The sequence below is a fragment of the Pinus tabuliformis genome, chromosome 4_2 (assembly GCF_031772625.1).
Source record: "Pinus tabuliformis cultivar Carrire ecotype Pingquan chromosome 4_2, CPIR1, whole genome shotgun sequence".
Classification (NCBI taxonomy): Eukaryota; Viridiplantae; Streptophyta; class Pinopsida; order Pinales; family Pinaceae; genus Pinus; species Pinus tabuliformis.
Window position 1 is genome coordinate 143,109,940 of NC_142304.1, and position 72,089 is coordinate 143,182,028.

Consider the following 72,089-nt stretch of genomic DNA (forward strand, 5'->3'; position numbering starts at 1 on the left):
GTGTCGCCATATGTTCAAGAGAAGTCGTTCAGAAAAGTCAACCGCGTCCCATCCACTGCCGTACATTATCCTTCATCCTTTCATGACCGCCACCCTGAATCATATGTCACAGATCGTTTTCACCTCCATCAAAATCATTAGCTCCATTCCGTGTCACTGATGTGGGATTCATTAAGGCCCTCCTTTGACGGATCGCTTCTTGTCGACATCAGCTCATTATCCAAGAAGTTGATCTAGGAACAACCCCTTCAGTACTTTGAAGCTTGCATGCCTCAATGGCAAGTTTCTCACTTCCGGCGATAGGTATACATCAATGACCTTCGACCGAAAGATTTTGCGTGGTGTTCGACGCCAAGTCCTTTATTCACACCACGTGAATTGTACTGCAGTACCTTGAGGGTCATTATCATTATCGGTGATTCCTCTCGTGCTTGTTAACGGTTTACATCATTAACCGGTAATCAAGCGATGTCTTTCCATGTTCGACTTCAGAACATTTCTCACATGGATCGACTTGTACTTAGAGTGAAGATCGAACGAGTTTGAAGACCCCGGATCTAGTTTCATCCATCCGGGCTGTGATATATATTCAGGAAAGATAAAGACATTGACATGTACATCATTGCAACAGATAATCATCCTACCCAAAGGATGATAATTTCATCAAAATTATCAGTCTACCACCAGACGATTGTCTGTTCTATGTACAGAAAAATGAATTTATAAAGCTGAGCATGGGAATGCCCGCCTCAGCTAGATCACGAAAGCAGTATGAAAAATAATGTATTGTATTGTATCTTATTACAGGTCTCCTCCCAGCATTGGATGAACTTCGGATCCCCCTGATAAAGCATTTCACCCGATAAACGGCCTCATACTTTAGGGGGCAACTGTTATAGACATTTTTGTGCCTTACAACATTGAGCATGAAATGTCCATAATCTAAGGGATCCAAAGTCCCTAAACATGTTGTTACTACCCCTAGAGGAACAAGGCTAACAAACCACAGCAATTCACAGAAGTTCTCCACCAGAAACTGCTCAAAAACAAGTCAATTCAGGATCAATTCAATGGCTCCACTAGTTGTCTACGCTGAATGTCAAAGCCAACACTGGCTACCTGCACTGCAACGCAGGTAGAAGCACTACCAGGGTGCGTTGAGCGAGAATTGCCAAATGGAAAGTTCATTCCAAGAGGTGTCAAGACCCAGGAAGCTACCAGAATCTTCCTCAATGACACTTGCATCAGTGAATTTGACTGGTGATGAGTAAGAGGTTCCCAATCTCCAAGTGGAAGCAAGAACCTCCAAGTGGAAGCAAGAACCTCCAAGTGGAATCAAGAACTGACAGAGGGAGAGGATACTAGTCAGATCTCAAGCTGACTCATCCACTCTCCAAACATCTATATATGGATCTCTCCTCCATGAGATCTAGAGGCTGGAATTTTATTATTGCAAAGAATTGTTGTTGGTTTGAGATTGGAATCATTGGGTGCTTAATGCTTTGAAGGGGGTGAAGATAGGAATTCCATTTGCTGGGAAGGAGATGCTGGATTGGAGCCCTCTGGGTTGTATCTCTTCCTGAACCTTGTTATTCATCAATAAAGCTATCTTGGTTTCTCCTATATACTAATGTATCTTTGATGTATGATTGCATTAGTATGTTTAGTTTATTTCTAATCCTGAACTAGTTATGAATATGAATCCATGTCTTGTGTAGCGTTCTCTTCTTGTGATCTTGCAGAAACCTCTTGAAGCTGGGCGAGCGAGAAGGTAAGTAGCTGGGAACTCTCCAAGAGAAGAGAAACCGGATCGAGGGACAAACGGAAGACACCGGTCAGTCCATCCATCTCTCTTCATTCTTAATTCATAAAGGAAGAATACTAGAATAGCTGTCTCTGTTTGTTGCTAAGGCACTGTCACACCTTAGGTGGATAGGATCGTCCTGCATAGTCATTTTTCCCCACAACACCTGTGTCAAAATTTATTCACCTAAATTCCTCTTCATAGTTATGGGACCCTTGAGCATCATCTATACCCTTAGTATTCATCATCCCATTTCTCTATTATGCATGTAACTATATTCAACAATCTCTATGAAACAAATCTATTAAGTAGAATTAGAAAATCATGTTTGTATAAAACTCTACCTTTCTATGTTACCGTGGACATTTTCTATTTCATGTAGGTCACTAAAGGCATTCTTTGGTATTCCTAATAAAATTTATATCTCAATTAAAAATCTAGAGTAGATAGATGGTTTCTCCTACTCCATAGATTTCCATTGATTTTTTTACTTGACCAAATATGAGCTCTGGGATGAAAAATATGGCTTGCTAAAGTTTAGCCTATTTTTTCTTAAATTTTCCCTATAATACTATAGAGTTCTTCTACAACTTTCTTGAGAATTTCCATGCCCAAATTTCAAATATTCCTCCACGGATTTGTTCTATCATACTAGAATTTTCCGTTGACTATTCTATGGCCCATTCTTACCAATAAGCTACAAGTTATGTCTCTTGACAGTAAACTAGAGCCTAATTTATCCCTATCACTATTTCAGACAATTTTTTTCATACTGACTCTGTTTTCATTTTTGACATATCATTGGAAATCCTCTTTGATCTATTTCATTTATGTTTCAGAGACTATGTGCACCATCAATACAAACAATTCTTGATGTATTTTAGCGTCTAAATATGTTGTTTAGGCCCTAAAAAATGCCTTGAAATTCTAAGACCCACAATATTAAGAGATCTAGACTTAGCTACATCAATGACCCACATTCATGTTTGGTCTTATAGATGCTTGAACCATGACAAAATTAGATGGTTGAGATCCACTCAAATCTACAATGGAGACTAGATTCAAGCTTAGAGTTAATAATTGGTTAATGTCATCACTTGAGTTCAAATGATCCAATAGCTTAGATTAAATTGGGGCTTAGAAATGCTCACCTATTAATAAGGAAGCCTATTACCAATACTAACAAAGTAGTCTAACCCAAATAGATCCAATGGAAAAGTTTGATCAAGATCTGACAATCCAAATTGATTTCAAGCTTAGTGGTGCTCACCAAATAATGAGATAACTTAACAATGAATGATCCTATAACAAAGTGTGATCATGATCTAATGGTTCACATCAAATTTGGGTTTAAATATGCATACTTTATAATGCATTACCCTACATCCAAAAAATACAACATTTGGGGATGTTCATGATTCAATTATCCATATTGAATTCAGGCTTTGAGTTTCCCACTCTGTAATGCACTACCATTCATCTGATAAATCAAAGTGGGGAAATTCTTTAATCTAATGTCATAGGGTTCAATTTGGGCTTGGATATCGATAGCCAAATACATCCAATTGAATTTCACCCCATTTTTAAACCTATCCACCTCTTATCCTCTCCGTTGTCACTTGGTGTCTCCATGTCATTATTGATTTCACTAGTATGAATTTTCAAATTATCACAAATTTTCAATTTTATTTTTTATTTTTCATTGACATATTTTTCAAGAATTTATGTCTACATGAAATTTGGAACTCTACTTCTACAATTAACCCATTTCCTTTATTGATCCATTGATCTAGGTGGATATTTATGGCCACCCTCCAGTTCCACTTGGACCGCCACCATTGTTTCTTTCAGTTTTTTAGTTTCCTTACTTGTAGCACAGTTTATTATTTTTAGCATTTTTTCGGGTCCTGAACTTCCGGAGCTATTTTGAGGCCCTAAACAAAGTTTTTTGGGAAAACTGGGAGAAACATGGGTCCATGGACTAGTGTTTCTCACCCAAATGTTGTTGTCCTTGGATAGATCTTTCTAACAAGGTATTGTGTGTGCCAAACGGAGATCGTATGCCAAAGTTACAACCTCGGGAAGTTGATGTACCAATTTACCCAAACGGGGCCCATAGTTTGGCGCTTCATCTCATAGGGTTAGATTTTTGGATGTTTAGGGTTTTTCATTGTTTCTCAACAATAAATAGGCCTTTCAGCCTCATTGTGACAGAGTTCAGAGGCATGTAGCCGCCACATCTCTTCTTAGAGATAAGCTACCATTGCCAGAGCTAGTTTATTTCCATTTCTATTTGTAAGCATAATTCAGTACTTTACATCAATGAAATGATGTATTATTTCTGTTGCATCTTAGTATTTATGGTCATATATGTAATTTGTTGCGTTCCTATTTAAATCCGGATTAGTGGTATCAGAGTGGTCTGCTCTTTCTCTGTTTTTCTTTGCATGTCCCCAACGAGGTCAGGATATAAGGAGTTAGGGCTTGAGCTGGTCAAACCTTTGCAAGACCAGCCTTGCAAATCCTGATGGCCTCCCATGGCAGATGAAAAGAAAGACGAGGGGGCAAGAGATCCTATCAAAATCTTGCTTGAAGAGACCCTCGAATGACAAAGGAATGTGATGATGGACAACTTTGCCCAGATTCTTTAGTGGCTACCCAAGGGCGAAACATCTACTTCCAACAGCTACTCTGGAAGCACCACACCCTTTAAGGTACAAGTTAACTTTTACATTCCCATATTTGAGGGTTAGATAGATGCAGACGCTGTAGATAAATGGTTAAATCTACTAGAAAGGTACTTTTCTGCTCATGATTTTTCAAGCCGGGAAAAGATTACTTTCGCTCTTCTCAAAGTTGACGCCCACGTCAAGGACTGGTGGGAAATCTACTACGAGCAGAAGGATGAAGGTACGAACTCATTGTTTTTAGTTGCACACACTTGGAATTCATTTGGGCTACCATCAAGGGAAGTACTACCCCATCGGAAGTTATGAGGATAAATACATAAAATGGACCACGTTGCGATAGGGAAGGGACCAAGACGTGCCAAAGTTTACCAGTATTTTTCATACCCTTCACACACAGTTGGGTATCAAGGATTCTGAGTAGCATTTGGTACTCAAATATCTCGGTTGCCTACACAGGTACATCTAGGATGAGATGGAGTTCCTGGGCATCTCCTTGCTCAACACGGCATACCGATACATTGTCAAGATTGAGCAGAAGTTTAAACAGAAGAAGCGAGACTTTGGATCTGCAAATCCAAAGAAAGGGAAAGGTGCCCCCAAACCACTGAAAAAAGGACAAAGACAAGGCGGGGTGGCCCAAGAAATCCCGCTAAAGCTGTAAGCAAATAACAATAATGTGAAGCCAAAGAAGGACACGGGAAAGTGGTGTGAGTTCCATAAGAGCTACACCCACAACACAAGTGATTTTTGGGCCAAGTAGTCATTGGTGGCTAAGCTAAAGCCTTCGGAATTGATGCGGAGCCCAACGCCACCATTTCCACCATGAAGATCCAGAAGGAGGAACCTGAAGATCCAGAGGAGGAGAAGCACCTTTTCCACTCTCATATGTGGGTAAAGGGTTCCCTGCTATAGTTCATTGTCGACAAAGGGAGCCAAAAGAACCTCATTTTGGTAGAGGTCGTGAAGAGGCTAGGCTTATTGACCACAACACATCCATAACTGTACACCATTGGCTAGCTTCACCAAGGACGGGATCTTCGCATGAGCTAGCAGTGTCACCTTCCATACAACATCAAGCCCTTCACAGATGAGGTATTATGTGACATTGCTCCCCTTGATGTTTGTGATGTATTATTAGGCCAACCATACTTGTGGAAGCGACATGTTGTGTATGAGTCAAGGCCTTGTGTTGTTATTGTTACTTTGGGAAATAAGTTGTACAGGATATTGGAGGTAGCACTGCCTACCACCATCTCTTTGGTTACTGCAAAACAATGCAGTAAGTTCATTTCCAAAACCAGAAAATTTGTTTTCTTAATGATATGCCCTTAAGGAAGGAAGAAGACGATGGCCACGACTTCCAGACAAGGCCCCTCTACATGAAAACAACAAATGGACAAGGTCATGGAGGAGTACAACGACATCTTCACCTCCCTCGCAGGGGTGCCTCTGCATTGTCAAGTCAAGCACTCCATCGATCTAACCCCAGGTGCACCACTTTGCAATGGACCAATATATCGGTGCTCTGTTCTGGAGAACAATGAAATCAAGAGGAAGATTCAGGAACTGCTACAGAAAGGTCGCATACGACCAAGTTCATCACCCTGTGGTAGCCCAATCATGTTGGTATGGAAGAAGGATGATACTTGGAGACTCTGTATTGACTATCGGGCGCTGAACAAGATCACTATCCAGAATAGGTACTGGATCCCACGAATTGATGTCCTTTTGGACCAATTGAATGGGGAAAATATTTTATCAAGATCAACTTGAAGTCAGGATATCACCAGGTACCAATCGAACCCTCCAATGAGTGGAAGACTACATTCAAAGCCAAGGAGGGCCTTTTCGAATGGTTGGTTATGCCTTTCGGGTTGATGAATGCTCATGCAACCTTCATGAGGCTGATGGATGACATCTTGTGGCCATTCACCAACTCATTTGTAGTGGTATACGTGGATGACATCCTAATCTTCAGCTAGAGTTGGGAAGAGCACCTCCATCACATCCGACAGGTTCTCCAAACACTGCAACAACATAAGCTATGTGCCAATTTGGAGAAATGCACTTTTGGCATGACCCAAGTTAAGTACTTGGGATACATTATTGATGAACGGGCGATGCATGTAGATCCATCCAAGATCCAAGTCATTCAGGATTGGCCAGCTCCAACCACTCTGATAGATCTCCGCAGCTTTCTGGGTCTTGCCAATTTCTACCGTAGGTTCCTATTGGGATTCTCTCATCCCTTGAGTCAAATTACCAAGGGAGGAGTGAAAGAAAAATTATTTTGGCTTGAATATCAACAGTAGGCATTCATAGAGTTGAAACATCACCTCTGCTCGGCACCAGTGCTCGCGTTACCACACTTCCAACAACCATTTTAGATCGAGACAAATGCCTTTGACTATGCTATTGGGGCAGTCCTTCCTCAACACGGGCATCCAGTGGCATATCATAGTGATACACTTTCAGAAACAGTCCAGATGTATCCCAATTATGACAAAGAGATGTATTCCATTGTGCAGGCCTGTCAACAATGGAAGCATTACATTTTGGGGAGGGAAACGGTCATCCACACAGACCATCGGCCCCTACAGTTCATATAAACACAAGGGAAGTTGCAGAATGATCACCATTAGAAGTGGTCCACATACCTACAATAGTTCCATTTGAATATCAAGTATAAGAAGGGCAACACCAATAATGTTTCCGATTTCCTCAGTCGACCACTGATCATGGTGTTAACCACCGTGCTCAACTCTTGTGGGTACAAGACTTCTAATTGGCCACTTCTCTACAAAAGCAACCCAAAATTCAACCAAACATACCAGACGCTCTTGGAGGGTCAGCATGTTCCAGATTTTAACCTCTGGGATACCCTGTTATGCCACCTAGGTCACCTCTGTGTTCCTTCAAGTGAGCGCGCCAAGATGATTTGGGAAGCACACTATAGTCAGACTGCTGGGCATTTTGGGGTTGAGAAAGTGGTGGCAGTATGTTAGGAAGTACATCAGATCCTACGCTTCCTATGCCATTGCCAAACCTATTATCAAGAAGCAAGTCCTCTATACTCCATTGCCTATCCCTAGTCAACCTTGGGAATCCATCTCCATGGATTACGTGTCAGACCTTCCTTCCACTTTTTGTGGTCATCAACAGATTATCAAAGATGGCCATTATGGCGACCTGCGAGAAGAATATCACAGTAGAAGCCACTGCTAAACTATTCTTTGAACGAGTGTGGGTACATTTTTGGATCCCATAGTCTATCATCTCAGATTGGGACAACAATTTCCTCAATACATTTTGGTCTAGTCTCTGGTCGACGCTGGACACCAAACTCACTAAGTCCACAGTTTTCCATCCCCAAATTGATGGCCAGACAGAGGTCTTAAACAGGATGATCGTACACATGTTGCACATGTACAACTCAAAGCATCCATGCACATGGGATGAGAGCCTATCCTATGTTCAACACAGTTATAACCGGTCTCTCCATAGCTCTACTGGCCACAACCTTTTTCAGGTGGGCTTGGGATTCCAGCCCCTATGTCCCATTGATGTGGCCATGCCATTTGCAACTACTCAGGTAGATTTGGCTCATGTCCAGTCCGAAACTGATAAGGAAAACAAATTCATTGAACAAATCCAATATATCCACTAGCAGGTCCATGAAATTCTAGATAAATCAAATGCCAAGTACAAGCAACGACATGATCAAAATCGGGTTCCACACAAGTTTCATGTCGGTGAAAAAGTCTAGTTGTATATGAAAAAGAAACGCCTTACTAGACCCTATCGGAAACTCAGACCACTCTGATATGGTCCTTAAACCATTACCAAGGCTATGGGAGACAATTCATCTAAGCTCAACATTCTCCCATTTCTTGGCCTGCACCCAGTTTCAATGTGGACCCCATTTGGCCATACTTTCCACCATTACTAGACACATCTGGCATTGCAGAACAACTCACACCAACAAAGTTAAATCCAGATTGCATGGAACAAGTTGTGACTAATCAGATCATGGACACGTAGATTAAGCACACTCGCCAGCAGAAAATCAAACTGTATCGAGTTTCCAAAGCAGGCCAACTCCTTCACTAGGGCAAGTGGCTCACTAGGGACCAATCAACAAAAGTTTCCTCATCTCATGGGGGAACTCAATGCAATGGGGACCATTGCTTCCTAATGGGGGATGAATGATCCAGGTGGATGTTGGTGGCCACCCACCAATTCCACTTGGACCCCCACCATTGTTTCTTTTAGTTTTTTAGTTTCCTTAATTGTAGCACAATTTAATTTTTTAGCAGCTTTTCGGGTCCTGAACTTTCAGTGCTGTTTTGAGGCCCTAAATGACATTTTTTGGGGAACCAGGAGAAACATGGGTCCACGGGCTGATGTCTCTCACTCAAAAGTTGTAGTCATCAGATAGATATTTCTAACGAGTTATTGTGAACATCAAATAGAGATCCTATGCCAAAGTTATGACCCCGGGAAGTTGATGTACCAATTTACCCAAACGAGGCCCATAGTTTGGCGCTTCATCTCCTAGGGTTAGGTCTTTGAATGTTTAGGGTTTTCCATTGTTTCTTAACAATAAATAGGCCTTCGAGCCTCATTGTAACAGAGTTGAGAGGTATGTAGCCACGACATCTCTTCTCAGAGATAAGTTGCCATCACCCAAGCTAGTTTATTTCCATTTCTGTTTGTAATATTTCAATACTTTACATCAATGAAATGAAGTGTTATTTCTATTGCATCTCGGTATTTATGGTCATATCTGTAATTTGTTGCATTCCTATTTAAATCTAGATCATCCATGCTTGCAATCACTTATTTGATACTTATACATCTCAAATTATTATTTTTAACTAATATCTCCTCTAGTTTTTCCTAGAAGCAAGTATTTCAAAATCCAGGCTTCTTGCACTCAAATTGCTATTCACATTTGATCACTTTCTAGACCTATCAAATTTATGAATTTCCCCATTTCCTCTCCTTGAGGAATTCTATCAAATATTTAGCATGCTATCACTAAATTTTCTTCTATAGGGAAGTTCTAGCCCATGCAACCCAAGTGCTATAACCTTCAGTTTAATACCACTTTGTAATGACCCCACCCATTAAAATTAGGGTGCATTATTGACTTTGATACTCCAAAATTTAAATTATTTTCTTTAATCCAACTCATACAATATCTGACATCATAATATATGTTGCCCACCAAGGCCCAACATCAACTAGAATACCATTTAACTACTCTATAACATAACTTGGTTAGCATACTAGTCTTTCTTTTGTCATTATGGAAACCCTTGTACCTTAACCATGCTTTGTCATACATGTCTATTGCATACTCATATGCAATGCAACATTTACTCAGTCATATCAACTTAATTTATTATGTAGAAACACATAAATTACAAAAATCATGTAAACATATAAAATATTTACAACATAAGCATAATATACATAAATTGGAACACTTATCTTTTAAATGAAAGTCCAATTGGCAATAATATTTAGACATTCAAATTATCCATAGACTACAATACCCCAAAACTCTTAATAGTCAGTCACATTCAATTGGGGATATTACTTCACTAGGACAAAAGGCTACCTAAATCCAATTAAGCTTTGCAAACATCACCAACAATTTCACGGTCTAGGGTACTATACTTTAGTAACCTCTAACCTAGAGTCTCTCATCCCCCATAAGTATGCACAATCCTAGGCAGTGCACCCCGTTCCTTGCAACCACAATCCTCCAGGCCATACCCCTACCCTTCTATGGAATCCAATACATGTCGACTAGGGACCCTCAGAGCCCTATGGCTTCTAAGAATTTCAAATACCCTCAAGAGTCTACACGTACCCACTAGGCCCCACACCTGGAAAATTTATTCCCATATGAGACCCACCTAGGATCCAAAAGGTAATAGTATTATAGGGTCACTAATAAGGCTCATCAATAGGTAAATTATATGGACATTAATGCCACTCTCTATCTTGTTAAAATCAACTTTTTTCACATTTCTTTACATATTTCATTATATTTTTCTTAGTGAGAAGGGTAAAGATGAGATGTTATGTCATGTGGCCTAATGTGCATTAATTGCAGGATTTGGAGCAATTTTGGGTATTTTAAGTGTAGGAACTCGAAGTAGACACACAAGAGGGATTTTAGGAGATTGAATCTCCCTCCTTAACTCCTCAAACACTCGAATATTCAAGCCAAGCCTCCCTAATTTTAAGGAAGTTGTTGGTAGCTTCAGTTGTATAAATAAGAAGGCCTAGGGCCTCATTAGGATTGGACTTTTTTTGTTTTAGCTAAGAGGCATTTTTGAGATAAGACATTGTGACTGATTACTCTTATGTATTTTTGACATTTTGATGAGAACGAGAAGCATTCCCTTGATTTAGAATTGAGTTGACTCAGAGGGTTGAAGCTCTTGGGTTAGGGCCCAACACTAGAAGCAAAGGTTCTTGTTTTTGTATATGTATTCTTAGATTACATTCATAGTTAGATGCTGAAGTGAATTTTGTTTTGTTTAATCTACAATTATTTGGATGATTACTTAGTTTGCTTCCATTTGTGGACAACTAGATCAGTGGTACAATGGTGAAAGTAAATACTTCAAAAACTCTTGTGGTAGTGGCCTCTACCTCATCTCCCTTATGGGATCATGGTTTGAGGGTTCCATTCTCACTGCCCAAAAACAAATTTATATTTGATCACTGCATAATGTAGGATTTCTTGTTGCATAGATGATTGTTTCTCAATTCCTTAGAAGTACCTGCAACTTTAATTTTGGTTTCTTGAGTTTGCTATGGTTTGGAAGCACTTCCATTCATAGACTTAGCCATTAGCTATTAATAACTCTGTTTTTCATAAATTCAACTCATCTTTTCCATATATAAATGAAGTTGTGCATAAAGGAAGAAAATAATGTATGTTGTTGAAGGACTTTCTGATCTGCAAGGGGACCTCATCTCACCAGCCTCATCCAAGTCTTCTCCACATATGCTATCAAAGTCCACCAAACTCTAATCTGAATTTATGTTTTGTAGCAAAGTGGACATTTTCCTTGAGCAAGTCCAACCATCTTGAATACTTGGGCTGAGCCTTGGGTAGTGTGCACCTCCTCTATGCTTTATTCCCCCATCAGAAACCTTTCCCAAACTTCATTATACATTTCCTACCTCCCTATAAGATTTTGGCTTGTTTCCTATAGTAAAACAGGGCATCCTGTAGTAGAACTGGGACATCCTATAGTACTACATGAAACCTTGTAGCAACCTGTTTTAAGCCTGAATTGGTCTTCTGAGATTAGGTTAGGCCTCCACTTGGCTTCCATACCTTCAAAACCATTATAGGCATGTTTCCCCATACTTGTCTACCCTGCCAAGGATCAATTGGTTAAATTAGCATTTACATTCATAAAATTGAAAATAAAAAATGATTTCTTCAATTTATAGTTAGTACATGAATGCAACAGCCACATTAGTTTTAGGATAATTTCCATGCTTATTTAGTCCAAATAACTAGATGTTAGATGTAAGGTTAAGTTAGGTATCCTTTGCAAGCAATATGTGTATATACTTAGCTAGATGATTTCATGTCACTTTCTAGCATTTTCCAATTCAACACTTTCATTTCCTAGAGTAGGCATCATTTCCTTTCCGCATTAAGAATAGTTTTTCCTTTTCTATTTGGTAGTCAGAATCCTTCTAGTCAATAGAAGATTGGTTTGAAAAACCCTAGTGGTCTATCGCCCTAGTTGAAAAGTGACAAGAGTAGACCATTGCATCTACTGTGTATACAACACTCTCACCTCCAAGTTTGTATGAACCTCGGGTTGACGAAGTAAAGTTGGTAGCCCTAGGATTTGTAGCATCCTTGCTGTAACACTGGAGCTCATCAATTTTTGGTGCCATTGCTGGGGAGGTGTCTAAGTAGATGTAATTTATGCTTTCCTTTTTGTTTTGCATCCAATAGATAGTTGCAATATTTTCTTTCTTTCCATTTTGCAAGTAGTTTGATTCAAAAAATAGTTGCAAATCTTTTATTTCTTTCCATTATGCAAGTAGTTCCATTCAAAAAATAGTTGCAAATCCTTCTTTCCTTCCATTCTGCAAGTAATTCTGAAAAAATGAAAAAAAGAAAAAAAGAAAAAGAAAAACAAAGAAGCCCAAATTCCTTTCATGGGAGCTCATCAATTTTTGGCGCCATTGTTGGGGAGGTGTCTAAGTAGATGTAATTTATTCTTTCCTTTTTGTTTTGCATCCAACAGATAGTTGCAATATTTTCTTTCTTTCCATTTTCCAAGTAGTTTCATTAAAAAAATAGTTGCAAATAGCTTGTCAATTTTTGGTGCCATTGTCGGGGAGGTGTCTAAGTAGATGTAATTTATGCTTTCCTTTTTGTTTTGCATCCAACATATAGTTGCAATATTTTATTTCTTTCCATTTTGCAAGTAGTTTCATTCAAATAATAGTTGAAAATCTTTTATTTCTTTCCATTATGCAAGTAGTTACATTCAAAAAATAGTTGCAAATCCTTCTTTCTTTCCATTCTGCAAGTAATTCTAAAGAAAAAATAAATTCCTTTCATGCCCCATAGGAGTAGGGACATTAGGAATTTTTTTTACCAAATACCCCCACTGCATCTAACAACCAATCTTCCCTCTTCTTCAGTGTTTGTGAGCTAGAGGACACATTAGGCGAACAACCAAAGATATTTGAAGAGCCTATTTGGGGAGAAGAAGAAGAGACAATTCCACCAGCCTACACCATGGCTGAAAATAGAAATGGGATTGAAAACATAGAAGGAGTTGAAAACAAAGATGAGGGTGCTTTTCCCATCAAAGAAACTAATGGATATGCTAGGATGAAAAACATAAGCCCCTCTGCCTTTCCTCACTTCCATGGATTAACCTCAGAGAACTCGTATGCCTTTTTCTTTGAGTTTTCTGTCATATGCATAACTTATGATTATACCTCTCATGACCAAAAGTCGAAACTGTTCCCATCCACCCTCAAATATGTAGCTTTGCGCTAGTTCATGGGTTTACCTAGGGCAACATCACCATCTAGGCTCAAATGTAACAAGCCTTCAAAAATAAGTACGTGGATTATTGTAGGTCCAATGATACCAAAGAGGAAATTTTTAGAATGACCTTGGGACATGATGAGTCTTTGGAAGATTATGAGGAAAGGTTCCAACTCAGCTACAAAATGGCCAGATGCACCCTCGATTTTGAATCACTTAAGCTAGTCCTTCCTTGAGGGATCAGTGAAGATCTCATAGAAACCCTAAACATTCTATCGGAGAGGAAATCTATCAGTTGCCCTATGATGATACCAAGACAATTTTCCAAAATCATTCTAGGGTAGCCAGAAAGAAGGGTAGGGATAGTCAAGCTTTAGCGAGTTCATCCTCCTCCAACGCATCCATAAAAATTGAAATTGGGAACATGTTGGAAGACTTTAAGAGTAAAATGATGCATACCCTTGCTCTGCAAATGGACACCATGCAGATTAAGAGGAAGCAAGAGGAGGAAAAAAGAGCCTTAGCTGTCTTTTTCCCTAGATGCACCAGAAGGCACCCTAGAAATGAATGTCCATTGAATCTTATAGATATCTGCTCGGTATTTGAGGAGAACCACTCCATAAACAAGTGACCTTGTCTACCTGGATTGAAAGTTGTGTATCAAAGAACCGAAGGGGCGATTGAACAAATCTGCTATATGAACCAAAGAAGTCCTCAAGGACCTCGACCATACTAGCAAGCATGCAAGGGGCATCCTATTCATATTACAACCCTAACCTGTCCTAACTACCTCTAATTATGGATCACTTATTAAATAACAAGTGTCCACTTACAATAAATGCTATTCAAACAACTAGCTAACAAATCTCCTAAAATAGAGCCTAAGATACGACACATTTGGAGAGTCATATCTTGTTACAACAATATACTAATTCTAAATGTCTCCATTAAATAATTAAATATTCTAGAACAATAATTATTAATTTAATATCTTAAATTAATAATTATTTTATTCCAACTTTATAACCTATGATAATATTTTGTTTTTGGATCATCTAACATTCCCCCCTATGATCTAAACATACATTACAACAGATACCAAGTTCATCCCTGAACTTAGTAAATTTTATCCTTCCATGAGGTTTCGTGAAAATGTTGGAGATCTGATCTTCTGAAGGACAATAAACGAGCTTGAGAACATCTTTGCCAATGAGAGATCTGATATGATGATACTTGGCGTCCACATGCTTTGTCTTTGAATGAAACACTAGGTTCTTGGGAAGTTTGTGGCTGACTGGTTGTCAATGAATAATGATGTAGCTTCTACCTGAGAAATGCCCAAGTCCTACAAAATCCTGCGCAACCAAACAATTTCACATGCTGCTTCCCATGGTGAAATATATTCTGCTTCTGCTGAAGAAGTGGCAACTGTAACTTGTTTCTTACAACTCCAAGATGCCGCTGCTAACCCCATGTTCATTAAATAACCCGATGTTGATGCTCGATCATCAATACTTCCAGCAAATTCAGCATCTGAATATCTGCCAAGTACAAAGTTTTTAGTCTTTGTGTAAAGGAGACCAAAATCTTTTGTTCCTTGGATATATCAAAGAATTCTTTTTGCTGCATTCTAGTGACTATCATGTGGTTCTTGCATGAAACGGGAAAGAATACTAACTACATAAGATAGATCAGGATGAGTGTTTGTTTAATAAATCAAGTTTCCAATCAACTGTCTATAAGTAGTGTTGTCCACCTCCCCCCCCCCCCTTCAAATTTTGAAAGTTTCAAGTTTTGCTCCATGGGGGTAAGAATGGGCTTGCAATCATGCATTCCAAATCGTTGAAGAACCTCTGCTGCATACTTACTCTGAGAAATGAAAATATGATGTGGACGTTGGAAGACTTCAAGTCCAAGATAGTAGTGAAGTAATCCAAAATCTGTCATTTTAAAACTTGCATGTAACTCCTTTTTCACTTGTGCAATATGATAATCATGGTTGCCAGTAATTATCAAATCATCTACATATATAACAAGAATTACCGAATATTTTCCCTGTTGTTGCACATACAAAGTATCATCAGATTCACTTCGTTGAAAACCAACTTTCTTACGGTATTCATCCATCTTTGCATACCAAGCTCGGGGATCTTGTTTTAACCCATATAAAGCCTTGATCAATTTGTAGACTTTATGTTCTTGCCATTCAATTATAAAACCTGGTGGTTGTGTCATATACACTTCTTCCTGTAAATCCTCGTTGAGAAAAGCACTTTTCACATCCATTTGATGAAATTTCCATCCTTTCTGAGTGGCCAATGCAAGAGTTAATCGGATGGTGTTCCATTTACCTATAGGAGCAAAAGTTTCCTCATAATCAATGCCTTCCTGATGTGCAAAACCTTTAGCGACAAGTCTTGCTTTATACTTTTCAAGTTCGCCCTTTTGGTTGTACTTAATTTTGTAAACCCATTCACATCCTATGGGTTTAACATTTTGAGGACAATCAGCAAGTTTCAAGTGTTGTTAACAATTACTGATTGATATTCTTCAATCATAGCTTGTTTGCACGCCATGAACTTGTTGGAAAGCTTTCTCGACACTTTTTTTCCATAAATGCAAGCTTCAGATTTTGCATTTTCCTTTTTGAAAGTGGGAAGTCCTTTAACCATCCCTTGTTTTTGCGAATTGAGAAAGACTACCAAAATTTAAATGTCCATATCGTACATGCCATAATATTATAGGTGAAATTCCTGTAGTCACTGCCCCTACAAAATCAGAATGCCTTGGAATAACTGTCCCTTTCATCCTTAACAGTTTTCCATCTTGATAACCTGTCATCACAATTTTCAAGCTCTGTTTGACTGAATTAATATTAACTAGGCCATCTTCCATAATGACTTGATGTCCTACTTGTCGAATCGTGACTAAAGACAACAAATTTTTCTTAAAGGTTGGTACATACCATACATTTGAAATCATTTTTTCTCCAATGTCAGGGAGAAAAACATTAACTGCTCCTTTTCCATAAGGAGTATGTTTTGTATCGTCTGCAAGAAAAATGGAATTAAGTTGGAAATCTTGAAAATTCCAAAAAAAATCACGTCGACAAGTCATGTACTGAGTTTCCCCTGAATCCAAGATCCAGGCATCTTCATAATCACTTCTAAGATGGTATGAAAGTTGTAATGTCAGCGAGGAAGTAAAAACATATTCTGAGTTATCATCATCTTGATCATTTGCAAATTGTGCTGAGTGCTGATGAAAATTGGGAATTTTATTAAGAGAAGTTCGATAATCTTCATCATAATGTCCAACTTTGTTACATCTGCGATACACAATTTGACTTAGGTGTCTTCCTCTTCCTGAATATTGTCCTCTGCCTCTGCTTTGAATTCTTTTTTGAGGTTGTCGTCTACCTTGATTATTATTTCCTTGTCCTTGAAAATAGCCTCTTCCTTGACTGTTTCCTCTACCTTGAAAATTACTCCTGCCTGAGCTGTTGCCTCTATTAAATGTGTTTCCTTTGCTTTGGCTTCATTATAAATGAGAGTGCTTTCGATGAGGTGTTGCCATGTTTTATAAGATTTTGTACCTTCAACTTTGTTGGAATCATAAAACAAATTAATCAACTTTGACATTGTAGTGTTGAAGCTTCGCACCAAGAATCAAGCTCAGAGAAAAAATGTCAAGATGGGCAACATAACACACAACACACTATGCAAAAGAAAGATCTATTGGGGCTTGACCTTGACCCTTGTATAGTCATTGAAACAGGAGAAAAATGATTGAGCTTTGCACTTGGCTCTAGTCAATTTCTCAAATGTTTACAAGGTAACTTTAGAAATTTGACTTTTACAACGATGCTCTTGCAAAACTTGGTAAAAAAAGGTTACCCCTCCAAAGTAAAATTACTTTGAGTTACAATGAGATGATCCCAAATTAAAATAAAGAAACACATCCCAAATTAAAATAAAGAAACACTTCTTGGAGAAAATACCAAACTCACCTTATTTCTCCAAAAACATTATTTTTCAAATAAAAGAAAATTCCTTATCTCTCCAATTTACAAATTACAAACAAGGGAAAAATCCTTATCACTCCATTAACATTAATTCCTTTTTAATTTCTTTTAAGCTCATTAATTTAAGAGAACTTTGTGAAAATATTAAACCTGAATTAAAATCTTAAACACATTCATGCACTTTCCTCCAATCGACTTTTAGGCTGGCAACTTCCACGTGGGTTGCTAACTAACTCATGTTGGTTTTCACGTTGGCTTCGGCTGGCAGGCTGGCTTCACTAGCTTCGGCTGGCTTTGCTGATTGGCTCATTCATATACACTGCCCTAAAACGTTCATATATGAACATTCGTTAAGCATACTTATCACGACTAGCCTGAAAATTCATAGCAGCAATATTAGTCCAGTGGCGAACAGAAGGAAACGAAATGGAAGATCCTCAAGAAAATGGAATGGAAGACTGTCGAACAGCAGCAAACCGACCAAATTGCGAGGAATGTGAAAAAAACCTTTGGAAATACAAGTGCCCGGGTTGTGGCTTGCGATCATGTGGACTGCCCTGCGTGAAAGCTCACAAAGATCGCACTCAATACACAGGCAAGCGAAACTGAGCTCAGTTTGTGTCCATATCCCAGTTCGATGACAATTGGCTCGTATCAGATTATAGGCAATGTAAAAGTTGATAAAGAACGGCAAGCAAGGGATCTGGTTGACAAATGTATGAGTTTAGAAGCATAACTACGGGCAGTGGAGCCCTTGAGGGCCGAGGTTATGCAATTGCGTGTTGATACTCAAAAACTAAATGGCTCTCATCAAGAATTGTCAGCGCAAGTGCAAACTCTCAATCAAGAATTGACTAGAGCACAAGCTGATCTCCAGCAGGTTCCTGCATTGAGGGCAGAGCTTGACAGTTTACGTCAGGAATTGATACAATCTAGGATGATGATTGAATATGAAAAGAAGGCAAATACTGAGCAGTTCGAACAGAGGTAGGCTATGGAGAAGAACTTGATTTCTATGGCCAGAGAAGTTGAGAAACTTAGAGCGAAGCTTACAAATTCTGAAAAGCGAGCCTGGGCTGCTGGTGGAACTACAGGTGGACCCTACCATAATCGCCAGGCCAGAAATCGCAGTACAAAACTTTTATTTCTTCTGAAGGGGATGTCCAAGAATGAAACCAATAGGTCTTATTACAATAAATTTGATCACTTCCTCACTTTTGACATAATCACAAATCGAATGTCCTTTTCTTATCTTTGGCCAATTCAATCATTAATAAAATTTCTGTTCCTTTTAAACAAAATAAAACTAGACAAATTCCATACCAATCATTTGTTGATCAATTCAATGGAGTTTTCCAAAAACTTGTAGAGCTGGAATCTCCTCCTCCAATTCACTGCAGCATTACTGGAGCTCTGATACCACAATAATGGCAGAAATGTCCTCAAACACGTAATTTTATTAATCAGAAAAAAAAACAATTACATATTGAATTTGCAAGAGTTTACACCCGAACAACAAAACACTCTTGTAATGAGCTATTTATAAGCTCAATGTCCTAACTACCTCTAATTATGGATCACTTATTAAATAACAAGTGTCCACTTACAATAAATGCTATTCAAACAACTAGCTAACAAATCTCCTAAAATAGAGCCTAAGATACGACACATTTGGAGAGTCATATCTTGTTACAACAATATACTAATTCTAAATGTATCCATTAAATAATTAAATATTCTAGAATAATAATTATTAATTTAATATCTTAAATTAATAATTATTTTATTCCAACTTTATAACCTATGATAATATTTTATTTTTGGATCATCTAACATAACCAGAATGCATCCATTCCCCCTTGGTGACCTTCTACTCATCCTTCATGATCCACACCTTCTCCATCGTATTTTGTACCTCAATACAATTTCCAACCTACCAATTAATAATTTCAGCCATATGCTCCTCCACAACCTTAGTGGACTACACAATCCCAAGGGTGGAGGCCCCCATACAACCAATCTCCATCCTTACTGCCTCCACCTCCATATTAATCACAACTCCTTCACCCTTCTTCACCTAAGAAACCTCATATTCCTACTCAACTAAACCCAAACCCGAATAATAGACAGTAACAACATGTCTACAGTTGGGAAACATCTTAACCTGCCTATGCTGTGGAAATTCACGAAATCAACCTCAAGTCTAGAAGAGTGCTTCTAGATAATCAACCTCCGTCTCCACTTGAGAAGCTTGAAGAGGAAAAGGAGGAGAGTGTTCCTCAAGCCAATCCACCTCCTTTTTGCGAGATATTAATCCATCCTATCCATCACACCCTAGAAGAGATTGAACTTCTAGGTTGTTGAAGCCCTGAAAATCGTGTCAACAATAAGGGGGATACCCGCCCAGTCCGGACCTTGGTTGGCAGCTCCTTATCCGTTTGGTATAGCAGGTCCGACTGGGGATAATGGGACCAGTTTCCCAATCTATGTGTGTGTGTGTAGAATTTGATGTTGTTGATCTAATAGTTCCTATCTAGGATATTCTAATTCAAACTTTTAATCTAAGTCTATGCTATTGTAATCTAATAAACAGCACATCTAAATCTATACTAACCCGGGATGTAATTCTTCTATTATGTGATCTAAAGAGATTTCAAATAACAACTGGTAATAAAGATCATTCAGCGATTATAAGAAAGGAAATCAATCAAGATGAACCACTTCGCATAAAAATTTAGACGAAACAGTTGTGAGCAGCATATCGCATAATGAGCTATTCATACATTAGGCATCAACAAATAGCTATCACCGTACAAAAGTGCCAAATGATAACTCAAGCATTCATGCAATAATACATAAAGAACTAAAAACTGTATATCACTTTAACATATAAGTAGAAATGGTCAAGAGATAAAAGTACCATTTATGACTAGTCCTACTCATAAGCTTCAAGCAACAATGATTTATCTCTCCTTGCTCTAACATCCACTAAGAGTATAGAAGTGCAACATCAATAGCAGATATCAAATGCAAACATCAACAAATCTTGATCCATTCATTCACCAAAACCTCCTCCGAGGGTGCAAAAGTGCATGTTCTGAGGACACGTTTTTGATAAATTTTTGGACCCCTCTCTAAATGCATGAGAAGGGTTTAAATACTACTAACTAAATAACTTAATTATACAAATTCAGGATACATTTTAAATGACCGCCCTTTTTCTAAGAAAAACTATTTCTAAAAATTAAATCTAATATCTAACTTATTTCTGCATTTTCTCCTTAATGTTGCGAGCATTCACTATTTTCTTGGGTAGAGTCGTCTTGACTGTATTCCACTTTTGGTTGAGCTAAGAAAACAGAAATGGTAAGAGCTGGCACCATCTTTTCAGCAAAATCGATGATATACTCGAGAGTCATCCTCTGGCTACGTGGATTTACTGTGTATGCCCAGTAATAATCCAAGTTTCACTTGGTTAATCCTCGAATTGCTTCTTCTTTCAGCTTTATGTTTCCAGTATGTTCTTTACCACTGGTTTCTTGCATTTTCTGGGCTTACCAGTGACTGAGCAGTTAGAGGCTTTGCTTTTTGAGCAATTTTCTGAGTGATGGCGCATCGGAAACTGCCTCCGTTCCTTGATCCGAGCCTCTCTAATGCGTTTTTCGCCTTTAGCGCCTTTTTCTTCATCAGGTATAAGCTTCAAAATTTGTAAACATACTGCTTTCTTGAGCTTCTAACCTTGAGCGTTAAACCGCCTGTTGACATCAGCATTGTTCAACTACTCATTCAACCATGGCTGTGAATGAAAGATCTGTAATGGATAGCTTAGTAGTGCTCTATGAATCTGCGGCTCTGTTGTATGCGGTATCCATTTATGATAGCATCTTTTCTCTGTCTCTGAGCATTGGAGTTTTACCTTTCTCCCCCATGGCTTCCTGCACATTGCTTCGTATTACTTCTGCTTTTCGTTCCTGCAGTTCACACATGAGGAGAGAGTAATGATAATAAAAATTGAGAGGAAAGCTTTAAGCTCTACGGATGTACAAAAACATGCCACCTGACGTGAACTGACTCTTCGAAAAACACAAAACCGTCTTTCATTAACAACTGGCATACCATTCATTAATTATCATTAAAGAGCGTATCCAGTTCTTGGTTTATGAAAAGCTTTTCTTGAATGTCGAGCTGGGGAAAATCTGCGATGGAATGTTTCTGCGATTCGTATCACAGCATCGCATATCGCATTATCGCAAATTTCATTAAGATGTGCTATCGCAGGGTTGCTCGATTATGCTATCGCAAAATCATAGATCGCAGTATTGCGCTATCGCAAAATTGCAGATCGCAGTATCGTGCTACCGCAAAATCGCAAATCGCAGAATCACGTTATCGCAAAATCGCAGATCGCTACAATCTTTAAATGGTTATGTGATTTTCATGCGACATTGTGATATGCGATATCGCATATCAGATATTGGCGATCTTTTAAGGTTTTCCAATGTGAGCGTTTTTTTTAATGCATGTGATGCGATGGAATTCGCGTTGCACTTTCACAGTTTATCATTTTTACTCATAAGGAGATGTCCTATCATTCTTCGCGCGATGCGATGTTTTCTTAAGGGGTAAAATGCATGAGCCTTAATTGAATTTTTTGAATTTTTTACTAAGGGTCCCCACTTACCTAGTGTTATTGCTAGTACTATATAAGGAGGGGGGTTGTTGGTGGCCACAACAATTGGCGATTCACTTGGAAGAACCAGTTATCTCTACTTTTCTATCGAATTTTTTCAGACTTCCAAAACAGAAAATTTTTCAGAAAATTAAACTTTATTATGGAAAGATAGAGTACATTACGCTCTAAACCGTCAATGATATTTTGTTTCAACCATTTTCTACTTTGACTATTTGCTTCCTAAGGCTAGTCCTTGTATTTACATCAACCATTACTTGGTCTTGTAAAGATAAAACAAAGTCTCCTCTGTAAACCAGTTTTAAATATGCTCATTTGTCGTAGGTAGAGCCTCTACTACCAGCAGGCGTTTATAGCCTCGACAGGGTTACCTGTTACCCAGAAATGATCCTGTATCCTACTTAAGGTGACCTACAACTTTCAAAGGAAAATCCATATCAACACTTATTGCTTTGATTTTCTTTTTATTCTTAAAGAACAATGTCTTGGTTTGGTAGCCAAATTATGACACAGTCATTCACTTGATCTATAACTTTGCTGAACAAGTTGGCTCGTGATGAGACCCCTTGTCTTTTGATTGCAACAATCTTGAGTCATTGCCCTGTTATGGTGTACAGTATTGGCAAAGTCAGCAAATTATAATATCTGTGATAATGATAAGCCAACTCGTGATGAGACCTCTTATTCTTCAAGATAAAGTGTATCCTTGGGTTATTCCTCTGAAAGTTGCGATTTTCCTTAGCAGGGAGGAAGTCATTGTTTCCTTAAGATAGCTCTGGATGACAATAATAGAGTTTTTGGAAACAGTTGTTCTACAGAGAATCTTTATTTTGTTATTGATACCTTTCATTGTACTGAGATAAAACAATTTCTTCACTAAAGGTTGCTTTCATCAAAATTTTGAAGTTGGAACTAGTATCATATCTAAGCTAAAGTTTTTTAACTGTATCTATCAATAATAAAGATCAGTTTTCCAAAAGATTTGCTATTTATACAAGCGAAAAGTTCAAAATATGAAAGAGAATTGGTGTCTTTTTCGTAAATGCCTAATGTAACCACTCACAACTGGTTTTATTATGAAAAAAAAAACAACTATTCTACAAAAATAGAAGAATAATCTTCTATGCAAAATATTTCTTGAGAATTTGTCTATTAATAGGGAAAGGATCCTTCTTACCTGCTAAATCCTGTAACACAAACGTTGATGGACCTACGACTTCTACAATCTGAAAAGGACCAAGACACATCCCTTGAAATTTTGTATGTTTGCCCTTTTCTTCATGAGCCTTGTCCCACTTTAAAACTAAATCTCCCATCTGAAAATCTTTTCTGGTCATTATGTTTGAATCAAAAGAGGATTTTACTAGTGCTTGATAATGAGCATGCGTTTTCCTAGCTTGTTCTCGTTGTTCTTCTAATTTAATTATTTCCATTTGTCTTAGATGTAAGGAGGAAGTGGGTACTTCATCAATGTATTGTACTAAAGACAAAGAGGGAATTTCTAAGTGAGTCGGAAGAACCACTTCTTTCCCATAAACTAAATTAAAGGGAGAAGTGCCGATGGAAGCTTTTTGCGTTATCCGATCTGCCCATAAAGCATATATCAAAGCCTTGTGCCAATTTTTATGTTTTTGGTCAACTGTTCTTTTAATAATCCTGACTAGGTGTTTATTTGTTGACTCAACTAACCTATTACCTTGTGGGTAGTAATCGGCCGAATATTTAAGTTTGAATCCTCTTTTAAGTGCAAATTCAGTCATTGCATTTCCAGAAAATTATGATGCATTATCAAACATTAAAGCGGATGGCAATCCAAACCTGGTGATTATAAATTGATCTATGAACTCAATGATATTTTCAGAATTCGCCATCTTGAGTGGAACTGCTTCTACCCATTTAGTAAAATAATCTGTTGCTGTGAGGATGTATCTATGCTGCTTAGAAGAGTGAGGAACGATCTCACCTATTATTGTCAAAGCCCCACTGACTGAAAGGTTGCTCGATGTTTACCGGCTGTATGGTAGGGACGGCTTTTTTTGTCTTCCAGCAGTAGTTTGGTAGACTTGACATCTTCTCACGTAACTGTGCGAGTCTTTAAACAGCGTGGGCCAGTAATATCCTGCACGTAAGATTTTATGTGCAGTAGCATCTCCAGCATAGTGTCCGCCTGCCTGCCCATCGTGGAGTTCCTGCAAAAAATTTTCAGCTTCAGCTTTCTCAAGACACCTAAGAAGAACAAAATCATAATTTTTTCTAAAAAGAATATCATTTATGAGCTAATTTTTTTAGCTTTCAACCTCAGAGCTCTATTCTTAGTATGATCAAGGTGTGAAGGACCATACCCGTTCTTAAGATAATAAATGATATCAACATATAATGATTCTGCATCGTTTAGGCTTACCTCACACATTTGTACCTCTTCAGATGGAATTTCAGAAATTTGCGATGCTCCAGCCAGCATTTTGCAGAAGCCTTGACCTCTTACAATGTTTGTTGGTTTGATCTCAATGTCATATTCCTGTAAGGCAGTAACCCAATTGGCCCTTTTCTCACCCACATCCTTCTGTACTAGAAGATTCCTTACTGCTGGAAACGGTACTATGATCTTAGTATGGGTTTTAAGTAGAAAAGATCTGAAGTATTTGACCGTTTTGAAAACAGCATAAGCATGTTTCTCCACGTCTGAATAATTTAGTTCAGCACCCTGTAAATTTGAGCTAAAAAACGCAATTAGAGCTTCCGCTTTTTCTTGATTTGCTTGAGTTAGAATCGTAGCATATGACTTATCAGAGGCAAATGTGTATAAAATAAAAGGCTCTGAAAAATTCGGGGTTGCTAAAGATGGAGCATTAATAATAGCTTGTTTGATCAGGTTGAATGCTTCATGTTCATCTTGACCCCATTTAAAATTTGAATTCTTTTTAATCATGTTTTGCAAAGGAGACACAATTCGTGAAAAATCTAGAATGAATCTCTTTACAAAATTGATTGGACCGAGGAAGGATTGCATGGCTTTTTTGTTATGAGGTAGGGATATTTCAGAAATTTCTTTGATTCTGTCGGGATCAATGTGAATATTGGATTTTGACATTATGAATCCTAGAAGTTTCCCCTCACTTAGTGCGAAAAAAGATTTCTTTGGGTTAAGTGAAATTCCATACCTTAAACACCATTGAAAGATTTGTTTCAGGTCTTTGAGATGATCGCTTCGCTTCTTCGAGTACACTGTTATATCATCCAAATAAATTACTACAGATTTATTGACTAAACCTTTGAATGTGATGTCCATGGCTCTCTGAAATGTGGCACCAACATTAATCAAACCAAATGGCATCTTCCGATATGCATATGTGCCCCATTTAGTTCTGAATGTGGTTTTCAACTGATCATCAGGATGTACCAACACTTGATTGTATCCTAAAAATCCATCCAAGAAAGACATTAATTCTGAGCCCGCCACTGCCTACAGTATCTGTTCCATAGGTGGTAGAGGAAAATTATCTTTTTGACAGGCTTTGTTAAGGTTTTGAAAGTCAATGCAAATCCTAATATCTCCGTTTTTCTTTCTAACAGGTACCATATTGGAGACCCATTTGGAATGTCTGACGGGAAATATTATCCTGGCTTTCAATAACTTATTGAGTTAAGTTTTTATCTAATTTTCTAAATTGGGGTGGATTTTTCTTAGCTTTTTTTGGACAGGTTTTTCATTATCGATCATGGGAATAGTATGCTAGATGATGGAAGTGTCGTATGTTTTTAGTTCATCATAATTCTAGGAAAAAACATTTTTATATTGTCTCAAAAGACGAATATACACTAGTTTCTCTTCAGGGGCTAGGCCGAGGCCTAGATTAATGTTTTGTGGTTTAGCATCGGTCCCTAGGTTTACTAATTCGTAGTTCAAGGTTGAACTTTGGAGTTTTGAATTGGTAGACCTCTTAAATCGATCTTTCAAATCGTACAAGTCTTCTAACTTGACCACCGACTTAGGTATAGCTTTATTAGTGCTATTTTGTTGCAATTGTTGATCGTGTTGGTCTTCGTCAATTATTTGATTGGAGTAGGATCCTTCAGACGTGAGGAAATTTACGATATCAGGATCGACATTGAATACTCCCCAATTTTTTATATTGTCAGGAATGGACGGTCTAAAGATTAATTCTATTGAGAATCTATCTAGACTAAAAACTTCGGAGGGAATAAGCTTAGAAGCTACGTTAGCCAAAAGGTCTGCACTTGCGTTTTGGAGCCTGGGAATTGAAGAAATATTAAACGCTATGAAATGCTCAGTCAGATCTTGTACTAAGGATTGATAGTGTTTTAAATGACCTGATAAGCAATGTATAGTGTTACGTACCTGTTTAACCCCAATCTCAGAGTCTCCAAAAATTTGAAGATACTTGACGTCTAACCCGATTGCTTTGTACAGGCCTTGAAACAAAGCCTCGTATTCCGCTGTATTGTTTGTGCAATCGAATTCGAGTCTGCATGTGAGCATGATTTTATCTCCTTCTGGACTAATCAGAACGCATCCTGCTCCTGCTCCTTCGTTAGATCTAGAACCATCAAAAAATAATTTCCAAAACAAAGATTTATTTATAGGTTTATCTAAAAAATTGATACATTTCGAACTATCAGTTTGAGAAAAAATTTCGACTTTGGACAAAACAGAGTGTTCTAAATAGGGTGACGAATGAGCATTGAAATTGCCGAGGAAAGAATCTACCAAGTAATTGTCAATAATGCTGCTGTTATATGCTATTGGTTCATTTTCTCCCTCTAACTCCGTTACTATGTACTTCTAGTGTAGCTCTTGTTCAACTTTTATTTGATTCGGTTTACCGTTGTAGGGCAGCCACATGTGCGACCAGTCGGTTGCGAAGTATCCATGGATTTTTTCTGACCAATCCCTGCTAAGAATTAAGCCATAGAATTCGGGGATATCGGCAACTAGAATGTCGATAACCTGACATACCTTCGGGTTGGATGAAAATCTTATGGTTACTTGATTTAGTTCACCTATCACTTCGACTTGAGATCGATCTAGCTGAACTATGCGCACTGCAGATTTTTGTGGTTGAACATTTAACTTGGCACATATAGATTTGGGTAAAATATTCGATGAAGCACCACAATCTATCAAACAATTGTGCACATTTTTATTGAGGATTTCATAAGTAAGGAGAAATGGGCGAGTGTGAGATCTTGATCTTCCTCCAATTAGGGTGATGTCATTTGGATCAATCTTATTGATCGCGTTAGTTGGAGGTCTTCCCATGTTATGGGAAGCTTGAGAAAGTACAGCGGCATGCAAAGGTGCAACTGGCACGGCATGTAATTCTTTCATCATTATCTTCTGTTGATGTTTCAACTTTCTCAGTTCATAAAGGGTGATGTTAGCCCTAGTCTTCTTCATGTCTTCAATAATATTTTACTCCATTTCATCTATCAGTGTTTTAGATGGAGTCATTTCCTCTGTTTGGACTGGGCTGGTTTGAGTCACTTTAGATATCGTTTTCTTTGTCGCGACTTTATCCTTTATTGCAGAGCTTGCGCTCTTCGGCTTAGGGGTAGTTTGGGGAGGATCAAGATGGTTTTTGCATCGTGTGCTAACTGGAAATACTTCTTGATCTTCTTCTTGTGGGAGGATGAAATCCCACATTCCTTGTAATTCCGCAACTTCTTCGTCATCAGTCTGCCCTTCAGTGGAAATTTCCTCTTCCTCTTCCTCGGATTCAGCATTTGAAATGGAATTGGGTGGCTTTGCATCCGTTGAAGGACCTCTTTTAAAAGCTCTGTAGGGCTTTTTTGAAGAAGTTTCTGCCACTTTCTTTTTTATGTCGACCATTTCATTGGACATGGTCTTTAGAACTTTCTGCAATCCTTCCAAATCAAATGGATCTTTTGCTTGTTTCTTCTTGGAGTCTTCCTTGAAGGTGACCTTTTTGGATTTACATTCCTCTATCGCGGATCTCTTTTCCAGGGCTATTATTCATTTCTCTACTGCTATTGCTTCTTTCATGTTATTAGCTAAGGTTATTTTATTGGCCCTGTCCATGAAGATTTCTATGTTCGATGGTAGAGCGGTGATATACCATTCACATCGTACTTCTTTGCTGGGCTGGGAAGTGGTAGGAATTTTGTTGAAAATTTTGTTGAAACGTAGATTGAAATCTTTGATAGGCTCTCTAGTTTCAGCTTTAAGGTTGGATAGGTCATTGATTAATGTTGCCGTCGACCTGTCATCACCAAACTTGGTTAGGAATTGGTCCTGGAAGATGTCCCAACTTGTGATGGATCCGAAGGGTAGTGAAAAGTACCATGACCCGGTTGTTCCTTGCAGTGTATAAGGAAAAAGCCGAACAACAGCATATTCATTAGTAACCCCATTGAGATTAATGGAAAGCATGAAGTTGTTTATGTGCTCTTCTGCTAGCATGCCTGCCTCGAGATTGAATTTAGGCAGCCATTTCTCAGGATGGGCCGGTATTTGACTCAAGGGTACAGGCATTAATACTGCCCCAGGGTTATTCCATGGAGACTGGGCCATTGTTGAACTGCTAACAGAGGAAAGTGCAGAAGATGCTCCCTGCGGCTGGGAGGATGAGGATACTACGATTGTAGATGATTGAAGAGGGGTGGAGGAGTGGATGGTTGACTTCGCGATGAAGTAGTTGAGATGGACGATGTTGACGAAAGAGTCTCACTGTCAGACTCTTGTGGTGATTTCCTCGCTCTTTTCCTGGTGGGAAGAGGTAATTGGGTTGGCTGGACGCCAAACTTTTCACTCTTTAGCCTGGTCAAGGGGTGAGCAGGGTTGTACTGTGAAGTCACGCTGCCTTGAGATTTATCAGACCTCTGAGGAGAAATGGAAAATCGTTGAAGTTTGTGAATCAGGGATTCGACTTCAGGAAGTTCAACGGTAGATTATTTTGAAATATCATGGTGTGTAGCAGCGGTTGATACTCGAGCGACTTCTGACTCTGGATTTAAATGTAATGGAGAAGTCAGGGGAGATGATGAGGACAATTTACTCTCAGAATGGTATTTAGATTTGGATTTACTTGCCATTCATATTTCAGGCCCTCCTTCTAGCGCCAAATATGTTGAAGCCTCGAAAATAGGGTCGAAAAAAAGGGGGATACCCACCCGGTCCGGACCTTGGTTGGCAGCTCCTTATCCGTTTGGTATAACAGGTCTGACTAGGGATAATGGGACCAGTTTCCCAATCTATGTGTGTGTGTGTAGAATTTGATGTTGCTGATCTAATAGTTCCTATCTAGGATATTCTAATTCAAACTTTTAATCTAATTCTATGCTATTGTAATATAATAAACAGCACATCTAAATCTATACTATCCCGGGATGTAATTCTTCTATTATGCGATCTAAAGAGATTTCAAATAACAACTGGTAATAAAGATCATTCAGCGATTATAAGAAAGGAAATCAATCAAGATGAACCACTTCGCATAAAAAGTTAGACGAAACAGTTGTGAGCAGCGTATCACATAATGAGCTATTCATACATTAGGCATAAATAAATAGCTATCACCATACAAAAGTGCCAAATGATAACTCAAGCATTCATGCAATAATACATAAAGAACTAAAAACTGTATATCACTTTAACATATAAGCAGAAATGGTCAAGAGATAAAAGTACCATTTATGACTGGTCCTACTCATAAGCTTCAAGCAATAATGATTTATCTCTCCTTGCTCTAACATCCACTAAGAGTACAGAAGTGCAACATCAGTAGCAGATATCAAATGCAAACATCAACAAATCTTGATCCATTCATTCACCAAAACCTCCTCTAAGGGTGCAAAAGTGCATGTTCTGAGGACAAGTTTTTGATAAATTTCTGGACCCCTCTCTAAATGCATGAGAAGGGTTTAAATACTACTAACTAAATAACTTAATTACACAGATTCAGGATACGGTTTAAATGACCGCCATTTTTCTAAGAAAAACTATTTCTAAAAATTATATCTAATATCTAACTTATTTCTGCATTTGCTCCTTAATGTTGCGAGCATTCAATATTTTCCTGGGTAGAGTCGGCTTGACTGTATTCCACTTTTGGTTGAGCTAAGCAAATAGAAATGGTAAGAGTTGGCACCATCTTTTCAGAAAAATTGATGATATACTTGAGAGACATCCTCTGGCTACGTAGATTTACTGTGTATGCCTAGTAATAATCCAAGTTTCACTTGGTTAATCCTCGAATTGCTTCTTCTTTTGGATTTATGTTTCCAGTTTGTTCTTTACCACTAGTTTCTTTCGTTTTCCGGGCTTACCAGTGACTGAGCAGTTAGAGGCTTTGCTTTTTGAGCAATTTTCTCAGCGATGTGCGATTAGCGCTAGGCGCTAATCGCGCATCGGAAACTGCCTCCGTTCTTTGATCCGGGCCTCTCTGATGCGTTTTTCACCTTTAGCGCCTTTTCCTTCACTGGGTATAAGCTTCAAAATTTGTAAACATACTGCTTTCGTGAGCTTCTGACCTTGAGCGTTAAATCGCCTGTTGACATCAGCATTGTTCAACTACTCATTCAAGCATGGTTGTGAATGAAAGATCTGTAATGGATAGCTCAGTAGTGCTTTGTGAATCTAAGACTCTGTTGTATGCGGTATCCATTTATGATAGCATCTTTTCTCTGTCTCTGAGCATTGGAGTTTTACCTTTCTCCCCCATGGCTTCCTGCACATTGCTTCGTGTTACTTCTGTTTTTTCGTTCCTGCAGTTCACACATGAGGAGAGAGTAATGATAATAAAAATTGAGAGGAAAGCTTTAAGTTCTACGGATGAACAAAAACATGCCACTTGACGTGAACTGACTCTTCGAAAAACAAAAAACCGTCTTTCATTAACAACTGGCATACCATTCATTAATTATCATTACAGCGCGTATCTAGTTCTTGGTTTATGAAAAGCTTTTCTTGAATGTTGAGCCGGGGAAAATTTGCGATGGAATGTTTCTGTGATTCGCATCACAGCATCGCATATCGCATTATCGCAAATTTCATTAAGATGTGCTATTATAGGTTTCATGCAGAAAGAGTCAGTTTTGCGGACAAAACCGACCTCCCTAGAAGCTAAGGCTTTCTAGTGACAAAAAAGACAAGTAAACACTACCTTTCTCTAAATATGCATTTAGAATACAAGTAATCAGGTGTTCATAACATACCTTTAGTCCAACGCTTTGTAGTAGTCCAGCCTCGCCGATCCGGATGAGCTCCTCCTTCTCTTCGAAACCTGCATTCACTAACAAGCCAAAAGATTAAATAGCACCTGAAAAACTTATAAGATAAAACATATTCATCATACAGACCAAGGAGTATATGAAACAAATCATGTATTACAATCTGTTGAGAAAAGTGAGCTTAATTGTATTAAGTGGAAACAAAAGAAACCATTACAACCTGAGCCTTGGTGTTGTGCAGGTCCCTCCTAGGGTCCAGCAAGAGTTCTCCTTTACTTTGATCAGCTCACCCACTTCCAAATAAGGCTAGGAAAGGATGGGAATCTCTCCTCTCAAGCTCTATAAGGGAGTCCTAATTCCAGTAGCATCTACCCTTAGGAATGTTCAGCTTTCAACCTCCCCTCCCTCTGGCCCAATGCCTGTATTTATAGTGCTTTAGAGGAAGTTAATCAGGTCCACCATCAATGGGATAAGCCCCTCTTTGAATGGGATAGCTCCCCTCTTGATGGGATAAGTTCCTCTTTCATAGGGATACACGAACCATCTGAAGGCGCTCAATACACGTCAAACAAACTTCTAGAATGCTCTAGAAATGACCACAAGTAACTTTTTTGAAGTGAAACTTGCGCCTTTTGACCTTTACAGGAGTACGCACCCACCCCTTTACAGACAGAGCGTACAAGTACGCAGGTATTGTGAACTTGGGGTGCGTACACGCAGGTAAGGCTAAGAGAAACTGTGTACCCAGAGTTATTTGACTTTTTAAGGACTTTCTCTCTTTTTTGGAGTTTGACATGAAGAGCAGAGGTATAAGACTTGCCAAGGAGGATAGTATGACAGTTGATGGAGCCATACTAACTGCAAATAGTAATGGTGACAAATTTTAGTGTAACAGATTGCCCCCTAAAGTGCGAAGCCTGTAGTAGATTAGGGTTTCATATCATCTAGGAAGGGTGAAGTACTTTATCATTTCAAGGATTATCTTGTGGAGAGCCCAGTCGGAACCTGCAAATATTCAACACAAAATACATATATAAGATCATATCATCGCTGAGGTAGGCATTCCCATACTCAGATTGAAAACTTTAACTAACAAACTAACTACTGCTCTGTTATAGGAATGATTTCGCAGTACATCATAATCATAGAGTCATGTAGACACAGTATGGACGCAACCATCTGTTTATGATTAGTCTACTGTATAATGAATACAAAACTCCTCGCATCCTGGATGGTGGAAACTAGATCCAAGGTCTTCATTTCTACTTCCCGAAATAGTACGATTCTATCCATGCGAATAAATGAGTTGATGTCGAACATGGTAGAAACCACTTGATTACCAGTTGATGATGTAAACTGTTAACAAGTGTGAGAGAGACCACCAGTGATGTCAATGGTTCTCAAAGTACCCAGTACAATCCATGAGATGTGAATGAATGAGTTGATGTCGAACATTTCACGGAATCCTTCGATCGAAAGTCAATGATGTAAATCGTCGTCAAAGGCGAGAAACCTGCCATTGATGCATGCAGATTTCAAGGTATTGACAATTTCTAGGTCATCTTTCTAGATAATGTGGTGATGTCGATAGAAAGCGACCCGTTGCAGGCAAGCCCACAACACGAAATCATAGATCAAGTTGAAGAAATGTAGCTGTAAGGACTGACTCAGGGATGGTCGAGATGGATGACGGGTATTTTGCACATGAATGGTTTATTTGCAGTGACCTCTTGAACACATAACGACACGACAAATGGCTTGGCAATAATTGACCCAAAGTTAATACCCGGAACCGGTTGAAGATTTTCAATGTGGTTTGATCAACTATTAGGCAAAGGATTCCCCAACCCAGGTGAATGAAAAGTGTCGTGTTCAAGAGTGGTGATAAGGCTTCTTCTGAGACAAAGGATAACAAATAGGCTAATTTTTCTCTCTTTTCCCCCACCATTTCTGGCAAGTACCTCTTTAATTTTTACAAGCTTGAGGAGGATAACATATGCTTGATTATAAGCTCATCCTTCGGATGAGTCCAACTTAGTTTTAGATTCGAACCCTAAGAAGGAGTGGTCTGTTCCTGTTTGTAATCGAACAGGTCCTTTATTGTGAAATTTTAACGAGTCCAGTATAGGAGAAACTCGGCGTTTTTCAATTTTAGAGAGTCTGAAAAACTTAAGAAGACTCCAGGGTTGAACGTTTTCATAAATTTGTGTCTCCCAAACCCGAAAAAGTATAAAATAATACTTGAGAGAACCACTTGATCTTGCGACCAAGGAGTACTTTCATAGTTAGTGTCTTTGACCTGAAAAGTAAAAAGCGATCAAGGACACGTCGTTTTATTTCCAATATCGAGTTTGAAATGACAAAAACCCGGCAATCTTTTCCTGTTTTTACGGTCAGAAAAGGGCTATAAGGGGACCGTATTTTAATTCCGTTTTAACGAGTGTAAAAGAAACGCTCGGCAATCTTTTCATGTTTTAGGAGTCAGAAAAGGGCTTAAAAGATGACTCTGATGTTTCACTTTTTCGTAAGCTTTAATGAGTTTGAAAAAATGATAAAAATGTACTCATGTTTTTCATTTTTTCGTAAGTTTTAATGAGTTCGAAAAAATGATAAAAATGTACTCATATGGCCGACTTTCAATTTAATTTACGATCAGGAAAAGACGGAAAGAACTCGGCATTTTCATTTGTTTTACGAGAATGAAAGATAGCAAAATAATCTCGGGATTTTCATGAGTTTAACGAGTCTTGAAAATAACTGAAATTGACTCGAGATAGGTTTCATTTTTACAAAAGCTTGAAACAGAGAAAAACTATGCTTCAAAGTAGTTTCATTTTCACACAAGCTTGAAACAGAGAGAAAACTGTGCTTGATGCCCCCTAAGCATAACTGCTAGAGCGCATGCTGGCGACTCCACTGGGGAAAGAGTCAGTTTTGTGGACAAAACCGACCTCCCTAGAAGCTAAGTCTTTCTAGTGACAAACAAGACAAGTAAACACTACCTTTCTCTAAATATGCATTTAGAATACAAGTAATCAGGTGTTCATAACATACCTTTAGTCCAACGCTTTGTAGTAGTCTAGCCTCGCCGATCCGGATGAGCTCCTCCTTCTCTTCGAAACCTGCATTCACTAATAAGCCAAAAGATTACAAAGCACCTGAAAAACTTATAAGATAAAACATATTCATCTTACAGACCAAGGAGTATATGAAACAAATCATGTATTACAATCTGTTGAGAAAAGTGAGCTTAATTGTATTAAGTGGAAACAAAAGAAACCATTACAACCTGAGCCTTGGTGTTATGCAGGTCCCTCCTAGGGTCCAGCAAGAGTTCTCCTTTACTTTGACCAGCTCACCCACTTCCAAATAAGGCTAGGAAAGGATGGGAATCTCTACTCTCAAGCTCTATAAGGGAGTCCTAATTCCAGCAGCATCTACCCTTAGGAATGTTCAGCTTTCAACCTCCCCTCCCTCTAGCCCAATGCCTGTATTTATAGTGCTTTAGAGGAAGTTAATCAGGTCCACCATCAATGGGATAAGCCCCTCTTTGAATGGGATAGCTCCCCTCTTGATGGGATAAGTTCCTCTTTCATAGGGATACATGAACCATTTGAAGGCGCTCAATACACGTCAAACAAACTTCTAGAATGCTCTAGAAATGACCACAAGTAACTTTTTTGAAGTGAAACTTGCGCCTTTTGACCTTTACAGGAGTACGCACCCACCCCTTTACAGACAGAGCGTACAAGTACGCAGGTATTGTGAACTTGGGGTGCGTACACGCAGGTAAGGCTAAGAGAAACTGCATACCTAGAGTTATTTGACTTTTTAAGGACTTTCTCTCTTTTTTGGAGTTTGACATGAAGAGCAGAGGTATAAGACTTGCCAAGGAGGATAGTATGACAGTTGATGGAGCCATACTAACTGAAAATAGTCATGGTGACAAATTTTAGTGTAACAGATTGCCCCCTAAAGTGCGAAGCCTGTAGTAGATTAGGGTTTCATATCATCTAGGAAGGGTGAAGTACTTTATCATTTCAAGGATTATCTTGTGGAGAGCCCAGTCGGAACCTGCAAATATTCAACACAAAATACATATATAAGATCATATCATCACTGAGGTAGGCATTCCCATACTCAGATTGAAAACTTTAACTAACAAACTAACTACTGCTCTGTTATAGGAATGATTTCACAGTACATCATAATCATAGACTCATGTAGACACAGTATGGACGCAGCCATCTGTTTATGATTAGTCTACTGTATAATGAATACAAAACTCCTCGCAGCCTGGATGGTGGAAACTAGATCCAGGGTCTTCATTTCTACTTCCCGAAATAGTACGATTCTATCCATGCGAATAAATGAGTTGATGTCGAACATGGTAGAAACCACTTGATTACCAGTCGATGATGTAAACTGTTAACAAGTGTGAGAGAGACCACCAGTGATGTCAATGGTTCTCAAAGTACCCAGTACAATCCATGAGATGTGAATGAATGAGTTGATGTCGAAAATTTCACGGAATCCTTCGATCGAAAGTCAATGATGTAAACCGTCGTCAAAGGTGAGAAACCTGCTATTGATGCATACAGATTTCAAGGTACTGACAATTTCTAGGTCATATTTCTAGATAATGTGTTGATGTCGATAGAAAGCGACCCATTGCAGGCAAGCCCACAACATGAAATATAGATCAAGTTGAAGAAATGTAGCTGTAAGGACTGACTCAGGGATGGTCGAGATGGATGACGGGTGTTTTGCAGATGAATGGTTTATTTGCAGTGACCTCTTGAACACATATCGACACGACAGATGGCTTGGCGATAATTGACCCAAAGTTAATACCCGGAACCGGTTGAAGATTTTCAATGTGGTTTGATCAACTATTAGGCAAAGGATTCCCCAACCCAGGTGAATGAAAAGTTTCGTGTTCAAGAGTGGTGATAAGGCTTCTTCTGAGACAAAGGATAACAAATAGGCTCATTTTTCTCTCTTTTCCCCCACCATTTCTGGCATGTACCTCTTTATTTTTTACAAGCTTGAGGAGGATAACATATGCTTGATTATAAGCTCATCCTTCGGATGAGTCCAACTTAGTTTTAGATTCGAACCCTAAGAAGGAGTGGTCCGTTCCTGTTTGTAATCGAACAAGTCCTTTACTGTGAAATTTTAACGAGACTAGTATAGGAGAAACTCGGCGTTTTTCAATTTTAGAGAGTCTGAAAAACTTAAGAAGACTCCATGGTTGAACTTTTTCATAAATTTGTGTCTCCCAAGCCCGAAAAAGTATAAAATAATACTTGAGAGAACCACTTGATCTTGCGACCAAGGAGTACTTTCATAGTTAGTGTCTTTGACCTGAAAAGTAAAAAGCGATCAAGGACACGTCGTTTTATTTCCAATATCGAGTTTGAAACGACAAAAACCCGACAATCTTTTCCTGTTTTTACGGTCAGAAAAGGGCTATAAGTGGACCGTCTTTTAATTCCGTTTTAACGAGTGTAAAAGAAACGCTCGGCAATCTTTTCATGTTTTAGGAGTCAGAAAAGGGCTTAAAAGATGAATCTGATGTTTCACTTTTTCGTAAGCTTTAATGAGTTCGAAAAAATGATAAAAATGTACTCATGGTTTTCATTTTTTCGTAAGTTTTAATGAGTTCGAAAAAATGATAAAAATGTACTCATATGGCCGACTTTCAATTTAATTTACGAGCAGGAAAAGACGGAAAGAACTCGGCATTTTCATTTGTTTTACGAGAATGAAAGATAGCAAAATAATCTCGGGATTTTCATGAGTTTAACGAGTCTTGAAAATAACTGAAATTGACTCGAGATAGGTTTCATTTTTACAAAAGCTTGAAATAGAGAAAAACTATGCTTCAAAGTAGTTTCATTTTTACACAAGCTTGAAACAGAGAGAAAACTGTGCTTGATGCCCCCGAAGCATAACTGCTAGAGCGCATGTTGGCGACTCCACTGGGGAAAGAGTCAGTTTTGCGGACAAAACCGACCTCCCTAGAAGCTAAGGCTTTCTAGTGACAAACAAGACAAGTAAACACTACCTTTCTCTAAATATGCATTTAGAATACAAGTAATCAGGTGTTCATAACATACCTTTAGACCAACGCTTTGTAGTAGTCCAGCCTCGCCGATCCGGATGAGCTCCTCCTTCTCTTCAAAACCTGCATTCACTAACAAGCCAAAAGATTACATAGCACCTGAAAAACTTATAAGATAAAACATATTCATCATACAGACCAAGGAGTATATGAAACAAATCATGTATTATAATCTGTTGAGAAAAGTGAGCTTAATTGTATTAAGTGGAAACAAAAGAAACCATTACAACCTGAGCCTTGGTGTTGTGCAGGTCCCTCCTAGGGTCCAGCAAGAGTTCTCCTTTACTTTGATCAGCTCACCCACTTCCAAATAAGGCTAGGAAAGGATGGGAATCTCTCCTCTCAAGCTCTATAAGGGAGTCCTAATTCCAACAGCATCTACCCTTAGGAATGTTCAGCTTTCAACCTCCCCTCCCTCTGGCCCAATGCCTGTATTTATAGTGCTTTAGAGGAAGTTAATCAAGTCCACATTCAATGGGATAAGCCCGTCTTTGAATGGGATAGCTCCCCTCTTGATGGGATAAGTTCGTCTTTCATAGGGATACACGAACCATCTGAAGGCGCTCAATACACGTCAAACAAACTTCTAGAATGCTCTAGAAATGACCACAAGTAACTTTTTTGAAGTGAAACTTGTGCCTTTTGACCTTTACAAGAGTACGCACCCACCCCTTTACAGACAGAGCGTACAAGTATGCAGGTATTGTGAACTTGGGGTGTGTACATGCAGGTAAGGCTAAGAGAAACTCTGTACCCAGAGTTATTTGACTTTTTAAGGACTTTCTCTCTTTTTTGGAGTTTGACATGAAGAGCAGAGGTATAAGACTTGCCAAGGAGGATAGTATGACAGTTGATGGAGCCATACTAACTGCAAATAGTCATGGTGACAAATTTTAGTGTAACAGATTGCCCCCTAAAGTGCGAAGCCTGTAGTAGATTAGGGTTTCATATCATCTAGGAAGGGTGAAGTACTTTATCATTTCAAGGATTATCTTGTGGAGAGCCCAGTCGGAACCTGCAAATATTCAGCACAAAATACATATATAAGATCATATCATCGCTGAGGTAGGCATTCCCATACTCAGATTGAAAACTTTAACTAACAAACTAACTACTGCTCTGTTATAGGAATGATTTCGTAGTACATCATAATCATAGACTCATGTAGACACAGTATGGACGCAGCCATCTGTTTATGATTAGTCTACTGTATAATGAATACAAAACTCCTCGCAGCCTGGATGGTGGAAACTAGATCTAGGGTCTTCATTTCTACTTCCCGAAATAGTACGATTCTATCCATGCGAATAAATGAGTTGATGTCGAGCATGGTAGAAACCACTTGATTACCAGTCGATGATGTAAACTGTTAACAAGTGTGAGAGAGACCACCAGTGATATCAATGGTTCTCAAAGTACCCAGTACAATCCATGAGATGTGAATGAATGAGTTGATGTCGAACATTTCACGGAATCCTTCGATCAAAAGTCAATGATGTAAACCGTCGTCAAAGGCGAGAAACCTGCCATTGATGCATGCAGATTTCAAGGTACTGACAATTTCTAGGTCATCTTTCTAGATAATGTGCTGATGTCGATAGAAAGCGACCCGTTGCAGGCAAGCCCACAACACGAAATCATAGATCAAGTTGAAGAAATGTAGCTGTAAGGACTGACTCAGGGATGGTCGATATGGATGACGGGTATTTTGCAGATGAATGGTTTATTTGCAGTGACCTCTTGAACACATAACGACATGACAGATGGCTTGGCAATAATTGACCCAAAGTTAATACTCGGAACCGGTTGAAGATTTTCAATGTGGTTTGATCAACTATTAGGCAAAGGATTCCCCAAACCAGGTGAATGAAAAGTGTCGTGTTCAAGAGTGGTGATAAGGCTTCTTCTGAGACAAAGGATAACAAATAGGCTCATTTTTCTCTCTTTTCCCCCACCATTTCTGGCAAGTACCTCTTTATTTTTTACAAGCTTGAGGAGGATAACATATGCTTGATTATAAGCTCATCCTTCGGATGAGTCCAACTTAGTTTTAGACTCGAACCCTAAGAAGGAGTGGTCCTTTCCTGTTTGTAATCGAACAGGTCCTTTACTGTGAAATTTTAACGAGTCCAGTATAGGAGAAACTCGGCGTTTTTCAATTTTAGAGAGTCTGAAAAACTTAAGAAGACTCCAGGGTTGAACTTTTTCGTAAATTTTTGTCTCCCAAGCCCGAAAAAGTATAAAATAATACTTGAGAGAACCACTTGATCTTGCGACCAAGGAGTACTTTCATAGTTAGTGTCTTTGACCTGAAAAGTGAAAAGCAATCAAGGACACGTCGTTTTATTTCCAATATCGAGTTTGAAACGACAAAAACCCGGCAAGCTTTTCCTGTTTTTACGGTCAGAAAAGGGTTATAAGGGGACCGTCTTTTAATTCCGTTTTAACGAGTGTAAAAGAAACGCTTGGCAATCTTTTCATGTTTTAGGAGTCAGAAAAGGGCTTAAAAGATGACTCTGATGTTTCACTTTTTCGTAAGCTTTAATGAGTTCGAAAAAATGATAAAAATGTACTCATGGTTTTCATTTTTTCGTAAGTTTTAATGAGTTCGAAAAAATGATAAAAATGTACTCATATGGCCGACTTTCAATTTAATTTACGAGCAGGAAAAGACGGAAGGAACTTGGCATTTTCATTTGTTTTACGAGAATGAAAGATAGCAAAATAATCTCGGGATTTTCATGAGTTTAACGAGTCTTGAAAATAACTGAAATTGACTCGAGATAGGTTTCTTTTTTACAAAAGCTTGAAACAGAGAAAAATTATGCTTCAAAGTAGTTTCATTTTTACACAAGCTTGAAACAGAGAGAAAACTATGCTTGATGCCCCCTAAGCGTAACTGCTAGAGCGCATGCTGGCGACTCCACTGGGAAAGTGTCAGTTTTGCAGACAAAACCGACCTCCCTAGAAGCTAAGGCTTTCTAGTGACAAACAAGACAAGTAAACACTACCTTTCTCTAAATATGCATTTAGAATACAAGTAATCAGGTGTTCATAACATACCTTTAGTCCAACGCTTTGTAGTAGTCCAGCCTCGCCGATCCGGATGAGCTCCTCCTTCTCTTCGAAACCTGCATTCACTAACAAGCCAAAAGATTACATAGCACCTGAAAAACTTATAAGATAAAACATATTCATCATACAGACCAAGGAGTATATGAAACAAATCATGTATTACAATCTGTTGAGAAAAGTGAGCTTAATTGTATTAAGTGGAAACAAAAGAAACCATTACAACCTGAGCCTTGGTGTTGTGCAGGTCCCTCCTAGGGTCCAGCAAGAGTTCTCCTTTACTTTGATCAGCTCACCCACTTCCAAATAAGGCTAGGAAAGGATGGGAATCTCTCCTCTCAAGCTCTATAAGGGAGTCCTAATTCCAATAGCATCTACACTTAGGAATTTTCAGCTTTCAACCTCCCCTCCCTCTGGCCCAATGCCTGTATTTATAGTGTTTTAGAGGAAGTTAATCAGGTCCACCATCAATGGGATAAGCCCCTCCTTGAATGGGATAGATCCCCTCTTGATGGGATAAGTTCCTCTTTCATAGGGATACATGAACCATCTGAAGGCGCTCAATACACGTCAAACAAACTTCTAGAATGCTCTAGAAATGACCACAAGTAACTTTTTCGAAGTGAAACTTGTGCCTTTTAACCTTTATAGGAGTACGCACCCACCCCTTTATAGACAGAGCGTTCAAGTACGCAGGTATTGTGAACTTGGGGTGCATACACGCAGGTAAGGCTAAGAGAAACTGCGTACCCAGAGTTATTTGACTTTTTAAGGACTTTCTCTCTTTTTTGGAGTTTGACATGAAGAGCAGAGGTATAAGACTTGCCAAGGAGGATAGTATGATAGTTGATGGAGCCATACTAACTGCAAATAGTCATGGTGACAAATTTTAGTGTAACAGATTGCCCCCTAAAGTGTGAAGCCTGTAGTAGATTAGGGTTTCATATCATCTAGGAAGGGTGAAGTACTTTATCATTTCAAGGATTATCTTGTGGAGAGCCCAGTCGGAACCTGCAAATATTCAACACAAAATACATATATAAGATCATATCATTGCTGAGGTAGGCATTCCTATACTCAGATTGAAAACTTTAACTAACAAACTAACTACTGCTCTGTTATAGGAATGATTTCACAGTACATCATAATCATAGACTCATGTAGACACAGTATGGACTCAGCCATCTGTTTATCATTAGTCTATTGTATAATGAATGCAAAACTCCTCGCAGCCTGGATGGTGGAAACTAGATCCAGGGTCTTCATTTCTACTTCCCGAAATAGTACGATTCTATCCATGCGAATAAATGAGTTGATGTCGAACATGGTAGAAACCACTTGATTACCAGTCGATGATGTAAACTGTTAAAAAGTGTGAGAGAGACCACCAGTGATGTCAATGGTTCTCAAAGTACCCAGTACAATCCATGAGATGTGAATGAATGAGTTGATGTCGAACATTTCACGAAATCCTTCGATCGAAAGTCAATGATGTAAACCGTCGTCAAAGGTGAGAAACCTGCCATTGATGCATGCAGATTTCAAGGTACTGACAATTTCTAGGTCATCTTTCTAGATAATGTGCTGATGTCGATAGAAAGCGACCCGTTGCAGGCAAGCCCACAACACGAAATCATAGATCAAGTTGAAGAAATGTAGCTGTAAGGACTGACTCAGGGATGGTCGAGATGGATGACGGGTATTTTGCAGATGAATGGTTTATTTGCAGTGACCTCTTGAACACATAACGACACGACAGATGGCTTGGCGATAATTGACCCAAAGTTAATACCCGGAACCGGTTGAAGATTTTCAATGTGGTTTGATCAACTATTAGGCAAAGGATTCCCCAACCCAGGTGAATGAAAAGTGTCGTGTTCAAGAGTGGTGATAAGGCTTCTTCTGAGACAAAGGATAACAAATAGGCTCATTTTTCTCTCTTTTCCCTCACCATTTCTGGCAAGTACCTCTTTATTTTTTACAAGCTTGAGGAGGATAACATATGCTTGATTATAAGCTCATCCTTCGGATGAGTCCAACTTAGTTTTAGATTTGAACCCTAAGAAGGAGTGGTCTATTCCTGTTTGTAATCGAACAGGTCCTTTACTGTGAAATTTTAACGAGTCCAGTATAGGAGAAACTCGACGTTTTTCAATTTTAGAGAGTCCGAAAAACTTAAGAAGACTCCAGGGTTGAACTTTTTCGTAAATTTGTGTCTCCCAAGCCCGAAAAAGTATAAAATAATACTTGAGAGAACCACTTGATCTTGCGACCAAGGAGTACTTTCATAGTTAGTGTCTTTGACCTGAAAAGTAAAAAGCGATCAAGGACACGTCGTTTTATTTCCAATATCGAGTTTGAAACGACAAAAACCCGGCAATCTTTTCATGTTTTTACGGTCAGAAAAGGGCTATAAGGGGACCGTCTTTTAATTTCGTTTTAACAAGTGTAAAAGAAACGCTCGGCAATCTTTTCATGTTTTAGGAGTCAGAAAAGGGCTTAAAAGATGACTCTGATGTTTCACTTTTTCGTAAGCTTTAATGAGTTCGAAAAAATGATAAAAATGTACTCATGGTTTTCATTTTTTCGTAAGTTTTAATGAGTTCGAAAAAATGATAAAAATGTACTCATATGGCCGACTTTCAATTTAATTTATGAGCAGGAAAAGACGGAAAGAACTCGGCATTTTCATTTGTTTTACGAGAATGAAAGATAGCAAAATAATCTCGGGATTTTCATGAGTTTAACGAGTCTTGAAAATAACTGAAATTGACTCGAGATAGGTTTCATTTTTACAAAAGCTTGAAACAGAGAAAAACTATGCTTCAAAGTAGTTTCATTTTTACACAAGCTTGAAACAGAGAGAAAAATGTGCTTGATGCCCCCTAAGCGTAACTGCTAGAGCGCATGCCCCCCAGATTCATTTCATTCAACTAAGTACAAGCTGGATGGAATGAAGGTTCATGTACGAGATCATTTGAAAGACTTGACCTAAAACTGTAAGAAAATTATGCAAAAACTGAGATAACTAACCTAAATATACAACTTAACATTTATGAGATCTAGTCAAACTCTCGACTCAAGTAGAGGAGGATTTGTTTCATCTTTTAACGAGCTTGACACAGGAAAAGAACTATGCTCGGATTCGGTTTCATGTTTACGCAAGCTTGAAACGAAAAACTATGCTTGTTATAAGTTCGCATGCCCCCAGCATAATGACACAAATCAAGGTACATGCCCCCCAAGCTTCATTGCATTCAACCAGGTGGATGAAATGAAGGTTTACTTTCGAAATCTTGGAAAGATGTGTGGGAGTTGTTTCATTTTTTTAGTGAGGTTGACACAGGAAAAGAACTATCCTTAAAACCCTTGTTTCATTTTTTAAACGAGCTTGACACAAGATAAGGAACTATGCTCGTAACTACTCTCTACAATCTACCTACATATCCTAAAATCTACCTGATTCATTTTTTAATGAGGTTGACTCAATAAAATAACTATCCTCATGCTAGCCTGTTTCATTTTTTAACGAGGTTGATACAGGAAAAAACTATCCTCGTGACATCCAATTTCATTTTTTAACGAGGTTGAGAGAGGAACAAACTATCCTCGTACACACTGATTCATTTTTTAACGAGGTTGACACAGTAAAAGGAACTTTCCTCGTACTCACTGATCATGGCTTCCAACTGGAAGAAAGACATGTCAATGGACACACCTTGATCATGGCTTCCAAGAGGTCTTCATCAGAAGGAAGAATAGTTCTCTGGAAGGAACACATGTCAAGGGACTGAAAAGGGATAAGAACATCGTGTTCAAGTAATCCCATAGAGTTTTCCGTGTCAATTACCGGATCTAAATCAAAGGAAGATGAGCAAACAGTGAGAGGCTCACTTACATCAGTAACTGAAAACATGGGACCAGTTGCCACATAATTAACCCGTGGCAGGGTAGATACCACTTTAGAATCAGGAACATTTAGGGGTGTCATATTATTGGTAGTTGAAACAAGACTAGGGAATGAAAGCTGGTCTACAGTCACAATACTGCCATTGTGAGGGAAAGACATCACGCGAAAGAGTGTCGATACGACAGCTTTCATTGCATAAACATAGTCTTGCCCAAGGAGTAAATTGAAATCCAAGGGACCTCAAACTACTATAAGATCAATACAGACAGTTTTACCTTCCAAGGTAATAGAAAACTTAGGAAGGATCCCTAAAGGTTCACTAATGGTTCCGTTAAAAGCTTTCAGATTCTGCGTAATAGGCGCAAGCTGAGGGGAACCCAAAGCTTTCCAAACGGTTGAGGATAAAATACTAACAGAAGCACCTTCATCTACCTGAGTACGATGTATGTCCCTACCACTAGCCTTGACAATGATTTGGAAAGGGATGGAGGAAGGAAGACGAGGTTCTGTCAGTCTATTCCAGTCAAAGGAAAAGACCTCAGTGATTGGAGGGGGTTCTGTAGAAACAGGTGAAATGCCCCCTGGCATAGAAGAATCTGATGTAACAAGAAGAACCTGAGCGGTATGAAGTTCACTCTCTAAAGGGAAAGTGGGATCGACCGAATGTGAAATTGAATCGACCACTTGATCAACTAACGGATCATCAACCTAAGTGACATGAGTTTCACTCTCCAATGGAAGAGTGTGATCGACTGTACTTGAAATTAGATCAATCACTCCGTCAGATGACGGTAGGTTGGGAGAAAGTTTATGGTAACCAGTTGGAAATTCTTGCTATGGAACAATAAGGTTTTCCAACAATTTTGAGGCTTCATCCATGTGAGGGCAAATGTGAGTTTGATGACTCCCTTTGCATAACTTACAAGGAAACCTAACTTTACCCTTTTTCCCAGGAACCTGACTATCACTGTTTGATGGATCAATGGAAAGTTGATGAGATTTTTCTGACCACACTTCCAAGACCTTTGGAATACCAGGACAATTGAAAAGGAAGTGGTCACCCTTACAAAGCCTGCAAGGGTATTTGGGTTTACGATGCATGTCGGAGTTTTCCTCAACACAACTAACACTTACAGTCGTGGTTGGTTAGTTGACTTCTTTCTTATCTTGCTTCTTCTTCTTCTTCTTCTTCTTCCCTTTCTTCTTCTTCTTAGCCACTTGGTTACTAGCATCAAGGCTTTTACCAAGCGAAGAGGAAGAAATGGAGGAAGAAAAATTAGGCGAAGAAGGTAAAGGGTCAACAGAAGGTTGGTGATGTTGAGATGGTGAACTCTGTTGAGGTGAAGCATTCGGTTGAGGTGGAACAATTGGAGCATTTGGGGCCAACGAAGTTGAAAATAACCATATCGGTAATCCTATTGTAAATCCAGGTAATGACAAAGTAGCCATATAAGGAGGACCAACATTTCCAAAGTAAGGAAAAGTACTAGGATTCTCGTTAGAAGGGGTTCCTAGGTTGGTAAATTCCGAAACGTTTGCCATTATATTCAACATCAGTGAATTTTATTAACAATTTATGACTAAAATTAACAATTCACAATTCACACCTAACAATTAAAATTCACAATTCACACCTATGGTCTCTAAAAGTAAAAAAAAACAAATTAACACGCGCTATTAAATCTAGGAGTCAAACCATACACAAACAGTAACCTTCCGGACCGAAAACACTAGTTGGGGATGAAATCCAACATCGCAGAATTCAGTACAGAAGTGGCGGGTGGAACAGTTACCCCAACAACCTACTTAATGAATAGACTGGACCAAGTTCCTCCACTTTAACCGTCTCGAGTGAAGTGAACCCCCCAGAAAATCCAAGTGAGTCTAGCCGACGTCTGCTCCAGGTACAGTGGGATCTTCCCTCCACCGTCACCTTGGGTAGAACCCTAAAGATAATAGTCACCAACAGCAACAAATATACTTGGGGGAATAGTCTACGATCCGATAGCACGCAAGGGCAGAGTAACAAGCTCAATCCCCTTGCCGGATCCTTGACAATAATCCAAGGTTTACCAACAAGTGACCCCAGGCTCCTCGAAAATAATCCGAGGTTTATTGTTTGTAGTACGTGCGTATATGGCATCGTTCCCAATGAAGGAGGCTTGATCCCCTCACTGGTTTGGACACGATCTCGTGCTTCTCCTTTAAGAGGAGCTTTCCCAGAGCATAAATGTAACAGCTGGATTTATCCTATTGCAAGATGAGCTACTTGTTTGGTTTTGCTGTCTTGGAGAGTTAATTACTCTCCTACTCCAAGACACTAGCCTAATCTATGTTGGTGTATCAGAGCCCTAGAAATGTAAAAATTACTAGATGAATTTTAATTAAGCGTTGTGTTATTAAGGCTGTTATTACTCAAATGGGTAAATGGAAATGAAACCAATGGTGTTATGACCCGACTCAACTGAATGCAATCGAATATGATAATGTAATCTTTTCAATTCGATGAATCCTAACTAAAGTAAGGAGAGAGTTTCCATTCACTTCCAACAATAAAAAAAAATTGATCACTAAGAGAAAATATAACAAATTCTCTAATGCACTAATTTCATCAAGAAAAACTAATGCAAATCAATTCCAAAATAGTTTTTTTATTTTTATTTTTGTGTAAATTCAAATCAAAGAAAATTGATCTAAATCTACGATTGATTTTTCAGAATGTAAACTATGCAATTGTAATCTATGCACAATTCACTTGAAAAGTATGCAAATGTAATCTATGCACATTTTTCATTCATATTCTGAAAATGAGAATTCTAATTATGCAAATGTGATCTATGCAAGAGAATTCTCAAACACAAGATGATTCTAAAGTAATCTAAGAACCAATCAAGTGCAAGTCGAGAAAATTGGGTGAGAGTTCCAAAGATCAAAAAATAAAAACACTCAAAGGCGATTAACACTCAGACACAATTTAGCCCCCCCGGCGAATGAGGGGGATTTTTTTTTTGCAAAAACAAAAGAAAAAAGATGCAAAATTGTGAAAGGACTGAGAGAAACCTCCAAGTAATGACCAAAGGAAAACAAATCAAGAATTTCTCAAGAAAGAGACTCAAAACACCCAATTGATGAAAGCTTAGAGCAGGAATGCCAATGAAACAAGCCTAGATGAAAACTTCTGACAGGTAACCAGTGGATCTGGGCAGCAACAAATAAGCTATAAACAAAATCTAAGAGGTAAAAAAGAAAAAATTGAAATTTTCTAAAGTTTTGACAGGGTACGCAGGCAGCCTGTTTGCACAGGTGCGGCCACGCTCTGTGTACAAAGCTGCAGTGCGTACAGGTACGCACTGTGCTCAACGCAGAGGGTGCGTACTGCTAGCAAAACCAAGAAAAATAAAAACTAACTTAACCCTAAGCTATTCCACCCAAATTCACAGTCAATCAGTCAAAAACCCGAAAACAAACGACTTTTCTCAAATCAAAGTTTCACACAAAGGAAAAATCATTCACATCAATGGATTTCCCCAGCGGAGTCGCCATTTCGTCATGCGGAAAGAGTCAGTTTTGCGGACAAAATCGACCTCCCTAGAAGCTAAGGCTTTCTAGTGACAAACAAGACAAGTAAACACTACCTTTCTCTAAATATGCATTTAGAATACAAGTAATCAGGTGTTCATAACATACCTTTAGTCCAACGCTTTGTAGTAGTCCAGCCTCGCCGATCCGGATGAGCTCCTCCTTCTCTTCGAAACCTGCATTCACTAACAAGCCAAAAGATTACATAGCACCTGAAAAACTTAAAAGATAAAACATATTCATCATACAGACCAAGGAGTATATGAAACAAATCATGTATTACAATCTGTTGAGAAAAGTGAGCTTAATTGTATTAAGTGGAAACAAAAGAAACCATTACAACCTGAGCCTTGGTGTTGTGAAGGTCCCTCCTAGGGTCCAGCAAGAGTTCTCCTTTACTTTGATCAACTCACCGACTTCCAAATAAGGCTAGGAAAGGATGGGAATATCTCCTCTCAAGCTCTATAAGGGAGTCCTAATTCTAGCAGCATCTACCCTTAGGAATGTTCAGCTTTCAACCTCCCCTCCCTTTGGCCCAATGCCTGTATTTATAGTGCTTTAGAGGAAGTTAATCAGGTCCACCATCAATGGGATAAGCCCCTCTTTGAATGGGATAGCTCCCCTCTTGATGGGATAAGTTCCTCTTTCATAGGGATACATGAACCATCTGAAGGCGCTCAATACACGTCAAACAAACTTCTAGAATGCTCTAGAAATGACCACAAGTAACGTTTTTGAAGTGAAACTTGCGCCTTTTGACCTTTACAGGAGTACGCACCCACCCCTTTACAGACAGAGCGTACAAGTACGCAGGTATTGTGAACTTGGGGTGCGTACACGCAGGTAAGGCTAAGAGAAACTGCGTACCCAGAGTTATTTGACTTTTTAAGGACTTTCTCTCTTTTTTGGAGTTTGACATGAAGAGCAAAGGTATAAGACTTGCAAAGGAGGATAGTATGACAGTTGATGGAGCCATACTAACTGAAAATAGTCATGGTGACAAATTTTAGTGTAACAATAGGGTTGCTTGATTACGCTATCGCAAAATCGCAGATCGCAGTATCGCGCTATCGCAAAATCACAGATCGCAGTATCGCACTATCGCAAAATCGCAGATCGCAGAATTGCACTATCCAAAATAGCAGATTGCTACAATCGTTAAATGGTTATGTGCTTTTCATGCGACATTGCGATATGTGATATCGCATATCGGATATCGGCGATCTTTTAAGGTTTTCCAATGTGAGCGTTTTTTTTAATGCATGCGATGCGATGGAATTCGCGTCTCACTTTCACAGTTTATCATTTTTACTCATAAGGAAATGTCCTATCATTCTTCGCGCGATGCGATGTTTTCTTAAGGGGTAAAATGCATAAGCCTTAATTGAATTTTTTGAATTTTTTACTAAGGGTCCCCACTTACCTAGTGTTATTGCTAATACTATATAAGGAGGGGGGTTGTTGGTGGCCACAACATAGGTGACTTGAAAAAATTGTGTGTTAAAATCTCACTCCTCTAAGCTATCAAGGATGTCCCATCTACATCAAGTTAATAAATGAGAAATTCTTCAAACATTCTAGGAGGAGAAAGAAAGACAACCATACCATTAATGTCATTGGACCACTGTCCGACTTAATGTTGGGGCGAGTGAGTTTCCTGAAGTATCTAGATCTTGGAAGTCCTGTGGTAGATGTGCACATCGATGGTATCACTATCCCCCATACCTTGATTGATCTTGGTGCTTCCATCAATGTGATGACTAAGGATACTATGCTTAAACTAAATCTCAAAGGATCATTAAGGAAGACCAAAACAGTCTTGCAACTTGCAGACAGGCCCACAGTAGCTCCTGAGAGAGTTGTTGAGGATGTGATGGTCTCCATTGATTCATGGGAATACCTTGCTGACTTTTTAGTTCTCCAACGTCAGGCCAAGTTCAATGGTTATCCTCTCATCCTTGGAAGGCCATGGTTAGTCAGTGCTGATGCTTACAATTGGTCTTGTACCCTCCTTATCAACCATATCTAGAGCATGACTTACCTTAATGGTTGGAAGAGGAGGAGGAAGATCAAGTCTACTCTTCCCCAATCTGTACCCTAGATGCTACTATAGGAGGGGGCCAACCTGATGAAGATGAAATGATTGATAAAATCCTCCAGAATCAACCCCCCAATGTCATGTCTCTTGAGGAGTTAGTAAAGAAAGCTGAAGATAACCCTTGGACTGATTTGTGCCTAGCTGACGCAAGTCCTACTCATGTCAAGATGATAGAATTTGATCCAGAAAGAACATTTAAAATCAACCCCTCTCTCTCTACACACCAGGAAGAGTAGCTACATGACATGTTAAGAAAGCATCTGGATGCCTTTGCCTAAAGTTATAGTGAAATGAAGGGAGTCCACCCTTCGGTGTGTACTCATCACATTTACATTAAGGAATGATGCAAGCTAGTGTGCCAACCTCAGAGGAGAATGAACTCAACCTCAAGGATATAGTCAAAGAAGAGTTGCAGAAGTTGTTGGATGCAGGGTTCATTTACCCCATCTCAGATAGTGAGTGGATGTCTCCTCTAGTTCTTATTCCAAAGAAAAATGAGAAGTGGAGGATTTTTGTGGACTACAGAGAGCTAAACAAAGCCACACAAAATGACCATTTCCCTCTACCTTTCATTGACCAAGTATTAGATGGTCTGGAAGGAAAGAAGTTATTTTCTTTCTCGGATGGATTCATTGGTTACAATTAGATCCAGATCAACCTAGAGGATTAAGATAAAACCACCTTCACCTGTCCTTGGGGTAACTTTGCTTATAGGGTCCTTCCATTTGGATTATGCAATGTCCTTGCCACTTTTCAGAGGGCGGTCTTGAGAATCTTTGTATAGCTAGTCCATGACTCTGTGGAAATTTATATGGTTGATTTCACCCCCTATGGGTGTGATTTCCTAGAGGATCTCTCTAATTTGGGAAGAGTATTTAACAAATGCATTGAAATGAACTTATCCCTTAGTCCTGAGAAGTGTGAGTTCTTGATGAATGCAGGGATTGTTCTAGGTCACTCAATATCCCATGAAGGACTGCAAGTGGACCCAAATAAAATTGCTATCATAAAGAGGGTCCCTACTCCTCAAAAGCAGAGGGATGTCAGAAGTTTCTTGGGCTTAGTTGGATACTATAGGAGATTCATAAAGGACTTCAAAAAAGTAGCCTCACCTTTGTTTGGACTATTGGCCAAGGACTCCAAATTTTTATGGTCAGAAAGCTGCCAAGAGGCCCTAGAAACCCTAAAGGACAAGTTGACTATTGCACCTATACTCTGAGGCCCAAATTGGGCTCTTCCTTTCCACATCCATGTTGATGCCTCTGACAAAGATATAGGAGCATCTCTAGGCCATATAGATGACAAGTTACCTTATGCCATTTACTTCATCAACAAAAATCTGTCCAAGGCTGAATTGAACTATACTGTGACTGAAAAAGAGCTCCTAGTTGTTGTCCATTCCTTGAATAAATTTAGACATTACATCACTAGTTACCAGACCTTTATATATAGTAACCATGATGCTATTAAATATTTGATGAACAATCTTGATGTGAATGGACGAATTATTAGATGGTTGCTTTTGTTTAAACTGTTTGATCTAACTATCATTGATAAGCTTGGTAGAGAACATGTATTTGCATATTTTTTTGTCTAGAATGGGTTTCCCTGCAGGTGAGGAAGGAATGATTGATGATCAACTGCCAGATGAGAATATATTTGCTATTTCAATTCTCTTTCCATGGTTTTCTGACATAGACAACTAATTAGTGCCTGCATAGTTCCCTCCAAATTTGTCCTCCAAGGAAAAGTGTAGAATTATAAGGAAAAGCGCACCATTCACTTGGATTAGGGGCAATCTCTTCAAGCTAGGCTCATATCAAATTATAAGAATATGTGTCAGGGAGGAGGAAGTTTTTGACATTCTTCTGGCCTAGCATGATAGGCCTTGTGGAGGTCATTTTGCAGTCAAGAGGAAAAACTTCAAGGTACTACAAGCTGGCTACTATTGGCGCAGTCTCCACCAAGATGCAAGAAGATATACCAATCGATGTGACTAGTGTCAAAGAATGGGGAAACCTACTCCCATAGATGAAATTCCTTTGCAACCTCAAGTGACTCTTGAGCCATTTGACAAGTGGGGCATGGATTTCATTAGGCCCATTGATCCACCATCAGATTAGAAAAAGTACATAATTGTGTGCAATGATTACTTGAAAAAGTGGGATAAAACCAAGGCTATCAAGGTAGCAATAGAAGAGAAAGTGGCTGATTTCTTAAGGGAGAATGTGTTTTACAAGTTTGGGTACCCTAGAGAGTTAGTCACTAATCAAAGCGCTCAATTTACCTCACACCTGATTGAGAATCTATTGAGCCAACATAAGATCAAGCACAGAAAGTCAACTTCTTACCATCCTCAGGCCAATAGACAATTAGAGCTTACCAACAGAGCATTGGAAAGCATTCTCGCAATGGTGGTGAGTAGCAACACGAAATATTGGGCTGAAAAACTAGTGGAGGCCACTTGGGCCTATAATAAAATTTGGAAGACAACTGCTGGCTTCACCCCTTATGATTTTCTCTATGGGAAGAAGGCTCTACTCTCCATTGAGTTTGAGTACAACACTTTGAGAATGGCAACACAGTTGAATTTGGATGTTACAAGGGAACAACAAGAGAGGCTTCTCCAGCTCAATGGGTTAGATGAATTCAGGATGCAGGCCCTCCTACACACAGAGGTGACTCAAGTACAAAGAAAGGTTTGTCATGAAAGAAACATCAAAGACAAAGTTTTTCAAGTGGGTGATTGGGCGTTGCTATATGAATCTAGGTTAAAGGATTTCAAAGGAAAATTGATGATTATATGTTTGGGCCCATATGTGATAGAACAATGCCATGACAATGGGGTTGTTCATACAAGAACCATTGATGAAGAAGGTATCCCCTTGCTTGTTAATGGGTACAGATTGAAAGCCTACAAAAGACCTCTCTTAAAGGAAGAGTTTGTAAGTACTATTAGTAAGGAAGTGAATGTGTTTGGAAGTGTCTTAGCTTCCAACTTACCAAATTCTTGAAGACTATTTTATTTTTGAAAAAAAATGAAAAAAGAGAAAAAAACCTCCATGAGGCACCTGAGGCCAAATTTTGGGTTGAAAACCTCCTTGACTTAGCCCAAGAGTGAAAAAAGGAAAATAAAAGATCCCTAGGTGAAAACCTCCCTTGAGGCACCTAGGGAAGGCAAACAAGTTGAAAACCTCCTTTGAGGCGACCTGTGTGTCTTTAAAAAAAACAAAAAAGAAGAAGAAAAAAAATGCTATGGCAGGGACCTCAAACCTGCCCACTAATAAAATTCTGTGATTTTTGCAGGTTTTCAAGGCAACAAAGGAAACCAAGTTCATAGGGAAGAAAACCAAGAAACACCCCATTATTCCTTCATTCACTTCATACTTTCCATTCCCACCATGTCTCCAGCACCCACTCTCATCTCTAAGCATCAAAAACCAGTTTGCGGGCAATTTTCTGACTTCTACAGGGTTTCCTGTAGTACTACAAGATGTCTTGAAACTCTACAGGAATGGAATTCTGGTTGAGAAATGTTGATGCAGGCCCATTCTAGGTTGAAAGAGGAGACCATTTACCTCACCACATCTCACCCAACTCCAACTCATGGCCATGCCACCCTCTATGTCCATAAAAAAATAAAAAAATAAAAAAAAATAAAGAAAGGAAAATAGAGAAAAGTCCAAGGGCCATTCCATCAGTGGCATACCTCACCTACCACTCCATCTCCCCCATTTCCACCCCTTCCACTCCTACCTCACCACCTATTCCTCTTCCAAGAGAAAAAAAAAAATTAAGAAAGAGGCAACTACAAGATTTCTTGTAGTACTACAGGAAACCCTGTAGCAGCCTGTGTTATGACAAAAACAATCTCCATGCTCCTCCTTTAGCATCCATGTAGAGAAAGAGTATCAACACCCCTGCAGGCACTATGGTACCTATCTAGAGCTCAATAGTAGAAGAAGAAGAAAACACTTGCACACCACAAAAAAGAAGACAAACATATTAGCTGGGTGAAATCAACAAAACAAGAGCAAAGGAAAACATGTAACTGAACAAGAAGAAGCACAACAGAGCCACCCTCCAGCATACATTGACTAAGCGAAGGAAGCCATAGGTATGGCACCTCATCCACACTCTTTCCTACGTACGAATATGATAAAAGTGTAGGAATATGAAAAATTTGATTTTATAAGCTGAAGGTGGCAAATTATCTTGGCCACCCTCAGCCCGAAAACAAAAAGTAAAGTCCTTATAAGTAGGCTAGTGGAAAGGTCACATCAAAGAAAATAAGTCAAAAAGTTGGTTGAGTTAAGTTGTACAGAAGTGGGTGATGATTATGAGGAAAGGCTGCATGATAACTAACAATGGGCCAATGGTCCAAAAGGGGAAATCACATACACTGCTAGCCAACACAACGCTCCAAGGAATCGACCATAAATAGAAAAAATTCCTAACTTTCATGCACACATCATTCATTTCGAGATTTAGAGAACTGGGACCACCTGGAGGAGCCATCGAAGAAGAAAACTAGTTTCGGCCATCCTACAATGAAAACCTACTAGAAATGCAAAGAACTATAGGAAACAATGAGAATTGTCAAAAAACTTTGCAAGGGGGTGCTTAGGGCCTAGCTATTGAGAAATTTCCCTCACCTAGGGCGTCACAGTGAAAGGTAGGTGGCTCATATCCTCTGTTTTTTGACTTGATAGCTAGGAAGGAGAAAAAGGAAAAATAATATTCATTTTTTTTCTAGTAATTACAGTGTGCATGAGGATAGAAAAATTTGTGTGGGGATAAAGAGAGAATTGTAGTCATCACCCTCCTAAACTATAAACCCACAGTCACCTTTGAAATATCTACAGCTAGGCCACCAAACTACCTACAATCATCTTGAGAGAGAGGAGAAAATGGCAGGAGGTTTCAACAAAAAGGGAGCCCACAGGGACATTCAAAATACACCTCCATCCCCTTGGGGTAGAGATATTTAGAAGGAATCAATGGTTGAGATTCTTCGAGTTGCTTAGAGGATATGATGATGATGTGCTCAGAAATTTTCCATGCCACTTGTACCTCAAGCTAGAATTAGTGCTACTTTTGTGGTGAGAGGATTGTTAGTAAGAATTACACCTGAAATCATTAGCATAATCACTACACTTCCTCTACGCATGCAATGGAGAAAGGAGGATACAACTAGCAACACTTATGCTAAGAAGAACTTTTTCTGGAGAGAGGAAGAGCCAATTGAGGGAAAAATGGCATTATAAGGGAGAGCCTTCCCTATCCTTGGGATGAAGTAATCTATCACATTTTCAAGTATAATTCTTGTGAGGGAAGGCTCAGTATAGTCTATGGTTACCAATCTAGACTCCTCCATGATTTGAGATTTAGAGAAGAGCTACCCCTTAACATAAGACTTCTTGTGCCCTACTTCTTGTTGTAATCAATAATAGACATGAGCATAAAGGTACAAGAAGGAAAACATCAATAACTATCACATCATGGGCTAATCAAGCTCATACTAGAAGATTCCTTAAGCCAATTAAGAGTCCCTATTATATGGTCCACATTTAGGGACATGGACGGGGAGGATGTAATTGAAGAAATTGAATATGAGAGGGACCCAAACTCTAGTGGTGAGGAGGAATAAGAAGAACTTGAGGAAGAAGAAGATGATCAGGTGCTCAAAATTATGCTCAAAAATAAAAGTGTCAAAATATTGATAAACTTAGCTTCAGATCAAAGAGCTTGTCATTTTGATTCCAACGTTGCAAACGACAATCAAATCCAATCTCATATGCAGAAGTTCGAGCAAGTCAAAGTTTAGGTTTGACTTTCTCACATGACAGGATTGGATGATGTGGCAAGGTCCTTCAACGAATGAGGAGTCACCAAGTAGAAAGCTTCCATTCCCCCCTACATGTCGCAAATTGCAATTGCAGATAGGTCGACATTAGAAATCGACCCCTAAACAGGGAAGGGTGCAATGCGATAAGGTAGGCAGGAAGGTTTTCAAGAAACAACTAGAGGCATGATGCGATGGATCACAATCGCAGATCGACGAAGGGTCAACGTTACTGAATCGGCCCCTAGAAGGTACCAGGTTAAGATGTGATCTCGCAATCACAAATCGAAGCACACTGTAAAGCCCCGCATATACAAGACCCTAGGTTATCCACCGATTGCGAAATGCGAAGGATCTTGGATGCAAAGCAACTTTAGGTTTTGGTTAATACTCCTGTCAGGTCCGCCACATCATTATCACACATTTCCCGCTTTATTTATAGAACATAAGCCCACAAAACTCCGCATATTTCAATTTGCAATGGACAATCGGTGCTGATGGATTATGGCCCACCGCGTGGCAAAGTTCTCGCTTGGTTATTGGATTTTTGGAGCGCAACTGTGGGTTCTTGTTGGATATGGAGAAATTTGTGGAACGAATAATGGGAGAAAGAGAAGAAGTCATAGCTTCTTCTGTTTTCCACCAAATTGGATGCAAAAAGAGGCTAGATGGCCATTTTTGAGTGTTCTCGGCCGATTGGAGTAGGTTTCAGAAGAATTTGAGCATTGTAAACACATATTTTTACACTTTTGAGCATAATAGAGAGGCCCAAGCCATTGGAAGATGGACTAAGAAGATGTAGCCCAGGAGGGGTGAGATCCTTTATCATGTGATTGTTGTAATTTGTTTTTGATGATGTTCTGTATATTTTTATGCTTTTGTTCAGTTTTTGATTTATGTTAAATTTTTCTTAAAATTAACATAAAAAACTTTTCATTTTATTTGCAAAAGTTGATGAATCCTTAAGCATAATGGAAGCATTTTATTTATAATATGAGGAAGATATTAGCACTACAAACTAATATTCTAAATTAGATAAATTTTGTATTAGAGCACTAGGTTTTCTTTTTAAAAGAAGGATTTAATTGTTTGCAAGTTTATGTCATGCTTACAAGGTTAAAACTCAAAAGAGGTGAAGGAAAGCTGGTTGGAAGCCCTAAAGTTAGGTCAAGGGGAAGAAGAGCAAGGTTTCCACGATCTCCAACACCAGTTCAGCCTCAAGTTGCAATTGAGATGCCAAAGATCATGTCTCATGAAGGAGAACCCACAAACATGACAAAAGATGAGAAGACCTTTAGAAAGGCTTTCTTTGATATGATAGAGAAGGTGAAGGTCCTCTATAAAGAGAGGAAAGTAGGTTTCAAGGAGAAAGTTCCAGACCTACAAATGGAGAAGGCTCTTCAGGAGGAGGTAATCGAAAAGGAGGTAATGGGAATGGAGACAAACCTCCACCCTTTCCACCATATTCTTCATATTCTTCTTCACAACCATCTTCACACTGTTCGACTAACACAACCCTTACTCATACTCATCATCATTCTTCAAAAGGAACTTGTAAATCACCTTTTTTAAAACTTGATGTTAAATTTGATTTTCCCATGTATAATGGTGAAGTGAATGTAGAGAAGCTTGATAATTGGATTCATCAGTTGGAGGTTTATTGCAGGATTCAAAACCTTCAAGAGGATGACATAAAGATTCTGTTAGGTTCCTTGAGAATGGAGGGTGCAACATTAGTATGGTTAGAATCAAAGACCCAAGAGGAGATTAAAAAACATGGTAAGATCTCAATTTCTTGGAATGATTATATTGATGCAATTGAAATACAATTCTAACCTCTAGCTTATATGTAGAAATCCATCATGAATTGGCAGAAATTTAGACAACTTAAAGGTCAAAATGTGCAAGATTACACCTAAGAATTCAGAAAAATGTCTCTGTCATAGGACACTTTTCTGAAATACATAGGGGGTTCACACAATTACCTTAGGAATATTATCTTAATGTTTAATCCCAAAAATCTAGATGATGTGTGTGTGTGCAAGCCACTCATCTTGAGGAAATAGGGAAAAACACCCCAGAAGAAGGTAGTAAAAATACATTTAAGAGTAAGGGAAAAGAAAAGGATTTCAAAGCAAAGGCAAAGAAAAATGCATCTATCAAAAAAGAATGAGAGAAAATTAAATGCAAACATTATTCTAGAGAGGGTCACGATGAAGCTCACTATTGGAAGCTTCATCCCGAAATAAAATAAAAAAGAAACAACAACAAGGGAAAACAAAAGACAACTGCAACCACTCAATATGATTTGGGATTCGATTCGGGTGATGAAACTAAAATCACAACCATGGGGTTAAAAGGAAAATAATCCATTGTCGACACTAGTTCTTCAGAGTCAAAAAATGGAACTCCAAATGAAAAGAGGAGAATAGAACTGTTTCAAATAAGGGTGATATAAAAAATAACAAGATTGATACGTTGTTTGATAGTGGCTCTCAAGGCAAACTTATCTCAGAAAACATTGTCAAGGGTTTAAATATTGAAACTATTCCAAATCATAAACCGTATCCACTTGGATGGGTATGTGACAATGCACAATTGTAGGTTACGAGAAAGTGTAAATTGAAATTCGTCATCAATGAAAATTTTAGAGATGAAGTGGAGCTTGATGTTGTTCCGTTAGATATCCATGGAATTGTTTTGGGCAGCCCGTACCTTTATGACATAAAAGCTATCTTCCATCAACATGAAAATAAATATCATTTATTCAAAAATGGAGTAGAATATATTGTGAGAGCTCAAATCAACAAAACAAATCTTTCACTTGTTAATGTAGGGGAGATGAAAAGACTGGTGAATTCGAGCAAGAGTTTCATGCTTCTCATCATCAAAACCAAAAATGATGTTGATAATGAAGCTTTTAAAGGTTGTGATTCGAATTTAAAATCTGAATTGGTTGACGTAATTAACCAATATGAGGAAATGTTTCAGGAACCAATGGGATTACATCCCAAGAGAGGAATCCAACATGAGATACAATTGCAACAAGATTTTCCTCTTCCTAACATTGGAATGTACATGATGTCAGTGATGGAAAGTGCAGAAATTAAGATGCAAATCCAAGAGTTATTGAATAAACGGATCATCAGACCATCTTCCTCTCCTTGTGGTTCACCTATTTTCTTGGTGCCAAAGAAGGATGGAACATAGTGCATGTGTTTGAACAAAATTACGGTAAAGAACCATTACCCACTACCCAAAATAGATGATTTACTGGATCAATTGAAAGATGCAAAGTATTTTACTAAGTTGGACTTAAGAAGTGGCTACCATCAAATTAGAATAGCTAAAGGAGACATTTGGAAGACATTGTTCAAAACAAAACAGGGTTTGTTTGAATGGCTAGTTATGTCGTTTGGTTTATGTAATGCTCCTGCTACATTCATGCATGTGATGAATGATGTGTTGAGGCCATTTCTTGATGAATTTGTCATAGTCTACTTAGATGACATATTAATTTTCAGTAAATCCCGTGTTGAACATGTCATGCATGTAAGAAAAGTACTTGATGTCTTGAAAAAAGAACAATTGTATCTGAAGATGTCAAAGTGCGAGTTTGGAAAGACTTCTTTAGTTTACTTGGGTCATATTGTTGGAGGAGGTGAGTTGAAAATAGATCCCTCCAAGGTTGATTTAATTGTAAATTTTCCAAGGGCCCAGACAGTTATAGAGGTAAGAAGTTTTCTAGGAGCAACCCAATATTGGAGGAAATTTATTGCTAATTTTTCTCTTATAGAAGCTCCTTTGCATGTGTTGACTAGCATGAAAAAGGTTTTTCGATGGGGAGGAAAACAAAAAAAGGACTTTGATGCATTGACAAAAAATATTAGTACAACTCCCGTACTCGCACTTCCAGACTTGAGACAGTAATTTGAGATTCAGACAGATGTTAGTGACTACGTTATGGGTACAATCTTCATGCAGCATAGTAAGCTTATCTGTTTTCATTCGAAAAATTTTAATGGTGCAATGATTAACTATCCTACATATGACAAGGAATTGTATGCATTGGTGCAAAATGTGAAAAAATGGAAACACTGCCTGATGAGTAAGGAAACAACCATTCACATTGATCATAAACCACTATAATACTTGCAATATCAATCAAAGTTGTAGCAATCAAGGCACTTCTAATGGATGGGTTTCCTTCAACAATTCCACTTGGTAATCAGGTATAAGAAAGGTATATACAATAAAGTCGTTGATATGCTTTCTAGGCCGATTGTTAGTGCAACTACTTTACTCAAGCATAATTCTATTTTACATGAAATTTATATTGAGCAATATGCACTATATAATTACTTTCAAGATGTTTATGCAAGATTGAGTCAAGGTAACCAAGTAGAGGAATTGGATTATCATTTGCATAATAACTTTTTGTACCATCTTGGCACTTGGCAAGCTTTGTATTTCGCAGGGAGAAAGAGTTAACATCATAAGAGAGGCACATACTTCTATTATTGATGGTCATTTCAGTGTAAGTAAGACAGTGGCACATCTACATAGATATTGTTATTGGCCTCGTATGCTTGAAAGTGTGTCTTGTTTTATTAAGGGATGTTCATTTTGTGAAATCAGTAAGCCTAGTAATAGGAAGTTAGGATTGTATACACCAATTCCAGTTTCTTCATGACCGTGGGAGAATGTTGCTATGGATTTTGTAGGAGGTCTTCCATTGTCAAAAAGAGGTCATGATTATTTGTATGTAGTTGTGGATAAGTTCAACAAAATGTGTATTTGGATACCATGTAAAAAGAAAGTTACAGCTAAAAAAACTGCTAAATTATTCTTTCAAAATGTTTGGGTGCATTTTGGATTGCCTACATCCATTGTTAGTGATCGAGATTCTCACTTTGTGGGGAATTTTTGGTCAAACTTGTGGGGATTCATGGACACCAAACTGAAAAAGAGTACAACCTTTCATCCACAAACATATGGTCAAACAGAGGTAGTGAACATAATAGTGATACATCTTATATGTGGCTATTGCAGTAAGCATCCTAAGTTGTGGGATGAATAGTATCACTATATTCAACATGCTTACAACCGAGGCAAGCACTCTTCCACTCAAACTTCACCATTTGAGGCATGCATGGGATGCTTGCCTAAATCGCCTTTGGATTTTATTTTTGGCAAAGTTGTTGCTATTGAAGGTCATCAACATAGAAAAATCAAGAAATTTCATTGAACAAATACAATTAGTACACCAAAAGGTTCAAGAACAGCTTGAGAAAATCCAAGACAAGTACAAAGCAAGGCATGATAAGCATCGTCAAGATCACAAGTTCTAAGTTGGTTGTGAATTTTGGCTTCACATTAATAAAGAGAGGCTCTAAGAAGAAGGTAGAAAGCTAAAACAAATTAGATATGGTCCATTTAGAATTTTGGAAAGATTGGTAACAATTACTTCAGGTTGGATTTGCCTTCATATATGAAAATTTACACTGTTGTTAATGTTGAGAATTTAAGGTTGTATGAGCCTCCTTTGATGGAAGATCAAGGAGAGAATACTCAAATTCCATCTATTGAAGACTTTTCTCCATAATTCCTTAATGTGATTTAGTAAGAAACTAGGGAGAAGAACAAGGACAACAAAAAGGGGAAGTATCGATTATCTTTGAGTGGGGCTCAAAGGTACAATTCCTTCAAAAGCCAAATGGATGGAGGTTAGAAACGTCAGGGAACTGTACCCTCACCTTCTGAACAATTGAAAGTGATCCTTTTGGGGTCCAAAAGGCTTCCAGTGGGGAGGAGAGATCACGTGCTCAAAATTAGGCTCAAAACTCAAAGTGCCATAATGTTAATAAAATTAGCTTCATATCTAAGAGCTCTTCATTCTAATTCCAATGGTGTGAATGCCACTCAAATCCAAGCTCATATGCAGAAGTTAGAGCAAGTCAAAGTTCAGGTTTGACTTGCTCACATGGCAGGATTAGATGATGTGGCTGTTGGAAATAATACTGAGAGGGGGGGTGAATCAGTATTATACAATTCTTTTAATAGATCTTCTTTGTTTGTTCTTTGAATTATTTTTGCATGTCAGTACCATAAAATAATGATCATGAACAAAAGAAAACAGATAGTCACACCAAAGAACACAAGATGTAAGGTGGAAACCCAATGTGGGAGAAAACCACCTGCTGCAATATGTCTCTATCTTCTTTCAAATTAGAAACTCCTTTTACAATGGTTTTGTACTGGTGCAGTCCTTTACCAATACGCAGGCTGCAACCTGCAGAGAGCTACAACTCTCTCTCGTTTTCCAGTCTTTCCTGGAAGGGAGCTACAACCCCCTACTTCTTTTCATAAAGCATCAGATGATCATCAAGTACATAAAGATTACAGTCCACTACAGTTATCAGATCAGAAATAACAGAACTAACCCAGAACACCTTATCAACAGAAAGATTCAATCAACAGAACATTTTAAGACAGGGACGCAGTTTTCCCTTCTGTGGCCTGCGTGCCCACGCACTGTTCCTTTAACCGCACTGCGTACTATTACTGCAGGGACGCACCCAAATATACTATCGCGCCGCGTACTTTTACCATGCGGACGCACCTGAACCTTAGTCGCTCTGCGTACCAACGCAGCTCTCCTTCTTCTGCTCTGCGTACCGACGCAAGTCTCCTGTGTCTGCTCTGCGTACCGACGCAGATCTCCTGTTTCTGCACTGCGTACCCCCGGGCATAGATGATTTCAAGACTTCAGAGGTAACCCAGACAGTCAGATCTACAGATCTGAACATGCGTCGAAGAGATCTCGGTCCATCAGTAGATTCGCCTTGTTTAGATCTAGACCAGATCTAGCCCTCATGAGATATTCAACCCAAAACCTGCTCAAGCCAAATGATCTCCTTTGCTTTATATAGGCAAGCTCCTCCTAAAATCATGGAACAATACCACGAGCCGACACCATAGTAACCCAATACCGTCGGCTAAATACCAAGAGTAACACATAAGAAAACCCCACATGTGAATTTCTTTGCCTTGAAATGTGTGCACTGGGGGGACGCACCTCCTGAACGGCTGGCCTGCGTGCCTGGACGCGGTCCCTGCATGGTGTACCTGCGGGTACGCACCTTCTGAACTGATTACCTGCGTACTTCTTAATTTTCAACAAATTGAGAGCCTTGCCACGGGAGTTGCCATCAAGTACAACATCTGTAACATATAGCCATACCAGAAACATAATGCCAACAATCTCCCCCTTTGGACTTGATGGCAACCTCACAAACTTCAGCTTCATTCTCCCCCTTTGACATCAAGGGCAAAGGGGTATGCTCCCCCTAAGATCATGCACCCCTTGAAAATGAACCAGATCTGCAGCAAAGAACCATAATCCACCATGAAAGAGATAGAGACATATTGCAGCTATTTCCAAGATCTCCTTCTGACCATCCTCCATAATGCCAACAATGAATTATATGCTCCCCCTGAACCTGTACCATCAATTAGAAAAGGTTCAACAATAAGATGATGCATCAACAACCCCCAACTTTTGCCTGAGGTATTCAAAAGTGTCCCTGGGCAATGGTTTGGTGAAAATATCAGCAACTTGTTCCTTAGAAGGAACATACTCCAACTTGACCTTCTGTTCAAGTACTTGTTCCCGGAGAAAATGGTACTTGATTGGTATGTGCTTGGTTTTTGAATGCATAACCGGATTCTTTGAGATGCTGATTGCACTTGTGTTATCACATAAGATGGGGATAGGTGGTGTACAAGTGATTTGAAAATCCTGCAAAGTTTGCATCATCCAAAGGAGTTGAGTGCAACAAGATGCAGCAGCAACATATTCCGCTTCAGCTGTAGACAAGGCAATCGAACTCTGTTTCTTGCTGAACCAAGATACCAGTCTGGAACCCATAAAGAACGCACCACCACTTGTGCTTTTCCTGTCATCCACACTTCCGGCCCAATCTGCATCTGTATAAGCATGAAGTGTAAGATCTGTATCTCTAGGATACCATAAGCCATAATTTTGAGTCCCTTGAAGATATTTGAAAATTCTCTTCACTGCCTGAAGATGAGTCTCCTTCGGATTTGCCTGAAATCTTCCAACTATTCCAACTGCATGCATGATGTCCGGTCGGGTACCTGTCAAATAAAGTAAACTTCCAATCATAGATCTGTAGGTTGGTTGATGTACTGCTGCAGATTCATCATTTGCACTGAGGCTACATCCTGTGACCATGGGTGTACATACTGGTTTTGCATCTTCCATACCATATTTCTTCAAAATCTGTTTGAGATACTTGGTTTGAGATAAAAAGATTCCTCCTTCTTTTTGTTGGATTTGCAAACCAAGGAAATATGTCAGTTCTCCTAGCAAAGACATTTCAAATTCTTTCTGCATGACCGAGGCAAAGCTTTGACTCATAGCTTCTTCATTGCTCCCAAAAATAATGTCATCTACATACACAACAAGTATTAGCAATTTGTCATTTTCAACTTTTATATAAAGATTTCTATCTGCTGATCCTTTTGAGAAACCTTGTTGATGAAGATATTTGTCCAAACAGTAGTACCAAGCCCTTGGAGCTTGTTTGAGACCATAGAGAGCCTTTTTCAATCTGCATACAAGATTTGGATCATTTCCAAGAATGAACCCATCTGGCTGTTCAATGTATACTTCTTCTTCCAAGTCTCCATTCAGAAAGGCTGATTTCACGTCCATTTGAAATACTTTGAAGTTTTGAAAACTTGAGAGAGCAAGGAACATTCGGATGGCCTCAAGTCTTGCAACAGGAGCAAAGGTTTCTTCAAAGTCTATTCCTTCTTGCTGCGCATACCCTTTACAAACAAGTCTGGCTTTGTTTCTAATTACTTCTCCATTTTCATTCAATTTGTTTTTGAAGACCCATTTTGTTCCGATAACATTCTTATCCTTTGGTCTAGGAACCAGCTCCCAAGTGTTGTTCTTTTCGATTTGCTCAAGTTCTTCATCCATTGCTTTCACCCAACATTCATCTTTGCATGCCTCTTTCACATTTTGTGGTTCAGTGGAGGAGAGTAATGCCAAATAGCTTGAGGCTTCTGCAACTGTTCTTCTTGTTTGTACACCTGCTTCTTTCTGCCCCACAATCTGAGATTCTGGATGATTCTTCTGAACATATCTGGATGGAGTTTTCTCTTCTATTCTTGTCTGCTCCTCTGGTTCTTCTTGAGGTTCTTCTTGAGGTTCTTCTTCTTCATCATTCTGTCTTTGAGGGTAGCCTTCATCTTCTTCGATGTCTTCATGATGTACTTGCCTAGGAATGTATCCCTTCTCATCAACCACTACATCAATGCTGTCAACAATTCTGCCAAGTCTTTTATTGTAGCATTTGTATGCTTTGCTATGTGGAGAGTAACCAAGAAGAATGCCTTCATCTGCTCTAGGTTCAAGTTTGCCAAGCTGCTCATCAGTATTCTTGATATAGCATTTGCTCCCAAAGATTTTGAAGTGCTTTACCGAAGGAGTCTTACCACTCCAGAGCTCATGAGGAGTTTGAGTGCTGTTCACCCGGACATTTGTTTTGTTGAGAATAACAACCGCAGCATGTGCAGCTTCACCCCAGAAAGTTGCGGGAGTTCCTGATTCATCAAGCATAGCACGAGCCATTTGTTGGACTGTTCTGTTCATTCTTTCCACAACTCCATTTTGCTGAGGAGTTCTAGCTGTAGAGAATTCTCTTCTTATCCCATGTTCTTCACAGAAATCGAAAAATTCATTTGAAGTAAACTCCCCACCTCTGTCGGATCTGAGGCACTTAATTTTGTGACCTGATTCATTTTCAACCAAGGCTTTGAAGGATTTGAATTTTTCGAATGCTTCATCTTTGTGCTTCATAAGTCCTAACCAGACAAACCTGGAGAAATCGTCAATGAATAATATCAAGTATTCTTCTCCTCTAGGTGTTCTTTTCCTGAATGGACCACATGTATCTGTATGTACTAGCTCAAGAGGCATGCTAGCTGATCCTTCCTTCTCTGGAAAGTTAGTTCTGGTTTGTTTTCCAAACTGACATGATTTGCATATGGTGTTGTCAGGAATTTTGATATCTGGAAGATCGCGAACTGCCTGATATTTGCATGCTTTCCTTATTTGTGAAAAGCTTAGATTCCCTAGCCTCCGATGCCATAACCAGTGCTCATCATCCTTGCTCAGATAGCATTGTTGTTGTCCTTCTTCAAATATGTACAGATTATTTGGAGTTCTTTTGCCTTTGATCACTGTTTTACCTGTATCAAGATCACGAACAAGACATCCATTTGATCTGAATATAAACTCGGTTCTTTGATCACACATCTGGCTGACACTTAGAAGATTATGCTTCAATCCATCAACATACAAAACATTTCCAGCCTTGACCTTTTCTTTTAACTGAGCAATGCCTTTTCCTTTTATAGTTGCAGGAGTATCATTTCCAAAAGAGACTTTCTTTCCCTTTTCTAGAGCAGAATAAGACTCAAGTTTTTCTTTATCACCTGTCATATGCTTCGAACATCCACTGTCAATGTACCATAGATTTTCCTGTCCCTCTGCATAAAATGCTATCCCACATCTTTCTGTTTGAGGTTCCTTTATTCTCCATGTTTTGGTTCCTGAGGCTTGTTCCTTTTTCTGCTGAAACCTGCTCCTGCATTCAGAGTCTTCATGACCAAAGTTATTGCAAATAGAACATTCAACTTCATTTTCAAGAACCGAAAAGTTGTTATAGGTCCTTTTTGTAATCCCTGTCATACTTCTTTGTTTTTGAGCTTCCCTAGTCATGATCGTTTTATATGCAACACATTGAGCTGCTTTGTGACCAAAGTTATGGCAAGAAAAGCATTGTCCATTGAAAAAACTTCTGCGGTTATTGAATCTACCAGCCAACTGATTGTAATTTTCATCTATTCTTGAACCAAATTGAGAAGATTTTACCTGTGGTTGGTTGTAGCTTTTGTTCACCCTTAAGATGGATTGCCCTTGATAGTTTCTGTTTGTAATTCGTCCTTGCTTTACCTGTTGATCTTCATTGTTCTTTTGCTCATTTCTTCTTGCTGCATCAAGATAACTTTTTGAGGTGGATGCTTGAGAAGTTTCTCCATTATAGCCCAGACCTGTCTTGTTTAGTGGAGACCGCTGCACATTGATAATCTCATCCAAAGTTTCAGATCCTTTGACAAACTTGAGATTAATAGCTTTTGTTTTCTCAATCTCTTTTCTAAGACCAACAATTTCACCTTCTAGTTTTTCAAGATGTTTTTCCTTTTCATCAATTTGAAATTGTAGAGTATCAATGATCATGTTCTTTTCTTCTATACATCTCTTGAGTCTAGTAATTTCATCATACAGGTTATCCACATCTACAACATCCATATAATCATCATCTTCAAATGCCATTAACAACTTATATTCATTACCTTGTTCATCTTCATCACTGTTTGATAGACCATCACTATCTTCATGAGTGTAGTAGCTTTTCTTATTTGCGTTCTGTTTCTTGTTCCATCTAGCAGGTTCCTTTCCTTTATCCTTATAAGGACATTTTGCAGCATAATGACCTACTCTTCCACAAGCAAAGCATTTAAAAGGTAACTTACCTCTGAACCTTCCAGAACCCCTTTGAAGATTTCTGACAAAATTTGATTCTTCTTCCTCTTCTTCTGGGATGTGGCTTGCTTCATAATAATCTCCTTTGCCTGATGCCTTGAAAGCAGCTTCTCTTCTATCTGATGGACCTCCCTTTCTCATTTCATAAGCAGTTAGAATTCCATGTAGCTGAGACATAGTAAGAATTCATAGATTTTCCTTTTCTTCTATTGCAGATACTTTAGATTCAAACTTGGGGGACAATGATCTTAGGACCTTTTCAACCACAATAGCCTCTTTTATTTCTTCACCCAAATTTTTCATACAATTAACAACCTCATCTACCCGAAGAAAATAGTTAGCCACACTTTCATCATTATACATTTTGAGAGTCTCATACTGAATTCTGAGAGTTTGAAGTTTAGCACGCTTTACCTGTTCGTCTCCTTCATAGCTCGTGACAATTTTGTCCCATATCTCTTTTGCGGATTTATAGTGCATTACCTTCATGAATTCTGATTGAGATATACATCCTAATAGAGTACTGACTGCTTTCGCATTTGTTTCATACTTCTTTTTCTCGGCTGCATCTGTAGGAGTAGCTGAAGGAAAAGCATAGCCTGTCTCTACAATGTCCCAAACTTCTGTACCAAGAGATTGAAGATAGGCAGTAACTCTTACCTTCCAATAGTTGAAGTTTGTCCCATCAAAAACCGGTGGCCTGATTGATGCTTCTCTCTCGTAGTTGCTCATGATGAACGATCTACCTTCAAGCGATCAAGCTTCTCTGAAGGACCTGCTCTGATACCAATTGTTGGAAATAATACTGAGAGGGGGGGTGAATCAGTATTATACAATTCTTTTAATAGATCTTCTTTGTTTGTTCTTTGAATTATTTTTGCATGTCAGTACCATAAAATAATGATCATGAACAAAAGAAAACAGATAGTCACACCAAAGAACACAAGATGTAAGGTGGAAACCCAATGTGGGAGAAAACCACCTGCTGCAATATGTCTCTATCTTCTTTCAAATTAGAAACTCCTTTTACAATGGTTTTGTACTGGTGCAATCCTTTACCAGTACGCAGGCTGCAACCTACAGAGAGCTACAACTCTCTCTCGTTTTCCAGTCTTTCCTGGAAGGGAGCTACAACCCCCTACTTCTTTTCATAAAGCATCAAATGATCATCAAGTACATAAAGATTACAGTCCACTACAGTTATCAGATCAGAAATAACAGAACTAACCCAGAACACCTTATCAACAGAAAGATTCAATCAACAGAACATTTTAAGACAGGGACGCATTTTTCCCTTCTGTGGCCTGCGTGCCCACGCACTGTTCCTTTAACCGCACTGCGTACTATTACTGCAGGGACGCACCCAAATATACTATCGCGCCGCATACTTTTACCATGCGGACGCACCTGAACCTTAGTCGCTCTGCGTACCGACGCAACTCTCCTTCTTCTGCTCTGCGTACCGACGCAAGTCTCCTGTGTCTGCTCTGCGTACCGACGTAGATCTCCTGTTTCTGCACTGCGTACCCCCGGGCATAGATGATTTCAAGACTTCAGAGGTAACCCAGACAGTCAGATCTACAGATCTGAACATGCACCGAAGAGATCTCGGTCCATCAGTAGATTCGCCTTGTTTAGATCTAGACCAGATCTAGCCCTCATGAGATATTCAACCCAAAACCTGCTCAAGCCAAATGATCTTCTTTGCTTTATATAGGCAAGCTCCTCCTAAAATCATGGAACAATACCACGAGCCGACACCATAGTAACCCAATACCGTCGGCTAAATACCAAGAGTAACACATAAGAAAACCCCACATGTGAATTTCTTTACCTTGAAATGTGTGCACTGGGGGGACACACCTCTTGAACGGCTGGCCTGCGTGCCTGGACGCGGTCCCTGCATGGTGTACCTGCAGGTACGCACCTTCTGAACTGATTACCTACGTACTTCTTAATTTTCAACAAATTGAGAGCCTTGCCACGGGAGTTGCCATCAAGTACAACATCTGTAACATATAGTCATACCAGAAACATAATGCCAACAATCTCCCCCTTTGGACTTGATGGCAAACTCACAAACTTCAGCTTCATTCTCCCCCTTTGACATCAAGGGCAAAGGGGTATGCTCCCCCTAAGATCATGCACCCCTTGAAAATGAACCAGATCTGCAGCAAAGAACCATAATCCACCATGAAAGAGATAGAGACATATTGCAGCTATTTCCAAGATCTCCTTCTGACCATCCTCCATAATGCCAACAATGCATTATATGCTCCCCCTGAACCTGTACCATAAATTAGAAAAGGTTCAACAATAAGATGATGCATCAACAACCCCCAGCTTTTGCCTGAGGTATTCAAAAGTGTCCCTGGGCAATGGTTTGGTGAAAATATCAGCAACTTGTTCCTTAGAAGGAACATACTCCAACTTGACCTTCTGTTCAAGTACTTGTTCCCGGAGAAAATGGTACTTGATTGGTATGTGCTTGGTTTTTGAATGCATAACCGGATTCTTTGAGATGCTGATTGCACTTGTGTTATCACATAAGATGGGGATAGGTGGTGTACAAGTGATTTGAAAATCCTGCAAAGTTTGCATCATCCAAAGGAGTTGAGTGCAACAAGATGCAGCAGCAACATATTCCGCTTCAGCTGTAGACAAGGCAATCGAACTCTGTTTCTTGCTGAACCAAGATACCAGTCTGGAACCCATAAAGAACGCACCACCACTTGTGCTTTTCCTGTCATCCACGCTTCCGGCCCAATCTGCATCTGTATAAGCATGAAGTGTAAGATCTGTATCTCTAGGATACCATAAGCCATAATTTTGAGTCCCTTGAAGATATTTGAAAATTCTCTTCACTGCCTGAAGATGAGTCTCCTTCGGATTTGCCTGAAATCTTCCAACTATTCCAACTGCATGCATGATGTCCGGTCGGGTACCTGTCAAATAAAGTAAACTTCCAATCATAGATCTGTAGGTTGGTTGATGTACTGCTGCAGATTCATCATTTGCACTGAGGCTACATCCTGTGACCATGGGTGTACATACTGGTTTTGCTTCTTCCATACCATATTTCTTCAAAATCTGTTTGAGATATTTGGTTTGAGATAAAAAGATTCCTCCTTCTTTTTGTTGGATTTGCAAACCAAGGAAATATGTCAATTCTCCTAGCAAAGACATTTCAAATTCTTTCTGCATGACCGAGGCAAAGCTTTGACTCATAGCTTCTTCATTGCTCCCAAAAATAATGTCATCTACATACACAACAAGTATTAGCAATTTGTCATTTTCAACTTTTATATAAAGATTGCTATCTGCTGATCCTTTTGAGAAACCTTGTTGATGAAGATATTTGTCCAAACGGTAGTACCAAGCCCTTGGAGCTTGTTTGAGACCATAGAGAGCCTTTTTCAATCTGCATACAAGATTTGGATCATTTCCAAGAATGAACCCATCTGGCTGTTCAATGTATACTTCTTCTTCCAAGTCTCCATTCAGAAAGACTGATTTCACGTCCATTTGAAATACTTTGAAATTTTGAAAACTTGAGAGAGCAAGGAACATTCGTATGGCCTCAAGTCTTGCAACAGGAGCAAAGGTTTCTTCAAAGTCTATTCCTTCTTGCTGCGCATACCCTTTACAAACAAGTCTGGCTTTGTTTCTAATTACTTCCCCATTTTCATTCAATTTGTTTTTGAAGACCCATTTTGTTCCGATAACATTCTTATCCTTTGGTCTAGGAACCAGCTCCCAAGTGTTGTTCTTTTCGATTTGCTCAAGTTCTTCATCCATTGCTTTCACCCAACATTCATCTTTGCATGCCTCTTTCACATTTTGTGGTTCAGTGGAGGAGAGTAATGCCAAATAGCTTGAGGCTTCTGCAACTGTTCTTCTTGTTTGTACACCTGCTTCTTTCTGCCCCACAATATGAGATTCTGGATGATTCTTCTGAACATATCTGGATGGGGTTTTCTCTTCTATTCTTGTCTGCTCCTCTGGTTCTTCTTGAGGTTCTTCTTGAGGTTCTTCTTCTTCATCATTCTGTCTTTGAGGGTAGCCTTCATCTTCTTCGATGTCTTCATGATGTACTTGCCTAGGAATGTATCCCTTCTCATCAACCACTACATCAATGCTGTCAAAAATTCTGCCAAGTCTTTTATTGTAGGATTTGTATGCTTTGCTATGTGGAGAGTAACCAAGAAGAATGCCTTCATCTGCTCTAGGTTCAAGTTTGCCAAGCTGCTCATCAGTATTCTTGATATAGCATTTGCTCCCAAATATTTTGAAGTGCTTTACCGAAGGAGTCTTACCATTCCAGAGTTCATGAGGAGT

At 38.9% G+C, this 72,089-nt stretch overlaps 1 pseudogene; it reads left to right on the forward strand.

Annotated features, from left to right (window-relative positions):
* The first annotated feature begins 18,213 nt into the window (after positions 1 to 18,213).
* Positions 18,214 to 51,968, forward strand: LOC149168618 (protein FLX-like 3; annotated as a pseudogene).
* Positions 51,969 to 72,089: the final 20,121 nt, after the last annotated feature.